The sequence below is a fragment of the Pseudochaenichthys georgianus genome, chromosome 24 (genome assembly GCF_902827115.2).
Source record: "Pseudochaenichthys georgianus chromosome 24, fPseGeo1.2, whole genome shotgun sequence".
Lineage (NCBI taxonomy): Eukaryota > Metazoa > Chordata > Actinopteri > Perciformes > Channichthyidae > Pseudochaenichthys > Pseudochaenichthys georgianus.
The window spans coordinates 18059023-18119970 of NC_047526.1; the positions used below are offsets into that span (position 1 = coordinate 18059023).

Consider the following 60948-nt stretch of genomic DNA (forward strand, 5'->3'; position numbering starts at 1 on the left):
AACAAAAGACAAACCACAAGTTTAGATCCAAATCTATCCAAACCAACATTTATAAATCTGCATTCCTTCGTCTCTTTACCTGCATCTTCTTCAGATTAGGGAAATCTCCCGGTGATATCTGATGCTCTCTTTCAATGCGTTTGTAAATATCTCCCAGACTGCCAATCAGTTCCTTCTTCTTGTTCTCCTTTCCGAACACAGCGGGCATGTCTTTCTTCAGAGCGCTGATGATGTAGGCATGGACCTGTATTGTGAGAGGGATAGATGGTCATTTACTTAACAACAACAGTTACTAAGACAACAAGTTTGACTCTTAGATTTAGAATATTTAAAGTTTAAAAACCTCAAGATTTCAGTTTCTTTGTCCTGATTAGATAAAACTCTTTAGGATGATAACCAAACAAAACAAACATAGCAAAATGAATAGAGAAACCCATGTGTTATGTTGCTGTGGTGACAGGGGTGTGTTTCCTTGAATCCACCTTGTGTCCTTGAAGCAAATCCCAAAAACATGCACGCACCCCATCAGCTTTCAAACAGGAAAGCTGCGCTGCACTGTCAGTTGGATAAATCTGTTTGTGTTTGTTTCAGTGTGTGCACGCATACATCCTCTGCGTTTACTACAACGGGCAGCGAATTGTCGCCTCTTATACCTGACTTCCTGTCCGGTGAGGAAACAGGAAACAATTCACTCAGAGAGAGGAGAGAAGCCAAATAAGTCTGGTTCTGTGACAGCAACACACTTTTTCTGTCAAGGTTAACAGCTGGACTGGGTGGGGAGGGGACTGAGTGATGGGAAGAAGACAAGGGAAACACACACACACACACACACACACACACACACACACACACACACACACACACACACACACACACACACACACACACACACACACACACACACACACACACACACACACACACACACACACACACACACACACACACACACACACACACACACACACACACACACACACACACACACACACACACACACACACACACACACACACACACACACACACACACACACAGAAAATCTAAACGCATCACTGTCAAATAACATCCCAAAACAAAGACTTGATACTTTTAGCCACAGCTGTGCAGGTTCTCCATCAGTGAGTGTCTTCTACCTTGGCTAGTCTTGCCCTCTTGATCAGATCGTTGAGTTTTCTAAGCGCTGCATTTCTCGGTAAAGACTGAATGTCTTTAAATAGGTCCTGCTCTTCTGCTTCGAACAGCTTCCTGTTGTCTGGGATCAACAGAGGATGGGACCAAAATGACCCGATGTAGACGCGGATCACCTGTTGTTGAGGGAGAAAGAAGAGGTAAAAAGGCACAATTAAACAGATATCACCATATATAGCAACAAAAACACATTGATCTTTAGATGACAACTACACTTCACCAACTCAAAAATAAACCAGCTAAGCTCATTATGTTTGCCACAAGGGAACTCACAACTGAAACAATATCAGAAGACAAACTTTGATGCTGATAAGATGTAGTTTAAGATGATGGAGTTGTTGTTATTTTTACATAATTTAACTCAGAAATGTAACATATATACCATTAAAAGGGTTAAACCAGATTTCTCTCTGATGACAACACCAGAAAAGATAACTGAGCACTTTAAACTTCTGGAAAACTTGAAATCCATTGATTCATTTTTACAATTCCTGCTTTGATTACCTCAGGGGTGTTGACTATTTTCCCCAGTGACCACATTAGGGCTCCATACACTCTCATCAACTGCTGTGTCTCTATCTGGTCAGCCTTGTTCAGCACGACCCTGGCAAAAGAAAAGGTAAGAAAGTACAGTGTCCATGTTAACCAAACAGTAACATTGCATAGATTACCTATAATGTTGATATTCATTTACAATGAGAGCTGCTATTTGGATATATCTGCACTAGAATTAGATATATCTGTAAGTTAAGCCACCCTTCAGTACCTGATCTTGTCCTCATGGTTCTTCAGGGCCTTTATCACGTCTGAGAACTCGTCAGAGATGTCCAGTTTGTGGGCGTCAAACAGCAAAATGATCCTGTCCACTCGCTCTGCAAACCACTCCAAGACAGCCGCAAAGTCATAGCCTGCAGGGATAAGGAAGATGAGGACCCAAAACAAGGGTTAAATAAAAATGTGGGGAAAAAAAGAATGTGAAAAAGAGAGATGATTAATGGTGTTTTCTTCTACTTCCTGTTTCTTTGCTCCAATCCCATAACAGTGTCCAAATTGCATTAAGAGAGTCATTTGAATTCATTTTGCGGTACACAAGTTTGTGATGTTGCAATAATAAGTAAACCATTACAATGGCTTCAGGTCATAGAGGAGGCATTACAAAGAACGCCCATATTACAACATGCTGAGAAAAGACTGTTTACAGATGGATGCAGTTCAGCCAAAGATCAACTAAGAGGCTCCTTAAAACCAAACAAAATGAAAGAAGAAACTAAAACAACAATATGTCACGGTCTCTTTTGGCTCTGTTTTTTAATGGGAAATGTAATAGTGAGAGTAATGAGTGAATGAATAAGTGAATGCCTCCGTTATGCAGGAGTAAATGCATCAACGATTAAGTCTGTCAGCAGGAGTACATCATTTCCTCCTTTAACTTTGTGTCCTACTCAAGGACACAACAGACTTGAACCTGGAGGAATTCCACAGTATATGAGAAGAGAACAAAGAACAATGGGCAGATCGAAGGATTAGTGAGCTAATGTTTTCCAACCAACGCTGAAGGACACGTCAATGTGAACCAGCTGAGATTATGGGACAGCAGCGAGGGCGCATTTGCTGTCCAATGATAGTAGGAAGAAGCTTTATGTTAATACAGTGAATGAGAAATTGGTTTTCTGAAGAACAGGTTCTCCATTTTAAATAATAGACTAAATCTTCAAGCTTTGTGTTTGTTATCGCTTTGAATCTAAATCACCTTCACAAGGAGGCAGTCTCGCTAAACAGAGATGATACAAATCCCACATTATACATACTCTACTGCTGCTACTGCTACTCCTCCCAGTAAAGGAATCATTCCATTTGAATGATTTCTAATGTTGACTTATTCTATTGTTAAATGGTATTGCTGACATGATGCCTCAAAGGCTTTTTTACCAGTGATCTTTCAGAACAAATGAATGTTGAGTGTTTGATATTTCCTCCCTGGGATGTGAGCAAACATTTGGCAGCTGTAGCAATAAGTATGTAAAACATGTCAATTGGTTTGAGCTGTGTCTTTCCGTCCTGTATAAACACAGCTGAGATTAGATAGAGGACACACTGCTGCTTGAGCAAAGATACGCAGGGTTAAGAATGTGAGATAGTTTCTCGATATTTTGAATTATAGTAGAATTGTTTTTCACAGGAAGCACTTTTCACATGATGTGGGGAACAATATTAGGTTGCACTATTGATCGCAATGTTCGTCACAGTGTGAAAGCTAAAGGTTTTCCTTCTTAACGCCTTAACAGTGGTGGGAGAGTTATGTGCAGGGGATCACAATCAAACAATTTACTTTATTTTTGGGGGGCTTGTGCATACCTACAACACATTTGATCAGTTTGGGATAACTTTTGTACAAAGCTAATATTTGGCATTAGAGTCGTGGTATGGGAATATCAATTTGATCAAATTGTAAGGAAGGAAAATGTATTCTTTTGAATGTAAATGTTGTTTTTATTCACAAGGGGCCAGCAACGTAAGGATTCCTCCTGTGCAGTTTACAATTATTCAAAAATCGATTGTTTCGATATTAAGATATTCCAAGAACAACAAAATAACTATGATTCGTCCTCTGTTGAAAATACCTTACTCTGGGAAAACATTAAGGAAACAGACGCTGGCTGAACGGGTACATTGGACAAATCTGACTAAAGTATTCAATTTATAACTAACAAGCTAAACATATTTATATTTATATTTTTTTCCCCCAAACCATGTGACAAGTTTCTGTTGAAGAACATTTAACAGTCTATTAATTTTTCAAAGTATCACTTTAGCCTATAGCCTTTTTGCAGCTGGCTGTTGCCCAGGTTTATCATCTACAATACCTCCATAAGGACATCTATACAGGCAGCTATAGCCTGACTCGTCATCTGGACACACACACACACACACACACACACACACACACACACACACACACACAATGAAATAAAAAAAAAACAGGGTGGGAAAGTAATAATAGCATGACGAAAAATGAGACACAACACAGATAAAACATGAACATACACAAGACATGGAATAAACACATGATGGAATATGAACACACACACACACACACACACACACACACACACACACACACACACACACACACACACACACACAGAAACAAAAGCTTCGTCATACACACCGTCACCAGAGATAACACAGCTGTGCTGACTCAGCAGTATTTTTTTTTTTTTTATATCCAATGGACAACAGCGGGGTCACACCTCACTGTGCCGTTTATTTGGTTTGACAACACACTCACGGGACGCTTTGACAAAACAAAGAAGAAGTTAATAGAACAGAGCTGACGTGGGTCTGATTCAATGAAACCACTTCAAACTGCAAATATCATCTGAAACCCTTAGTCGTATTTCTTTCCAGTAGACAAGCCGGAGAACGCAGTGTTCTTGTGACGAACATTAATCCAGATTGGCCTCAAAAAGCTGTTCATTACTCTTACTTGGCTATTGGAATGTACGTTTACATATTTTATCATGTCAACACCCTCTGAGCAAAGTAGAGTTTTTATAGAATCAGAATCTGCTGTAAATGCAAACGGGCCCGGCATGGACCAAATACGTTTCTATTGACACTGCTAACAGTATTGTGTATTAACAAAAGCATCATTACAACACGGCTTATTTAGAGCTCAGCAGTAGAATGGAGCATGAATGCCAGCACACCTTCATTATGTCTAGTTTGTAAAGTTAAATCATTCGCTATACAAAGATTCTTTGTTACACTGCCTGCATCAATAATTAATGTACTGTGTTGACAGCCAATATAAAACAAACATGGGATCTACTTGGCATAGGAGACTTTTTAACAGTGCAAGATGAACAAGGGGAAAGAATAGAAGAACCGGAATTCAAAGATGCCCAGTGCAAGAATGAATGTGGGTAACAGTAAATTGTAGCTGTGTTTCATTATGCCAGCTCTTTTGTTCATGTTAGCTGTTGGTAGGGCAATGCCTGTATTTAGCTCCAGGAATGCCAGCCAAGCCGGACACTTATCAAACTGAGAGAAAGCCGGAGGAATTCTTTTGAGCCTTTCACCTCTAAACTTCAATTCACACCGAGGTCCAGTTAAACCCCACGTCTGGGATCCGTCCACTGCTGGTTCACTCGTTTAAAACATAGATACATAATAATATCATTCGGAACGATATAGCTTTATTTGGGTATTTCATCCTCAAATGTTGTTTTGGCGTGTTGTATTAGAAACTGAGATGGATGGGTTTTTGTGTAAATAGATGGAATGGATTAATGAAAAAGTGTTATGAAACTAAATGGCCAGGTGACACCTTCTTATACTTAATTTCAATCTCAACACAATCAAACCAAGAAAGGAGTGAAGTGTAAACAAATTATTAGAATGGTTTTATGCTTCTCTAATTGCCTTTTGTGTTCTGCATTAACTTTTAAACTGGTTTCTCGCACATACTGAGTTTTCTTTCTGAGCGAATGCTAGCACATACAGCTCTGTGAAAAATGAAGAGACCACTGCAGCATTATCCGTTTCTCTGATCTTACTATTTATAGGTATTTGTTCGGGGAAAATGATTTTTTATTTATTTTATTCTATAAACTACTGACAACATTTATTTTGGAATTCAACAGACACTGGAATGGAATGGCTGCCATACATGTAGAGATTGAGATTTAAGAAAAATGTGCAGTGGTCTCTTAATTTTTTCCAGAGCGGTATGTTACTACTTTGAGTAAACTGCAAGTCATCTAAAATGTGCCACTCTGAAATATTGAATATCAAAGTTGTATGCATTAACAATCACATTAAAAAAATGTATTTAGAGTCACTACTGAACTGATTGGTGTTATAAATCTGCATTTGGTGCGTGCATACATGTGTGTGTGTGTTTCCGAGAGTGTGTGTAGAGCACATTCAAAGCTCATCTTTTTGTCGCCGCTTCCTGTTCTTTGAAATGAATGAAGCATAATCCTCATGATAGCTAAAAGCTAAAATAAACACACACGTCCAAAGGAAACGCTGACATTGTAGTCCAGAGTTCAGGGGACTAGAGGATTGCAGCTGAATGGGTCCAGTGAACGAACACTGACACACACACACACACACACACACACACACACACACACACCACACACACACACACACACACACACACACACACACACACACACACACACACACACACACACACACACACACACACACACACACACACACACACACACACACACACACACACACACACACACAGCACGAACACACACAAACAGACGCACACTGATTAACATAAACTAAGGGGGATAAGAGAGTGTGTGTCTTACCTCGACTGATTCTCTGTTTCTCTCCTGACAAAATCCCTGGGGTGTCAATCACACTGATGCTTTCCAGCACTGGGTTAGGCAGCTGGGCACACACAAACCTAGAAAAGCGAGAGGAGAGGAAAACAAGTTGAGTGGAAAAGAACACGAGAGGAAAAGAGATGAGGAAAGGAATGTGAGGAGATCATAAGAATGGAAGAAAATCAAATGAGAACAGTGAGTTGAGGAACAGAAGATACGAAGAGGAAAGCAAGAAAAGGAGATGAGAAGAAAAGAGAGAAGAAGAGGAAAAAGGGAGGAGGGGAAAATAAATGATGAGAGGAAAGGAAGAGGAGGTGAAAAGAATGACATCAGCAGTACGAAAAGAGAAGAAAGAGGAAGACATTGAGAGAAGAAAAGGAGATGAGAGGAAGGAGAGGAAAGATGAAGAAAATGACGGAAAGAAAAACCGAGAGATATTAGAGGAATAAAAGAGGAGAGGAAAAGAGATGGATTAGGAGACGAAAAGAGAGCAGATGGGAAGAGAAGGAAATGAGAGGAAAGTTTAAACAAAAATGGACAGAAGTGTAAGACGCTTTAACAACAAACATGGCCCTACACCTCTACCTCTCCCTCTTCAGCTGTATAAACACTAACAAGTGAGCGGTAGTCCTCACTGCGAAACCCCCCCCCCACCAATCCCCACTGACAGTTCCTCTGTCTCCTTTCAGCAGCGGCGGGCCCTCACAGCCAGGACACCACCGCAAGACCTTTTGGCATCTTTCCTTTACCAGAAGGATGACTGCATCTCACACACGCGCACACACACGGCAGCCATTAAAGGCTTGACCAGTGAGCAGAGGGAAATTCAATCACCCAGGAATGTAGAGCAGTGGTGTGGATTCTCAGTAGTGCTCTCACTCTCTCTTTCTACAGCCACATACTTCACCTTGATATACAACTTTGTGTTTCCAGTACACACAAACACACACCCACATAAATCTGACAGCATGTCATCTAGCACTTTGTGAAAGGGTGTTTACCTGTTGAGGAATGCGTTTCCAAATGCGTTGAGCTTTCTGAAGGGCTTCTTGGGGTCAACCACCAAAGCGTTTCCCGGGATGACTCCTTCGTTGTCGCCGTGCATCACCGCGATGAAGGAATCTGTGGTGGGTTCTGGGCCGATACGCATACCGGGGAAATCCTGCTCCAACAGGTAGCTGTGGGCGAGATATTATATGACATAGCGTTACACAAAACAAGGGAGAGACGAGATGTTGTTTTTTTGAAGATGCTATCTGAGACCATGAGCAGAGGGCCTTGTGCAGCTAGCATAGCTTAACGCCAATCTTCAGGTCATCTCTATAAACGGATATCTGTGTATGAATGCTGAATCTGTAGGCAACGGGACGGGATTTTGATAATAGAAGCCTTTTGGTTTTTGTTTGTAGTCCAAATAGTATTCACCAATCATGAACACATTGGCTAAAAAGGCAGTCTCTAAACCAGGGGTGTCCAAACTACGGCCCGGGGGCCAAATGCGGCCCACGGGCTATTTTGAATCGGCCCCTCAGCAAATCCAAAAAGTATAATGAAATATGGCCCACAAATGAAACTTGTGTTTGTCTTATATTGTACTTCTTAAATATAAATGTAAAAATATATTACAGAGTAGTATTCATGTGCTAATAAGACCACTTTTAAAATAAATCCAGTCAATTAAAGTTGGAAAAATGTTCTAACATATCTTAGTTGATAAGAAAAAAGCCCAATGACTTATTTACATAACAAGCTTGAAATACACCTTTCCTATTTCTCCTTATTATAATCAATCTGAGGCTTCTGTTTTAAGGGATGAGCTGCCAACAAGATAAATGAAACCCTGTAGAGAGCTGTGAAGGTTTTTTTTTTTTCTTAAAGCATATTCATGTATCGAGCCTAATTTACCTACATTTTGCTAACTTATAACTTCACTTACGAGGCAATATACCTCACCTCTATAAGTTGCCCAGCCCTTCGTATATTTCTCTGTATGTGGCGCTTGGTGAAAAAAGTTTGGACAACCCTGCTCTAAACCAATCAGCTATTGTCTGACGATAATTAAGCTTTTTGTCAGCTACAAAAAAAGATTGCATACATGTAATAAAGTGATATCCTAGGTGCCCACTCTCAACTCTTTTGTCTTAAAGTTGCTAATCGGACTGTTAACAAAGACCGGCGAAGAGGAAGTCTTGCACAGGATATATTAACCGTTGCCCCAGAAACTAAATCTTCGTTAGACCAATAACCGATTCTGAGAATGAGTTACAAGAGATTGATACCACTTCATAAGACATTACTGTCAACGGTTTTCTCCAACCAAGGGGTAGTTTTCCACTTCCACCATTTGTAATTGGCCTTACAGTGAACTGTAGGCAGCTGATGTGTGATAGACCAGCGGGCTCTAATTTGAAAGAAGTTCTGCAAGGCTTTTTAGTCGGTATGGTCAAAGAAAAAACTCAAAATTCACCAGGAAACAGGTCTGCCTTGAATTAGAATCTGCTGGAACAAGCATTAGGGGAATTTTACATCATTATGAGCTGGATAGCGGCGGAGCACGAAATAAGACACTGCTCGAACTCAGCAGCATGACGTTTGATCTGAGTTTGTTGCTATTTAGTTCATTGAGACACAGATAGAAGGTATTGGGCCAAAAATAGATAAGTACATTTGCAGGTGAGCATGAGGACTACTCTCATCACACGTTGTGACAGACATGCTGCTAACAGATCAAAGTTGACATAATAATGAAGAAACAAGCATAGCCATCAGGCAGAGCTGTACATCTTGGACTCATTTAAGATTTCCTAAAAGGACGATTACCTTGAAAATGTCAAACTAGTTTTGCAGTTGCTAAATAATGCAAGTTCTAGAACATTAAGACTGGTTTAGGAAGACACATCTGAACAAGAATTTGGTTGAGCCTTACCAGGCACTTAGCAAAACAGCTGACTGAGGTCAAAAGGGTAAGGGACAGACAATTAAACATAGACTTTATGTATGTATGACACATTTTTCAGGAGACCATTACAAAAAAACAAAAAACTCAAAATTGTGAATATGTTTATGTTGCAAACAAGGTTTATGTTCCACTGTTTGAAAATGCTGCAAACATTTGACCTCATCTGTAAGTGTTCCTATGGCAACACAGCTTACTTGCATCTCATGTGTTTTAGGTGTGAAAGGTTGCATGCTCATCTGTTAATTCAGTGTCATCACACATGTTACAAATGAAGATTAGTGTGTTTTATGCTGAGTTTCACAACCCCAACATTGTGAGCAAAGGCCATAAAGAGATTTAGGAAAAAGATTTACGGCCAAAAACAGACCATACATTTAAAGTGTGAGTGTGGGATGTGTGCGCATCATAACAGCTACCAGATGTAATGATGGTTCCCCTTACACATCTCCACAAATACACTCACACACACACCTTGTCAGAGCAGTCGGCACAGTGCCTGGTAGAGCCATCTCTCTGCACTCCTGTCTGTTTAATGTGTCTGTGGGGAGTACATACTGTGTGTGTGTGTGTGTGTGTGTGTGTGTGTGTGTGTGTGTGTGTGTGTGTGTGTGTGTGTGTGTGTGTGTGTGTGTGTGTGTGTGTGTGTGTGTGTGTGTGTGTGTGTGTGTGTGTGTGTGTGTGTGTGTGTGTGTGTGTGTGTGTGTGTGTGTGTGTGTGTGTGTGTGTGTGTGTGTGTGTGTGTGTGTGTGTGTGCCACATGTCTTCAGCTCTCATCATACCACTACATTTCTCACATTCATTGCAGCAAGCTGTCAGTGAGATAAAACTGAAGATTCACAGCTGCATGGTTTCACAAATGTAACCCTAATGTATTAGACTGTGAGGTTAAAAAGGCATTGATGCACTTTGGAAATCAGCCTAAAGGAAAACTTGGAATCCTCGAAAGACTCAAAGTAACATTTGGGAAAAAAATGGAAAATCAATAAATCTCATTCCTAAAATTAAGACAGGCTCAGATTACTGGCCTCTGAATGACCACAGAAGAAGAGAGACTATTCTCTCTTGTCCCTCCATCCATTCACATTTATCAACTACATCAAGCCGTAACTGACATAACTAAACATTATTATTCTAAACGTTCTTTCTTACGGTTCAAAGACCTGCAGTGCTCCAACATCCAGAGTGTGACACCCAGAGATGCTGCTGAGCGAGGGTTACTCAACAGCTTTACATTCTGCATGTTACTGTTACAATGGCGGGGGGGGGGGGAGGTTAGGCTGCTGACTGTTGTAATTGGTGAAAAGTGTAACGAAAAGAGGGAGAGAGACATCAGTGAGAGACAGGAGAGGAAGAAGAGAGAGCAGCCTGCACTGTCTTATAACAGGAAGTCACTAAAAGCATCCTCTTTCTGGCGTTCAAAGGCTAACCCCACTAATTACCCACTATGCTCTGCAAGAGAGAATGTGTGTGTGTGTGTGTGTGTGTGTGTGTGTGTGTGTGTGTGTGTGTGTGTGTGTGTGTGTGTGTGTGTGTGTGTGTGTGTGTGTGTGTGTGTGTGTGTGTGTGTGTGTGTGTGTGTGTGTGTGTGTGTGTGTGTGTGTGTGTGTGTGTGTGTGTGTGTGTGTGTGTGTGTGTGTGTGTGTGTGTGTGTGTGTGTGTGTGTGTGTGTGTGTGTGTGTGTGTGTGTGTGTGTGTGTGTGTATGTGTCAAGTCGTTAGCAGCTGTCCTGCAGTTCAAAAAGAGGCCCAACACCCAGCTGCTAATATCTCCTGCTGTCACACATAAACCAACACCGGACTGAAGGTCATGAGTTCTCACACAACTCTGAATATATAACATTATTTTATACTAAAGAAGAGTATACTTCATCTGAATTTAAGTTAAATTAGGTGTGTATTTGATGGGGCAGTGTACTAGCGTTAATCTTGCAATTGGATACAGGGTGTAAAATCTAATTTTAGGGAAACTGTCCTGGAGAAAACATACAATCTGAACATTGGTATTTAGATTTGCATTTCTTAACGTCCCTGTAACATTCAACATCACAGCACTAATTTGACAGGGCACAAGAGGGTGGATATAATTACAAATGAAATAATGTATTAAATGATTTCATCTTTGCATATACTGTAAACTAAAAAGAAGCGTCAAAATCATACATTTCTTGAAAAAATGTACAAGGAATACACCGTGATGTGATAGATGTCCTTGTGTGGTGTAATCACACACATATAACACATGTATATACACACACCTCATGAGAGAGGCTCCAGTGCCAAGCAGCGCTGCCTCCATATGTATTAGCTGTCATATCAAAGTTATGGTTTCAATTACTCTTGCAGAGGCGTGGCTCTTTAGGCTGTTGGTGCGGTTGTGTGTGAGGACTGATCTTTCCTATTGTTCCTTGTGTTTTTGATTATTTTTTCTATCCCCTTCTTCCTCACTTTTTGACAAACTGACAGAGAAAAGTTAGTTAGGGTGTGTCAACCTCTATCTTGCTGGTGACCTCATGTGTTTTGTGTGATTCCTGTATGGGTGTTTGTGCTGTTTATCTCACCGTATGAAGCTTGTCTTGCCGGTGGAGTACTGTCCCACCAGTAGGACCATAGGCTTGTTGTCAAAGTCTGCATCCTCCAGGGCCGGGGAGTGGAACTCGTGAAACTTGTAAGCCTCCTCCAGCGGCAGGAGTTTGGTTCTGTAGAGCTTCTTCAGTCCATCACCCACGGTCTGAAAGACTTCTGGATCCTTCTTCCTCCTGTCGTCGCTCCCAAGCCAGCTGAACATGGCTGCTGAACTGGTCAAAGATGCTGTTGGTCACTCGTGTCAGATTATTTTCTTGTTGACTGACAGGTTATAGGTTTAACGTGACAGATCTACAAATATCAAATGTCCTTGAGGGATCAAACACTCTTCTTAAGAGTAGAGATTTCCTTACAAATAAAACAAAAAGAAAGTGAAGCTAAGATCTAACCTAGTTGAGAGTCAAAAAATAAACAGAAATAATTAATCGTGACATAAACACAAACAATAATATATATTTTTTTTTTCCTGGTTATATTCTACAGGAAATGTCTCCAAAAAGAAGAAGAATAAATGTATAGATGAAATAATGGGTGGTGACTGTTGTTATTGATAATATTGTGCCACCCCAGTTGAAGGTTATTTATTTCAGGCCTGTATTTTGCACGGGTAAATGTCTTCAACTGAAATTGTAGGATATTTTTCAGAATTTAAACCTTAATCATCAAATGCACTCTCATCATCAGGTCCATGGGTCATGCAAGTCCAGGCCACTTTTGCTCCTGGGCCAAAAAAAAACCACTGCATTCAATAACTTTGCTTTTGTTTACCAATCTCTTTTAGAAAACAAACACTGCTCAAAAAAGCCTAAATAATTCCGCTCGTGCATAGCATCCCGTTACCGCTATTCAATTTCGTCCAACAGCTAGCAGAGGAATCCCAAAAATGATGCACCAAGCTGCTGTCAGAGCACAGCCTCCGTTATTGTTCAACCTCTCCCGCTCTTCTTCACACAAAACACCCCAAACCTCCTCAGACCATCAGGTATTTCTGTCTATTTCGTGTAAAAAAAATAAGAGTAGCCTGTTTTGCTAATGCTGCGGGTTATTTTCTGTCACAGCACGGCGCTGAATGTAGCCGCAGCTGATGTCCTGCAGCTCAATTTAAATGCCGAGTCGAAGGAAACCCGAGCCCGGCGGAAGTGCCCAACGCCTGGCAGTCCGACCCTCCGCGGCCCCGCCCAGTGATGCAGAGCTGAAGCCGGGCATGGGGACGCCATGACGGATGAGGAGAGATGAGGAGCCGTAGTAGCGCGCCACCTAAAGGTACATCTATATAATGTTAATACATTTATATATTTATTTATGTGATATATTTTTTGTTTCATATATCTTACAGATAATAACATTATTAAGTGACCACAAGACACTTTCATTTTGTGTTGACCATCTCCCAAAACTACCTCAAGTTTGAACCAAAACTAGCAGCAGTGCTGGAATAAATAAAAATATATTTTAGAAAAGTATTATTCTAAAGGTATGCATACTTTTCATTTCAAAACTACAGTGCTTGAATAAATAAAAGTACATTTTAGAAAAGTATTATTCTAAGGGTCCGTGTACGTGTACGTTTTTCGTTTGAACCAAAAGCCAAAAAACGAAAATACCAGCCTTTTTTCGTTTTTGATTTAAAACGGAAAAACGGAAAACCAACGCCGTTTTTCCGTTTTTGTTGTCTGAATCAAAAGACGGATAACGAGAAAACATAATTAAAAAAAGGTAAGTGTACGTTTTGTTAGTTTGATTATTCGTTTTAACCAAAAAATGAAAATACCAGCCTTTTTTCGTTTTAAATCAAAAACGAAAAAAACGGGAAACCAAAGCCATTTCCCCGTTGTTGTTGTTGTTGTTGTTGTTGTTGTTGTTGTTGTTGTTGTGTGAATAAAAAAACGGATAACATAAGACCTAATAAACGGTCTGATTTTGGTTTTTGATAACAACTTCATTCAATGTTCCGTTTTGTATTGAAGAATGAAGAAAAGCAGTCCGGTGGACCGGAAGTTAAAGAACATAATTCAAAAATAAAAGACAGGAGGATAAAATGGCAATGCTGTAAAAGACCCAGAAGTCTGACGACCCTTGGCCCCCCTGCTTCCGGCACCCATGCTGACGAGGATACGTTTATTTCTGCATTCACATGCAGATATGCGTTTATAGAGATGAATACAAGTATGCAAGCTCTGTGCATAACTTTATTTCGCTGACTTCCGGTTTGTACTGTGTCGGCAAATCCAGTGTCCAGCTTGTCGCTGTGTGACAACCATTGAACAACGTCATGTTTGTTGCAAACCTGCAAGATTTACCTGTGACAAATGTCAGCGATGTGAACAGAACTGTCACCCTACTTTCACCTGCACCCAGCAGCAAGCGGGAGAACGATATATCATACAGTCGACCCCTAAAACAGTTCACACAATGGAACAGTTATAACATTATGAATTTGATGTTTGTCTAAACTGCTAAGAAGCTGACCGCTGAGTTAGAACAGAAAGACATGCAGGACATAATCACTAGACGCTCAAAAGAGGAATGTGTGTGTGTAAGGCTTACATGAACTGAATTGAAACACTGTCCATTAGTTGATTAATAAACAAGACATTCAAGTCAAAGTTTTAGGCATTTTCATTTGGAGCACGCTGTAAATATGGACTATGAATGAACAAATGCAATGTGGAAACACACACATAGGTTTATTCTCAATACTCATAACAGTATTAGGCGCAATGACTTTACTGAGAGTGAAGATGACATGAACATAGTTACTGTATGGTACTGAAGACAAAATACAGTATATTGCATTTACCTCTTCCTCTAACTCTCTCTCCAAAATTGGCCTCCATTGTTGTGCACAACAAAGTGTTCAAGCTCAGGTTTCTAAGTGATATCATTTTAACATGTGCATTCTGGGGGCAGGAGTTTGATAATTGAGTGTGGTATTTCAGTGGCAGTGTTTTGCAAACAACACACAGGCTGTCGGTTTTGAATAACGTGTCTAATGTAAATAAGAGTGTGTAGTTATTTGGTCAATCCAGTGTCCAGCTTGTCGCCGTGTGACAACGTCATGTTTGTTGCGATACCTACAAGATTTACCTGTGACAAATGTCAGTGATGTACAGAAATGTCGACCTGCTTTCACCTGCACCCAGCAGCAAGCGGGAGACATGTTTCAAGTTGTACTTATGAAGTTACGTCTACAATTAGGAGGGTAAGTAATTAAGCTTTTATTTCTGTAACGTTAAACTTATTGTTTTTCTTCAACAAGTTTGACTACATTGAAAGACAGAAGAGGGACATTATGTGCATTCTTAATGAACATACTATGTATTTTTGTATGTGTCAGGGTGTTATGCTCCAGGTCCATGAGGACAGGCCCCACAGTGAGTTCAGGATGAAGTGTTACTGTCTTAGTTACCGTCTGGTGCAACATGTTCCTGGGGATTTGACTCATTTCAGACAGGTTAGACACAGCCAATAGTAAAACATCAACTTTAATATAACTAGCACAAGGTAGCTACTCCCCAGAAATGGACTGACTGGTATGTGTGTGCTGCACAGAGGTCACAGTTGTGTTTTGTTCCTGTTCTGTTGTTAAAGAGTTATTTTTCTTCGTTCATAAAAGTAAATCAATTCATATCAGTATAAGAAGTTGTAAGTATAGAAAAGAACAAAGTCATATAGGAACAAAGATATGACTCCTTAAAATAGCACAATGTTATTAAACCAAAATGTTACCATCAAATAAATAATACAAAGCCAACTGAATACGTATTTATTTTGTTTCTCTTCTTACAGGTGGGGCTGAAAGACTCGACCCCCGTTGAGCTGGAGCATCATGGCTGCAGGTGTGGTGTGTGTTACTCTCCTGCTCCAGTCACATGACTCCCAGTGGGTCCCCAGTACTCAGCTGTACAGAGCAGAGCAGCAGTGGTACAAACCAAGAACTATTGCAAGTCTGAGAATAATGTCATTGTAATTCAAATGCTAAAACTACACACTCATCATGTCTCATCATTTCTATATCTTGCTTAAACCCACAGTGTGTAAAACCAGGCCCGTAAGAGAACATGGCTGGGATGTCCACAAATCCAAAGCAGAGAACAATGTCAGAGAGAGATTAGTAGTTATGTGAAAGTAAGCTATGCACACAGAATAGTTTATGTGTTGATGTCTCTGAGAGCTGAGAGCTGCTGGATCTGTCTGCCCTCAAAGTACCAGGGATCTACAAGGACTTCACCGCTGCTTCTGCACCATAGGTATCCCTGTGAGGTGCCACTAGTGGACTCTGCTCTCGGTAAAGTTCAAGCTGGCAGTCCCTTGTCATATGAACATCACCATGACAGCTAGAAGTCACACTGCTGCCCACCACCATGCTCCACCACAATGCTCCATCACCATGCTACACCACTATGCTCCACCACCATGCTCCACCACGGCCAGATCTACCACTGGCTGGCTACAGACTACAACCATCTGCATGTGCTTTTTGTTGTTGTGAACATCAACAGCTGCCCTTAAGGGGATAGTTCTGGTCTTTTGAAGTGGGGTAGTGTGTGGTATATATCCATACTCAGTGTATTACCTACAGTAGACCAGTGGAGAAAAATATAGGAGCATAGCCATGTACTGCTGAGGACGTGGGCAGAAGCAACATTTATTTTATTCACCCAAAAAAGCTATATCAGTTTAAGTGTATGTTATTTAATGCTAAATATAACGATTTTTTTCAGGTGGGCCTTCATTTTTGGGTGGATTGCTGCTGGATTAGGTTTTGTTTCTGTGCTGGTACTCCTGTCTCTCCTACTAACTGGGGTCGTGTTGACCGCTGTCTTCTGGAGGTTATACACTGACTGGATAAGAACCTCATCCCCATTTCAAACAATCCAAACTATCATCTTAAAGTCTCTTGAGGTCAAGTGTTATGTGCACAACAATGGAGGCCAATATCGGAGAGAGAGTTAGAGGAAGAGGTAAATGCAATATACTGTATTTTGTCTTCAGTGCCATACAGTAACTATATGTTCATGTCATCTTCACTCTCAGTAAAGTCATTGTGTCTGATACTGTTATGAGTATTGAGAATAAACCTATTTGTGTGTTTCCACATTGCATTTGTTCATTCATAGTCCATATTTACAGCATGCTACAAATGCAAATGCCTACAACTTTGACTTGAATGTCTTGTTTATTTATCAACTAATGGACAGTGTTTCAATTCAGTTCATGTAAGCCTTACACACACTCTTTTGAGCGTCTAGTGATTATGGCCTGCATGTCTTTCTGTTCTAACTCAGCGGTCAGCTTCTTAGCAGTTTAGACAAACATCAAATTCATAATGTAGAGACTAGTTGGACAAAATAATGCTTAACAACTGTTCCATTACTGTGTGAACTGTATGAGATATCGTTCTCCCGCTTGCTGCTGGGTGCAGGTGAAAGTAGGGTGACAGTTCTGTTCACATTGCTGACATTTGTCACAGGTAAATCTTGCAGGTATGCAACAAACATGACGTTGTTCAATGGTTGTCAGTCACACAGCGACAAGCTGGACACTGGATTTGCCGACACAGTACAAACCGGAAGTCAGCGAAATAAAGTTATGCACAGAGCTTGCATACTTGTATTAATCTCTATAAACGCATATCTGCATGTGAATACAGAAATAAACGTATCCTCGTCAGCATGGGTGCCGGAAGCAGGGGGGCCAAGGGTCGTCAGACTTCTGGGTCTTTTACAGCATTGCCATTATATCCTCCTGTCTTTTATTTTGAAATATGTTCTTTAACTTCCTGCTTTTCTTCATTCTTCAATACAAAACGGAAAATTGAATGAAGTTGTTATCAAAAACCAAAATCAGACCGTTTTTTTTTATTAGGTCTTCTTGTTATCCGTTTTTTGATTCAGACAACATAAACAGGAAAACGGCTTTGGTTTCACCTTTTTCCGTTTTTTATTTAAAACGAAAAAAGGCTGGTATTTTCATTTTTCTCATTTTTTGGTTCAAACGAAAAATCAAACTAACAAAACGTACACTTACCTTTTTTTAATTAGGTTTTCTCGTTATCCGTCTTTTTATTCAGACAACAACAACGGAAAACGGCATTGGTTTACCGTTTTTTCGTTTTAAATAAAAAACGGAAAAAGGCTGGTATTTCCGTTTTTTGGCTTTTGGTTTAAACGAAAAATCAAACTGACAAAAAGTACACGGACCCTAAAGGTATGCATACTTTTCTTATGCCAATAGGCTACGTGATTTTTTTACACCTCTGCATTTGCAACTGCAGATTACAGTAGGCCTGTATCTAAACAGTTTAATATTTGACCAGCAGATGTCTCTATTCATTCTCTTGTTGAATCTTATAAAGGCAGGTGTCAGGAATATACTGTATAGCCTATTACCTTAAGTATGTGCATATTTTCAAATTGTTGAGCTTGTAAGAGTCAAACATCTAGCGAAAGGAAATACTGGTAAAAGAGGCATTTCATGCTAAAAACAAAGCAGAGCAGAACTTTTTCACTTTAATATAATTTATTTTAATATACAATAATTCTGTCTGGCGACATACAATTCTATGAAAAACATTGTACGTATACAATTCATGCACGGCATCAAACTTGTCATCACATTGCAGAAAAACCTGAGTTGTGAAACTAAATGTAGGGTTTGTAGAGATGTAGGGTTGTAGGGTTTGTAGAGATGATCAAACCAAAGCTTCCTTCATTTAACATCTTGAGTAAAAACAGTTACAACAATTAGGAGAAAGAGGAACAACATTATAAAAGGAGCGTAAGGTTTCCCCCCACTATGACAAGGGAAACAAGCAATGCAGCATTCTTCTGGTTATCAAAGTGAAAGTATGTACCGTGCTTTAATCATAGCTTGTTGATGGAATGCAGAAGAGCCAGTAGTGTAAGGAAATATGATCACTTGCAGGCAAGACAGCATAGCATATTCCACAAAGCTTCTTAAAACCTCAGCTCCAAACAAACATACAAATTGTTGCATATCAAAAGAACAAGATGACTAAGTGATAACGCTGTAATATTGCACAGCAGACAGTATGTTGTTTAAAGAGATAAAGACACTGATGATTTCAAAATTATGTTGACTTCTTTTACAAATAATATTGGCACATACTCTAGTTTAGGTAGAGACTCTTTCTTAAATGAAACCATCTCTACATTCAAAAACAAAACATCAGGAGTAAAGCGCTCTCTTTGACTTCATCATAAACGATATGAACACATTAATCATAGAGGTAGATCCCGTCTTGTTCCTATGAACATCAGTATTTCCTTCATATAACATTATTCAGTACTAGTGGATTTATATTAAAAGGAATACCGCAATCCCAGACAGAGAAAATGAGAAATTAATCACATTATGATTCGGCCCAATTGAGCAGAAATACACAGCACAAACAACTACTATTCCAAAGTGTCTACAGTTTAAGTGCTGCTCCAGGAACTTAAAAAAGAGAAATACCTGAAACATGAAACTAAACACACCTACTACTGCTAGGCAGCGATAATAAGTAAACAAGGATATGTATAGTCATGGATTATCCGCAGTAAACTGTGTCACATATAGTATCCAAACATCTACTTGTGAAGCATGTAGTCTCACAAAGAATTTGCGATCTGTCCAGAAAAACATCTAAAATGTGGTCGTACATGCATCAAGCCCAAGTGTAATTCCTTCATAAGTATTCACATTGATCAGTATCATTCGTTAATCTGATAAAGTTCAAATCATAAAGTAAACTTAATAAAGCAACATTAACGTTTACAGGTATACAAGTAACACGACTACGGTACTAAGTGTTCCTAAGAATTCGATTTTGTAGTTTTCTTAATAAAACCCATGGTTATGCTATTTAAGTGCATATAATAAGTGCAGAAGAAGAACATATATTTCTTTATAGTAATGGAGTAAATCAATTGATGAATATCATCTACTCGTCCATCGAGATGACCAAACCCCATCCGGTCAGAAAATCATCCCCGCCTCCCTCCAACACCCTCTGTGCCTCGGCCTTTTCCTCAGACCCTTGTCTCACAAACACATTTTCCAACCTCAGCTCGCCATTCTTCCAATTCACACTCTCCTCCTCTCCCTCTCCTCCAATCATGTTCTCCCTCGCTTTTTCTCCCTGCATCATCCCATCCGACACTCCCTCTTTGTTAAACCCCATCGCTATCTCCGGCAACACAAGTTTCCTGGTCTGAGGATCCCAATCAATACAAAGATTTTCCCTCCTCCTCCTCCTCCTCCTCCTCCTGCCTCCACCTCCTCCTGCCTCCACCTCCATATTGTGTGCTGTATTCATCATCAGAATACCATAGTCATCTGGTAAATCATCTGATTGGTCAGAGTGGGAGATCTGCATAGTGTCTGAGAGGCATAAGCAGAAAGAAGGGGTAATACCTCACTTTCATCCATCTCTCCATCAATCTCCTCCCCCATCCCTCCCTCCTTCTTTGCCAATAGATTCAAAGGAATATGGAAGAAGCCTATTTGTGAGATTGGGCTTATTAATAAACCTGGGAACTCTCTTTCCTCCTCCTTTCCCTTCACCTCTCCCATAGACGCTCCCTGACCAGACACTAATGGTGTTAACACTGGCAGTGACCATGCATGCGCTTGTATTAGTGTGCTCATCTCTGTCTGGGCATTAGTCAGAGGGTGGTCATCTTCAACGTCGCACTCTTTCTTCTCATAACTGCCTCTTACTGGGAAGTTCAGATCATTCCAATTCCCTCCTCTGATCTCGATTTTAGGAGCTGCGGCAAGAAACCCATAGTCGACAGGCAAATCGTCCCAGGATTCCTCGGGTGCCGGTGGTGTTTGGGGCCTCTGGGAGGCGTATCCTGGTGTCGGGTTCTTTGGGCATGCAGAGTGTGGTGTGCCGCTCTCTGGTTGTTGATCTTTGATGATGGTGATGATGGTGATGATGATGGGTTTGGGATTCTCAGGGGGGAACGTCAGAGGGGGCTGATGAAAGGTAGGCAGGTTCTGGAGGTTGAATGATAATGTCATCTCATTGCCACCCAATTGTCACAACTGTATATTTAAAACCAATAACAGACTCAAATGAGTTCGGTGCTCAAATTTTAAAACATGGCGCTACCTTAAAAGTGTCGCCAAAGCCAAGCTGATCTTTTCTAAGACTTGACAAAGCCATTCAAGACTTTATATAGCTGTAATCATGACAAGTAAACCGGTCGTCATGAGTCAAATAAATTTTCCCTTTTACCCTTTAACAAATCACATTTTAAATCGCCAATAAGTGTAAAAGTGTGAATGTTTGTGTTTTCATTACCAGTATATACGGGCTCTTCTGTCCTTTCCCCGACAGGTAGTTATAGAGAAGGTAGCCAACCACAACCAGCATTCCCATGCACAACAATGGAACAATAATACCCACAACTACCCTCTGCAGCTGGCCAATCACTGGGTCTGGAGTGAGATGGGAAACAGAAACGTGTCACAATAATACACACACACTAAAAACTACATATAGGTAATACTATATCAACACCATGCCATATTAAAACGTATTGTATACAATGTAAAACTCACTATTACCAAGCAAAAGCAAGACTAATAATATCAGACTATAATCAAAAAGGCTTTTCAGGCACACACAATGATTTCTGCTTCACTTGTGTATCATGTTTAGTCACATTCCTTTCTACCTGTCAAATAGGGCGTAAAATATGCTCTCTCTCTCACTCACTCTCACTCACTCTCTCTCACACACACACACACACACACACACACACACACACACACACACACACACACACACACACACACACAACACACACACACACACACACCACACACACACACACACACACAGGCTGTCGTACCTTTAGGTGTGGTAATGCAGTACCGTGCTGAGAGCATACATTGGGCTGGCATGGAAGATAAACTTGCCCTGGCTGAAAAGCAGTACTTTGTGTCGTACTCCATCTTGCGAAATGTGTGCAAACTTGAGTCCACTTGAGAATGGTGCTAAAAACAAACAGAAAAAGACAATTCAGTGCAATACAATTTAAGGTGTGCTTGATTTAACAACCTGTCTGTGCCAGAAAGGCGGGAAAAGCTGTATATTTTAACTCACTATCTGTACGTGATAGGGATCCTCGATGAAGAGTTCGTAAGTCATGTCGGGGTAGACTGATGCCATGGAAACCATTGGGGCGTTGGGCTGATATCTCATGGGTCCCTTCAAAGTGATGGTGGCATTGTTGTCCTTGATTTCCACAGAAACCATAGGGGGGCCAAAAGTAGCTAAACAGATAGAGCAACATATTACCTTTTGGGAAGATGTTGAAATATCAGCTAAGTTATCAGCCCTTCACTTTTAGTTTTAAGTATTTATGTCTTGCTTTTGTTTAAACATGTTGACATTTCAACTTACTGTCCGACTTTGGATCAAATCTCTTCGTTGTCCGGACCCATGTTGCTCTCCGGCTCACAGCACGAACTCTGGCATAGTATCCCTGCTCCAGATCCCCCGTCTCATTGCTCAGGTCACACCGCCTCCGCACGATGCGCGTACACCGCGGCACCGCCCTCCAGTGAGCCTGTCTAGTGCCCTCAACACTGTCCCCATAGCTGGGAAACACAGAGAAGACCCTCGCAGTTAGAGGATATCCCGCACAAACTGGGTCAATAAGAATGGCGGAAAGAGCTAAAATAGATCTCCCTCAAGCAAGAAATGTAAGCTTACACAAGCTGTTTGTTGGATACAGTTACATGTTTCTGTCTTATAATAATAAAGCTTTATTTATATAGCACTTTTCATACAACTCATGCAGCTCAAAGGGCTTTACAAAATGACACATCACAAGTTAAAAACAAACAACAAGAAATTCCCCTCAGATTATTTGTTAAGAACTTAAAAAAGATAAATGCAGCAAAATATAACATATCAGATAGACACAAGGAGGTAAAATGTATGATAATAAAAATATAATAAAATAAAATAAATAATGGTTTCTCTCTGACAGATAGGAGACAAGACAACTGAGTCGATGCAGGCAATATAAAATATAAAATATAAAACAAAGTGAACATATAGGTACAACAGAAATGAAGAGTACCTATAAAATAAATAAAACAATATAAAGGTAGGTAAATAATCAAAACTAAAAGAACATTTAAAGTGTTGGGTTGCTAATAAAAAGCTAATCTAAAAAGATTTGTCTTTAACCTGGTGTTTAAAAATGTCCACTGAGTTAGCCTCTCTGATATTTCCTGGTAGGGTGTTCCCACAGTTTGGGAGCGTAGTGGATAAAAGCGGCCGTCACCCCATTTTATTTTGGGGTACTTGGGGATATTTCAAAAGCCAGATTTGTACTTCTTTTGAAACTTTGCATAATACATTAACTTCAGCTTAAAACCAGGTAAAGTCCAACATTGATACATTATGACCAATGTCCCAAAAGGAAAGAAATTATGCAACCTAAATACAATATATGCAATTAAAAATACAATTACTTACTGCTGTAATATAAATGCACTTTTTTAATTTAATCTCTAAATTCTTTACTCACATGGCATACTGCACTGTAAAACTGTGTGTCATCCAGTGTGCCACTTCCTGGGGAGCCATTCCAGCACATTTCTCAGATCGACTGAGGAGAAGGTCACATTAATAGGGCTGGGGGGAGAGGAGGAGGCTGAGGAGAAAGAGATTAGGAATTATAAGAGATACAATTAACATGAGCCCATGTTTTCTTAAGAATTTCTACCACGTACGTTACGGAATGCATTGTCATTTTTGGAGCAGATTGTTTTGCAGGTTGGTTGTTGTTGTGCTTTGGTACTACAGGTTGCTTGTAACAACCATTAAAGGTCCCATGTCATGGCCATTTCTACTGATCATATTTCCATGGTTGAGGTCTACTAGAATAGATTTACATTGTGCAATTTTCCAAAATCACATTGGTTTCTCATACAGCATCTCTGTATAGTATGTGTATTCACTCTCTGTCCTAAACGGCTTGTTGGAGCTCCTGCCCCCCCTCCCTGTGAGCCCAGTGTGCTCTGATTGGTCGGGACGTTGCTAGGCTCGTTGCTGCTCGCCGCTGCTGCGAGGAGCGGACAGGCTTCCGGGTCGGCGAGAACAAGCGAAACTCATCCTGAGCACACACAAACACTCACAGCCGAAGTAAAAAACAATAAGTGTGGCTTGATATTGAGTAAGAAAAAGGTTTATAACGCTGTGAGAATGGGTCTGCGGAGAGCATTTCTCGGCAATCCCAACTCGTCTATTACCAGCGTTCAGGGAGCTCTATGCAAGTCAATGGGGACTCCCTGTTAGTTAGCCAAGGGATCCTGGTGTGTTGCTCCGCGGATTGGTCCATTTGGGCCAATCCGGTCATTTGTTGTTGATTTGGGTGTTCACGCGTCACTGAACCCAGGAAGCAAACAATGGAAAATGAGAAATCTCCAACGAGGCGTTTTGGGGCAGCACAGACAGGTCTTTTCTGTGTTAGAGTTTTACTCGCTACAGGGTGTACTTTGAGGGTTTTTGACTCTGCAGACCGTTTACATGCAGAAAACCTTCATAATACACAAGGGGACGGGTTATAACCGGAAAAGCATGACATGGGCCCTTTAAATATAACTGACGTGTTCATAAAACTATCTGTGCATTTGCAACAGATTGTTGTAAATTATTTACTGATGACAGTTAATCTGTTCCCAGATTTGTAGGTTACAGACACCTACACCTATGAACCATTAATCTTTAACTACACACATTACACATTTGTATGCCATGTACAGGCCTTCTTTCACTGAGGCACATAATCACACAAACAACAAGCCGTGTACAGGAGGAGTAAGTTAATCAAACCTGTGTGCATATTATCAGTTTCTATTTTAATACTTGATATTTCCTAATATGAATAAATGATTGTGTCATTCATCAAACTATACCCATGCTGCTGAGCATATAAAAGATAGATTTAATTTGGGCAAACATCATAAAACTACCTGGACTTCTGACACATAACAGAGCCATATCAAATCAAATCTGCTCCACAGTAACTCAGGTCAGTCAATGATTAAATGCATCTGTCCATTTCACCTAATGCCATATATCCAAAGCCTAACAGTAGCCAAATAACAGTTTCATGAATAATTAGCAGAGGTGGAAAAAGTAGTAAAGAAGTAAAAGTGTAAGTACTCGAGTGTATCAATAAAATTAAAATTGCAAGTAAAAGTCCTACAATAAAAATGGTACTCAAGCAAAAGTATAAATGTATTAGCATCAAAATATACTTAAAGTACCAAAAATACTCATTATGCAGATTGGCCCATTTTAGAATAATATATATTGTATGTTTTGATTATAATTATTGATGCACTAAAGTGTTTATAAAGCTGGTAAAGGTGCAGCTAGTTTTAATTACTTTGTATAGGGGAGCTTGTTAAATTACTCCAGTTGTAACTAAAGTCTGATGTTGATTATATTTCACATCATTAATCCAAATCTGTAATGTAACTAAAGGTATTAAATAATTGTAGTGGAGTAAAAGTAGTCTACATGGTTTACTAATGTAAAGTACAAGTCTCTCAAAATGGTACTTAAGTACATCTACTTAATTACTTTACAAGACTGATAATTTGTATGTAATGTTAAGTCATGGGAATAAGACAGAGAAACAACACAAAAAATAACTAGTAATCGTAATGTGGTTGTTTTCAAGTCTTACCTGTGAAGTGCAGAGCTCCCAGGAGGTTCAGAAAAACTACCACTGTCCACATATCTGTATGCAGCGATCATGTTTTACAAATTCACAAGAAACACCAACATTTTCTCCGGAAGGTGCTCAGACCCTCCGCCGGCCTGTGGGCTCCGTAGGCTGCGTCACCTGCTCCGACTGAACACCTGTGGTTCGATATGTTTCCACTCAATTAAAATAAATCACTTAAAAACATGCCCGAGGAAGAATTACATTAGAGCCGCTTTAGTGGGAATGGAATGGATATACTTGAGCGACTCCCGATACCTAACGACTTACAAACAACCCCAGGTTTCCGTGTAGGAGGAAGGAATGCGATCTCACTTGTTTGTTCACATTACACTTGTGCAAGTGTCCGTGTGTTTGTGCGCGCGCGTGTGTGTGTGTGTGTGGAATGAGTAATCTGATGCGTAAGCAAAAGCAAACTAAACATGTATAACTCCTGCAAAAGTAAAAATACTTGTTATTCCAAATGGGCCATGCGTAATTTATTTTGTAATAGATGAATCAACACGTCAGCATGTTAGTTTAAGTTAGAGAGACATTTCTATAGTCAGTTTTATTTGGCTTAGTGTTGTTTGAATCTAAAACTATGCGATACCATTGAGAAGCTCATCATATGATTGGTTTATTGTTTGTAACATATTGTATTGGCGTTTATAATGCCTTCAGCTTTTAGAAGTATTAAGCTTAAACCTTCTACCACTCGTGCACAAGCCTTTGTTTACTTTAAATTTATGTATATCTGTGTAAATATAGATACAATGGCTTGTGAATCTATGTGAAAGCCTTTGTATATAGATCATATTTTTAACAATTGTAAGATAGACCTACATTAGATTAGATAGGCGAGACTGAACTAAATATTGTTTTATAAAAATACGTTCCGAGTGTAAGCGGTATATATTTATGAAAGCAGTCAAATATTACATTTATTTTATAATTGCAAATAAGAGTTACACACGGAGTTTATTCTACACATAATTAAGACAAAGTGAAGCGGAACTATGCAGCTCGTGTCGCTGATGTGTCTCCGGATTGTTTTTGAAGTTGCACGTCGCGCGGCGCATCCATGCCAGTGCCTCTTTGCATTTAGCTCGCAGATGACTTCCTGGAGAAAACATACAATCTGAACATTGGTATTTAGATTTGCATTTCTTAACGTCCCTGTAACATTCAACATCACAGCACTAATTTGACAGGGCACAAGAGGGTGGATATAATTACAAATGAAATAATGTATTAAATGATTTCATCTTTGCATATACTGTAAACTAAAAAGAAGCGTCAAAATCATACATTTCTTGAAAAAATGTACAAGGAATACACCGTGATGTGATAGATGTCCGTGTGTGGGTAATCACACATATAACACATGTATATACACACACCTCATGAGAGAGGCTCCAGTGCCAAGCAGCGCTGCCTCCATATGTATTAGCTGTCATATCAAAGTTATGGTTTCAATTACTCTTGCAGAGGCGTGGCTCTTTAGGCTGTTGGTGCGGTTGTGTGTGAGGACTGATCTTTCCTATTGTTCCTTGTGTTTTTGATTATTTTTTCTATCCCCTTCTTCCTCACTTTTTGACAAACTGACAGAGAAAAGTTAGTTAGGGTGTGTCAACCTCTATCTTGCTGGTGACCTCATGTGTTTTGTGTGATTCCTGTATGGGTGTTTGTGCTGTTTATCTCACCGTATGAAGCTTGTCTTGCCGGTGGAGTACTGTCCCACCAGTAGGACCATAGGCTTGTTGTCAAAGTCTGCATCCTCCAGGGCCGGGGAGTGGAACTCGTGAAACTTGTAAGCCTCCTCCAGCGGCAGGAGTTTGGTTCTGTAGAGCTTCTTCAGTCCATCACCCACGGTCTGAAAGACTTCTGGATCCTTCTTCCTCCTGTCGTCGCTCCCAAGCCAGCTGAACATGGCTGCTGAACTGGTCAAAGATGCTGTTGGTCACTCGTGTCAGATTATTTTCTTGTTGACTGACAGGTTATAGGTTTAACGTGACAGATCTACAAATATCAAATGTCCTTGAGGGATCAAACACTCTTCTTAAGAGTAGAGATTTCCTTACAAATAAAACAAAAAGAAAGTGAAGCTAAGATCTAACCTAGTTGAGAGTCAAAAAATAAACAGAAATAATTAATCGTGACATAAACACAAACAATAATATATATTTTTTTTTTCCTGGTTATATTCTACAGGAAATGTCTCCAAAAAGAAGAAGAATAAATGTATAGATGAAAATGGGTGGTGACTGTTGTTATTGATAATATTGTGCCACCCCAGTTGAAGGTTATTTATTTCAGGCCTGTATTTTGCACGGGTAAATGTCTTCAACTGAAATTGTAGGATATTTTTCAGAATTTAAACCTTAATCATCAAATGCACTCTCATCATCAGGTCCATGGGTCATGCAAGTCCAGGCCACTTTTGCTCCTGGGCCAAAAAAAAACCACTGCATTCAATAACTTTGCTTTTGTTTACCAATCTCTTTTAGAAAACAAACACTGCTCAAAAAAGCCTAAATAATTCCGCTCGTGCATAGCATCCCGTTACCGCTATTCAATTTCGTCCAACAGCTAGCAGAGGAATCCCAAAAATGATGCACCAAGCTGCTGTCAGAGCCAGCCTCCGTTATTGTTCAACCTCTCCCGCTCTTCTTCACACAAAACACCCCAAACCTCCTCAGACCATCAGGTATTTCTGTCTATTTCGTGTAAAAAAAATAAGAGTAGCCTGTTTTGCTAATGCTGCGGGTTATTTTCTGTCACAGCACGGCGCTGAATGTAGCCGCAGCTGATGTCCTGCAGCTCAATTTAAATGCCGAGTCGAAGGAAACCCGAGCCCGGCGGAAGTGCCCAACGCCTGGCAGTCCGACCCTCCGCGGCCCCGCCCAGTGATGCAGAGCTGAAGCCGGGCATGGGGACGCCATGACGGATGAGGAGAGATGAGGAGCCGTAGTAGCGCGCCACCTAAAGGTACATCTATATAATGTTAATACATTTATATATTTATTTATGTGATATATTTTTTGTTTCATATATCTTACAGATAATAACATTATTAAGTGACCACAAGACACTTTCATTTTGTGTTGACCATCTCCCAAAACTACCTCAAGTTTGAACCAAAACTAGCAGCAGTGCTGGAATAAATAAAAATATATTTTAGAAAAGTATTATTCTAAAGGTATGCATACTTTTCATTTCAAAACTACAGTGCTTGAATAAATAAAAGTACATTTTAGAAAAGTATTATTCTAAGGGTCCGTGTACGTGTACGTTTTTCGTTTGAACCAAAAGCCAAAAAACGAAAATACCAGCCTTTTTTCGTTTTTGATTTAAAACGGAAAAACGGAAAACCAACGCGCCGTTTTTCCGTTTTTGTTGTCTGAATCAAAAGACGGATAACGAGAAAACATAATTAAAAATAAGTGTACGTTTTGTTAGTTTGATTATTCGTTTTAACCAAAAAATGAAAATACCAGCCTTTTTTCGTTTTAAATCAAAAACGAAAAAAACGGGAAACCAAAGCCATTTCCCCGTTGTTGTTGTTGTTGTTGTTGTTGTTGTTGTTGTTGTTGTGTGAATAAAAAAACGGATAACATAAGACCTAATAAACGGTCTGATTTTGGTTTTTGATAACAACTTCATTCAATGTTCCGTTTTGTATTGAATGAAGAAAAGCAGTCCGGTGGACCGGAAGTTAAAGAACATATTCAAAATAAAAGACAGGAGGATAAAATGGCAATGCTGTAAAAGACCCAGAAGTCTGACGACCCTTGGCCCCCCTGCTTCCGGCACCCATGCTGACGAGGATACGTTTATTTCTGCATTCACATGCAGATATGCGTTTATAGAGATGAATACAAGTATGCAAGCTCTGTGCATAACTTTATTTCGCTGACTTCCGGTTTGTACTGTGTCGGCAAATCCAGTGTCCAGCTTGTCGCTGTGTGACAACCATTGAACAACGTCATGTTTGTTGCAAACCTGCAAGATTTACCTGTGACAAATGTCAGCGATGTGAACAGAACTGTCACCCTACTTTCACCTGCACCCAGCAGCAAGCGGGAGAACGATATATCATACAGTCGACCCTAAAACAGTTCACACAATGAACAGTTCTAACATTATGAATTTGATGTTTGTCTAAACTGCTAAGAAGCTGACGCTGAGTTAGAACAGAAAGACATGCAGGCCATAATCACTAGACGCTCAAAAGAGTGTGTGTAAGGCTTACATGAACTGAATTGAAACACTGTCCATTAGTTGATTAATAAACAAGACATTCAAGTCAAAGTTTTAGGCATTTTCATTTGGAGCACGCTGTAAATATGGACTATGAATGAACACATGCAATGTGGAAACACACACATAGGTTTATTCTCAATACTCATAACAGTATCAGGCACAATGACTTTACTGAGAGTGAAGATGACATGAACATAGTTACTGTATGGTACTGAAGACAAAATACAGTATATTGCATTTACCTCTTCCTCTAACTCTCTCTTCCAAAATTGGCCTCCATTGTTGTGCACAACAAAGTGTTCAAGCTCAGGTTTCTAAGTGATATATTTTAACATGTGCATTCTGGGGGCAGGAGTTTGATAATTGGAGTGTGGTATTTCAGTGGCAGTGTTTTGCAAAACAACACACAGGCTGTCGGTTTTGAATAACGTGTCTAATGTAAATAAGAGTGTGTAGTTATTTGGTCAATCCAGTGTCCAGCTTGTCGCTCGTGTTGACAACGTCATGTTTTGTTGCGATACCTACAAGATTTACCTGTGACCAATGTCAAGTGATGTACAGAAATGTCGACCTGCTTTCAACCTGCACCCAGCAGCAAGCGGGAGACATAGTTTCAAGTTGTACTTATGAAGTTACGTCTACAATTAGGAGGGTAAGTAATTAAGCTTTTATTTCTGTAACGTTAAACTTATTGTTTTTCTTCAACAAGTTTGACTACATTGAAAGACAGAAGAGGGACATTATGTGCATTCTTAATGAACATACTATGTATTTTTGTATGTGTCAGGGTGTTATGCTCCAGGTCCATGAGGACAGGCCCCACAGTGAGTTCAGGATGAAGTGTTACTGTCTTAGTTACCGTCTGGTTCAACATGTTCCTGGGGATTTGGCTCATTTCAGACAGGTTAGACACAGCCAATAGTAAAACATCAACTTTAATATAACTAGCACAAGGTAGCTACTCCCCAGAAATGGACTGACTGGTATGTGTGTGCTGCACAGAGGTCACAGTTGTGTTTTGTTCCTGTTCTGTTGTTAAAGAGTTATTTTTCTTCGTTCATAAAAGTAAATCAATTCATATCAGTATAAGAAGTTGTAAGTATAGAAAAGAACAAAGTCATATAGGAACAAAGATATGACTTTTTTAAAATAGCACAATGTTATTAAACCAAAATGTTACCATAAAAAAATAATACAAAGCAAACTGAATACGTATTTATTTTGTTTCTCTTCTTACAGGTGGGGCTGAAAGACTCGACCCCCGTTGAGCGGGAGCATCATGGCTGCAGGTGTGGTGTTGTGTTCTCTCCTGCTCCAGTCACATGACTCCCAGTGGGTCCCCAGTACTCAGCTGTACAGAGCAGAGCAGCAGTGGTACAATACCAAGAACTATTGCAAGTCTGAGAATAATGTCATTGTAATTCAAATGCTAAAACTAACACACTCATCATGTCTCAATCATTTATATATCTTGCTTAAACCCACAGTGTGTAAAAACCAGGCCCGTAGAGAGCAATGGCTGGGATGTCCACAATCCAAAGCAGAGAACAATGTCAGAGAGAGATTAGTAGTTATGTGAAAGTAAGCTATGCACACAGAATAGTTTTATGTGTTGATGTCTCTGAGAGCTGAGAGCTGCTGGATCTGTCTGCCCTCAAAGTACCAGGGATCTACAAGGACTTCACCGCTGCTTCTGCACCATAGGTATCCCTGTGAGGTGCACTAGTGGACTCTGCTCTCGGTAAAGTTCAAGCTGGCAGTCCCTTGTCATATGAACATCACCATGACAGCTAGAAGTCACACGCTGCCCACCACCATGCTCCACCACAATGCCTCCATCACCAATGCTACACCACTATGCTCCACCACCATGCTCCCACCACGGCCAGATCTACCACTGGCTGGCTACAGACTACAACCATCTGCATGTGCTTTTTGTTGTGTGAACAATCAACAGCTGCCCTTAAGGGGATAGTTCTGGTCTTTTGAAGTGGGGTAGTGTGTGGTATATATCCATACTCAGTGTATTACCTACAGTAGACCAGTGGAGAAAATATATAGGACATAGCCATGTACTGCTGAGGACGTGGGCAGAAGCAACATTTATTTTATTCACCCAAAAAGCTATATCAGTTTAAGTGTATGTTATTTAATGCTAATATAACGAGTTTTTTTCAGGTGGGCCTTCATTTTGGGTGGATTGCTGCTGGATTAGGTTTTGTTTCTGTGCTGGTACTCCTGTCTCTCCTACTAACTGGGGTCGTGTTGACCGCTGTCCTTCTGGAGTTTACACTGACTGGATAAGAACCTCATCCCCATTTCAAACAATCCAAACTATCATCTTAAAGTCTGCTTGAGGTCAAGTGTTATGTGGCACAACAATGGAGGGCCAATATCGGAGAGAGAGTTAGAGGAAGAGGTAATGCAATATACTGTATTTGTCTTCAGTGCCATACAGTAACTATATGTTCCAGTCATCTTCACTCTCAGTAAAGTCATTGTGTCTGATACTGTTATTGAGTATTGAGAATAAACCTATTTGTGTGTTTCCACATTGCATTTGTTCATCATAGTCCATATTACAGCATGCTACAAATGCAAATGCCTACAAACTTGACTTGAATGTCTTGTTTATTTATCAACTAATGGACAGTGTTTCAATTCAGTTCATGTAAGCCTTACACACACTCTTTTGAGCGTCTAGTGATTATGGCCTGCATGTCTTTCTGTTCTAACTCAGCGGTCAGCTTCTTAGCAGTTTAAGACAAACATCAATTCATAATGTTAGAGACTAGTTGGACAAAATAATGCTTAAACAACTGTTCCATTACTGTGTGAACTGGTAATGAAGATATCGTTCTCCCGCTTGCTGCTGGGTGCAGGTGAAAGTAGGGGTGACAGTTCTTCTGTTCACATTGCTGACATTTGTCACAGGTAAATCTTGCAGGTATGCAACAACATGACGTTGTTCAATGGTTGTCAGTCACACAGCGACAAGCTGGGACACTGGATTTGCCGCACACAGTCAAAACCGGAAGTCAGCGAAATAAAGTTATGCACAGAGCTTGCATACTTGTATTAATCTCTATAAACGCATATCTGCATGTGAATACAGAAATAAACGTATCCTCGTCAGCAATGGTGCCGGAAGCAGGGGGGCCGAGGGTCGTCAGACTTTTGGTCTTTTACAGCATTGCCATTATATCCTCCTGTCTTTTATTTTGAAATATGTTCTTTAACTTCTGGTCTGCTTTTCTTCATTCTTCAAAACAAAATGTAATGAAGTTGTTATCAAAAACCAAACTCAGACCGTTTTTTTTTATTAGGTCTTCTTGTTATCCGTTTTTTGATTCAGACAACATAAACAGGAAAACGGCTTTGGTTTCACCTTTTTCCGTTTTTTATTTAAAAAACGAAAAAAAGGCTGGTATTTTCATTTTTCTCATTTTTTTGGTCAAACGAAAAATCAACTAACAAAACGTAACACTTACCTTTTTTTAATTAGGTTTTCTCGTTATCCGTCTTTTTATTCAGACAACAACAACGGAAAACGGCATTGGTTTACCGTTTTTTCGTTTTAAATAAAAAACGGAAAAAAGGCTGGTATTTCCGTTTTTTGGCTTTGGTTTAAACGAAAAATCAAACTGACAAAAGTACACGGACCCTAAAGGTATGCATACTTTTTCTTATGCCAATAGGCTACGTGATTTTTTACACCTCTGCATTTGCAACTGACAGATTACAGTAGGCCTGTATCTAAACAGTTTAATATTTGACCAGCAGATGTCTCTATTCATTCTCTTGTTGAATCTTATAAAGGCAGGTGTCAGGAATATACTGTATAGCCTATTACCTTAAGTATGTGCATATTTTCAAATTGTTGAGCTTTGTAAGAGTCAAACATCTAGCGAAAGGAAATACTGGTAAAGAGGCATTTCATGCTAAAAACAAAGCAGAGCAGAACTTTTTTCACTTTAATATAATTTTATTTTAATATACAATAATTCTGTCTGGCGACATACAATCTATGAAAAACATTGTACGTATACAATTCATGCACGGCATCAAACTTGTCATCACATTGCAGAAAAAACCTGAGTTGTGAAACTAAATGTAGGGTTTGTAGAGATGTAGGGGTTGTAGGGTTTTGTAGAGATGATCAACCAAGCTTCCTTCATTTACATCTTGAGTAAAAACAGTTACAACAATTAGGAGAAAGAGGAACAACATTATAAAAGGAGCGTAAGGTTTTCCCCCCCACTATGACCAGGGAAACAAGCAATGCAGCATTCTTCTGGTATCAAAGTGAAAGTAGTACCGTGCTTTAATCATAGCTTGTTGATGGAATGCAGAAGAGCCAGTAGTGTAAGGAAATATGATCACTTGCAGGCAAGACAGCATAGGCATATTCCACAAAGCTTTCTTAAAACCTCAGCTCCAAACAAACATACAAATTGTTGCATATCAAAGAACAAGATGACTAAGTGATAACGCTGTAATATTGCACAGCGACAGTATGTTGTTTAAAGAGATAAAGACAACTGATGATTTCAAAATTATGTTGACTTCTTTTACAAATAATATTGGCCACATACTCTAGTTTAGGTAGAGACTCTTTCTTAAATGAAACCATCTCTACATTCAAAACAAACATCAGAGTAAAGCGCTCTCTTTGACTTCATCATAAACGATATGAACACATTAATCTAGAGGTAGATCCCGTCTTGTTCCTATGAACATCAGTATTTCCTTCATATAACATTATTCAGTACTAGTGGATTTATATTAAAAGGAATACCGCAATCCCAGACAGAGAAAATGAGAAATTAATCACATTATGATTCGGCCCAATTGAGCAGAAATACACAGCACAAACAACTACTATTCCAAAGTGTCTACAGTTTAAGTGCTGCTCCAGGAACTTAAAAAAGAGAAATACCTGAAACATGAAACTAAACACACCTACTACTGCTAGGCAGCGATAATAAGTAAACAAGGATATGTATAGTCATGGATTATCCGCAGTAAACTGTGTCACATATAGTATCCAAACATCTACTTGTGAAGCATGTAGTCTCACAAAGAATTTGCGATCTGTCCAGAAAAACATCTAAAATGTGGTCGTACATGCATCAAGCCCAAGTGTAATTCCTTCATAAGTATTCACATTGATCAGTATCATTCGTTAATCTGATAAAGTTCAAATCATAAAGTAAACTTAATAAAGCAACATTAACGTTTACAGGTATACAAGTAACACGACTACGGTACTAAGTGTTCCTAAGAATTCGATTTTGTAGTTTTCTTAATAAAACCCATGGTTATGCTATTTAAGTGCATATAATAAGTGCAGAAGAAGAACATATATTTCTTTATAGTAATGGAGTAAATCAATTGATGAATATCATCTACTCGTCCATCGAGATGACCAAACCCCATCCGGTCAGAAAATCATCCCCGCCTCCCTCCAACACCCTCTGTGCCTCGGCCTTTTCCTCAGACCCTTGTCTCACAAACACATTTTCCAACCTCAGCTCGCCATTCTTCCAATTCACACTCTCCTCCTCTCCCTCTCCTCCAATCATGTTCTCCCTCGCTTTTTCTCCCTGCATCATCCCATCCGACACTCCCTCTTTGTTAAACCCCATCGCTATCTCCGGCAACACAAGTTTCCTGGTCTGAGGATCCCAATCAATACAAAGATTTCCCTCCTCCTCCTCCTCCTCCTCCTCCTCCTCCTCCTCCTCCTCCTCCTCCATATTGTGTGCTGTATTCATCATCAGAATACCATAGTCATCTGGTAAATCATCTGATTGGTCAGAGTGGGAGATCTGCATAGTGTTCTGAGAGGCATAAGCAGAAAGAAGGGGTAATACCTCACTTTCATCCATCTCTCCATCAATCTCCTCCCCCATCCCTCCCTCCTTCTTTGCCAATAGATTCAAAGGAATATGGAAGAAGCCTATTTGTGAGATTGGGCTTATTAATAAACCTGGGAACTCTCTTTCCTCCTCCTTTCCCTTCACCTCTCCCATAGACGCTCCCTGACCAGACACTAATGGTGTTAACACTGGCAGTGACCATGCATGCGCTTGTATTAGTGTGCTCATCTCTGTCTGGGCATTAGTCAGAGGGTGGTCATCTTCAACGTCGCACTCTTTCTTCTCATAACTGCCTCTTACTGGGAAGTTCAGATCATTCCAATTCCCTCCTCTGATCTCGATTTTAGGAGCTGCGGCAAGAAACCCATAGTCGACAGGCAAATCGTCCCAGGATTCCTCGGGTGCCGGTGGTGTTTGGGGCCTCTGGGAGGCGTATCCTGGTGTCGGGTTCTTTGGGCATGCAGAGTGTGGTGTGCCGCTCTCTGGTTGTTGATCTTTGATGATGGTGATGATGGTGATGATGATGGGTTTGGGATTCTCAGGGGGGAACGTCAGAGGGGGCTGATGAAAGGTAGGCAGGTTCTGGAGGTTGAATGATAATGTCATCTCATTGCCACCCAATTGTCACAACTGTATATTTAAAACCAATAACAGACTCAAATGAGTTCGGTGCTCAAATTTTAAAACATGGCGCTACCTTAAAAGTGTCGCCAAAGCCAAGCTGATCTTTTCTAAGACTTGACAAAGCCATTCAAGACTTTATATAGCTGTAATCATGACAAGTAAACCGGTCGTCATGAGTCAAATAAATTTTCCCTTTTACCCTTTAACAAATCACATTTTAAATCGCCAATAAGTGTAAAAGTGTGAATGTTTGTGTTTTCATTACCAGTATATACGGGCTCTTCTGTCCTTTCCCCGACAGGTAGTTATAGAGAAGGTAGCCAACCACAACCAGCATTCCCATGCACAACAATGGAACAATAATACCCACAACTACCCTCTGCAGCTGGCCAATCACTGGGTCTGGAGTGAGATGGGAAACAGAAACGTGTCACAATAATACACACACACTAAAAACTACATATAGGTAATACTATATCAACACCATGCCATATTAAAACGTATTGTATACAATGTAAAACTCACTATTACCAAGCAAAAGCAAGACTAATAATATCAGACTATAATCAAAAAGGCTTTTCAGGCACACACAATGATTTCTGCTTCACTTGTGTATCATGTTTAGTCACATTCCTTTCTACCTGTCAAATAGGGCGTAAAATATGCTCTCTCTCTCACTCACTCTCACTCACTCTCTCTCACACACACACACACACACACACACACACACACACACACACACACACACACACACACACACACACACACACACACACACACACACACACACACACACACACAGGCTGTCGTACCTTTAGGTGTGGTAATGCAGTACCGTGCTGAGAGCATACATTGGGCTGGCATGGAAGATAAACTTGCCCTGGCTGAAAAGCAGTACTTTGTGTCGTACTCCATCTTGCGAAATGTGTGCAAACTTGAGTCCACTTGAGAATGGTGCTAAAAACAAACAGAAAAAGACAATTCAGTGCAATACAATTTAAGGTGTGCTTGATTTAACAACCTGTCTGTGCCAGAAAGGCGGGAAAAGCTGTATATTTTAACTCACTATCTGTACGTGATAGGGATCCTCGATGAAGAGTTCGTAAGTCATGTCGGGGTAGACTGATGCCATGGAAACCATTGGGGCGTTGGGCTGATATCTCATGGGTCCCTTCAAAGTGATGGTGGCATTGTTGTCCTTGATTTCCACAGAAACCATAGGGGGGCCAAAAGTAGCTAAACAGATAGAGCAACATATTACCTTTTGGGAAGATGTTGAAATATCAGCTAAGTTATCAGCCCTTCACTTTTTAGTTTTAAGTATTTATGTCTTGCTTTTGTTTAAACATGTTGACATTTCAACTTACTGTCCGACTTTGGATCAAATCTCTTCGTTGTCCGGACCCATGTTGCTCTCCGGCTCACAGCACGAACTCTGGCATAGTATCCCTGCTCCAGATCCCCCGTCTCATTGCTCAGGTCACACCGCCTCCGCACGATGCGCGTACACCGCGGCACCGCCCTCCAGTGAGCCTGTCTAGTGCCCTCAACACTGTCCCCATAGCTGGGAAACACAGAGAAGACCCTCGCAGTTAGAGGATATCCCGCACAAACTGGGTCAATAAGAATGGCGGAAAGAGCTAAAAATAGATCTCCCTCAAGCAAGAAATGTAAGCTTACACAAGCTGTTTGTTGGATACAGTTACATGTTTCTGTCTTATAATAATAAAGCTTTATTTATATAGCACTTTTCATACAACTCATGCAGCTCAAAGGGCTTTACAAAATGACACATCACAAGTTAAAAACAAACAACAAGAAATTCCCCTCAGATTATTTGTTAAGAACTTTAAAAAGATAAATGCAGCAAAATATAACATAATCAGATAGACACAAGGAGGTAAAATGTATGATAATAAAAATATAATAAAATAAAATAAATAATGGTTTCTCTCTGACAGATAGGAGACAAGACAACTGAGTCGATGCAGCAATATAAAATATAAAATATAAAACAAAGTGAACATATAGGTACAACAGAAATGAAGAGTACCTATAAAATAAATAAAACAATATAAAGGTAGGTAAATAATCAAAACTAAAAGAACATTTAAAGTGTTGGGTTGCTAATAAAAAGCTAATCTAAAAAGATTTGTCTTTAACTGGTGTTTAAAAATGTCCACTGAGTTAGCCTCTCTGATATTTCCTGGTAGGGTGTTCCACAGTTTGGGAGCGTAGTGGATAAAAGCGGCCTCACCCATTTTATTTTGGGGTACTTGGGGATATTTCAAAAGCCAGATTTGTACTTCTTTTGAAACTTTGCATAATACATTAACTTCAGCTTAAACCAGGTAAAGTCCAACATTGATACATTATGACCAATGTCCCAAAAAGGAAAGAAATTATGCAACCTAAATACAATATATGCAATTAAAATACAATTACTGCTGTCATATAAATGCATTTTTTAATTTAATCTCTAAATTCTTTACTCACATGGCATACTGCACTGTAAACTGTGTGTCATCCAGTGTGCCACTTCCTGGGAGCCATTCCAGCACATTTCTCAGATCGACTGAGGAGAAGGTCACATTAATAGGGCTGGGGGGAGAGGAGGAGGCTGAGGAGAAAGAGATTAGGAATTATAAGAGATACAATTAACATGAGCCCATGTTTTCTTAAGAATTTCTACCACGTACGTTACGGAATGCATTGTCATTTTTGGAGCAGATTGTTTTGCAGGTTGGTTGTTGTTGTGCTTTGGTACTACAGGTTGCTTGTAACAACCATTAAAGGTCCCATGTCATGGCCATTTCTACTGATCATATTTCCATGGTTGAGGTCTACTAGAATAGATTTACATTGTGCAATTTTCCAAAATCACATTGGTTTCTCATACAGCATCTCTGTATAGTATGTGTATTCACTCTCTGTCCTAAACGGCTTGTTGGAGCTCCTGCCCCCCCTCCCTGTGAGCCCAGTGTGCTCTGATTGGTCGGGACGTTGCTAGGCTCGTTGCTGCTCGCCGCTGCTGCGAGGAGCGGACAGGCTTCCGGGTCGGCGAGAACAAGCGAAACTCATCCTGAGCACACACAAACACTCACAGCCGAAGTAAAAAACAATAAGTGTGGCTTGATATTGAGTAAGAAAAAGGTTTATAACGCTGTGAGAATGGGTCTGCGGAGAGCATTTCTCGGCAATCCCAACTCGTCTATTACCAGCGTTCAGGGAGCTCTATGCAAGTCAATGGGGACTCCCTGTTAGTTAGCCAAGGGATCCTGGTGTGTTGCTCCGCGGATTGGTCCATTTGGGCCAATCCGGTCATTTGTTGTTGATTTGGGTGTTCACGCGTCACTGAACCCAGGAAGCAAACAATGGAAAATGAGAAATCTCCAACGAGGCGTTTTGGGGCAGCACAGACAGGTCTTTTCTGTGTTAGAGTTTTACTCGCTACAGGGTGTACTTTGAGGGTTTTTGACTCTGCAGACCGTTTACATGCAGAAAAACCTTCATAATACACAAGGGGACGGGTTATAACCGGAAAAGCATGACATGGGCCCTTTAAATATAACTGACGTGTTCATAAAACTATCTGTGCATTTGCAACAGATTGTTGTAAATTATTTACTGATGACAGTTAATCTGTTCCCAGATTTGTAGGTTACAGACACCTACACCTATGAACCATTAATCTTTAACTACACACATTACACATTTGTATGCCATGTACAGGCCTTCTTTCACTGAGGCACATAATCACACAAACAACAAGCCGTGTACAGGAGGAGTAAGTTAATCAAACCTGTGTGCATATTATCAGTTTCTATTTTAATACTTGATATTTCCTAATATGAATAAATGATTGTGTCATTCATCAAACTATACCCATGCTGCTGAGCATATAAAAGATAGATTTAATTTGGGCAAACATCATAAAACTACCTGGACTTCTGACACATAACAGAGCCATATCAAATCAAATCTGCTCCACAGTAACTCAGGTCAGTCAATGATTAAATGCATCTGTCCATTTCACCTAATGCCATATATCCAAAGCCTAACAGTAGCCAAATAACAGTTTCATGAATAATTAGCAGAGGTGGAAAAAGTAGTAAAGAAGTAAAAGTGTAAGTACTCGAGTGTATCAATAAAATTAAAATTGCAAGTAAAAGTCCTACAATAAAAATGGTACTCAAGCAAAAGTATAAATGTATTAGCATCAAAATATACTTAAAGTACCAAAAATACTCATTATGCAGATTGGCCCATTTTAGAATAATATATATTGTATGTTTTGATTATAATTATTGATGCACTAAAGTGTTTATAAAGCTGGTAAAGGTGCAGCTAGTTTTAATTACTTTGTATAGGGGAGCTTGTTAAATTACTCCAGTTGTAACTAAAGTCTGATGTTGATTATATTTCACATCATTAATCCAAATCTGTAATGTAACTAAAGGTATTAAATAATTGTAGTGGAGTAAAAGTAGTCTACATGGTTTACTAATGTAAAGTACAAGTCTCTCAAAATGGTACTTAAGTACATCTACTTAATTACTTTACAAGACTGATAATTTGTATGTAATGTTAAGTCATGGGAATAAGACAGAGAAACAAACAAAAAATAACTAGTAATCGTAATGTGGTTGTTTTCAAGTCTTACCTGTGAAGTGCAGAGCTCCCAGGAGGTTCAGAAAAACTACCACTGTCCACATATCTGTATGCAGCGATCATGTTTTACAAATTCACAAGAAACACCAACATTTTCTCCGGAAGGTGCTCAGACCCTCCGCCGGCCTGTGGGCTCCGTAGGCTGCGTCACCTGCTCCGACTGAACACCTGTGGTTCGATATGTTTCCACTCAATTAAAATAAATCACTTAAAAACATGCCCGAGGAAGAATTACATTAGAGCCGCTTTAGTGGGAATGGAATGGATATACTTGAGCGACTCCCGATACCTAACGACTTACAAACAACCCCAGGTTTCCGTGTAGGAGGAAGGAATGCGATCTCACTTGTTTGTTCACATTACACTTGTGCAAGTGTCCGTGTGTTTGTGCGCGCGCGTGTGTGTGTGTGTGTGTGAATGAGTAATCTGATGCGTAAGCAAAAGCAAACTAAACATGTATAACTCCTGCAAAAGTAAAAATACTTGTTATTCCAAATGGGCCATGCGTAATTTATTTTGTAATAGATGAATCAACACGTCAGCATGTTAGTTTAAGTTAGAGAGACATTTCTATAGTCAGTTTTATATTGGCTTAGTGTTGTTTGAATCTAAAACTATGCGATACCATTGAGAAGCTCATCATATGATTGGTTTATTGTTTGTAACATATTGTATTGGCGTTTATAATGCCTTCAGCTTTTAGAAGTATTAAGCTTAAACCTTCTACCACTCGTGCACAAGCCTTTGTTTACTTTAAATTTATGTATATCTGTGTAAATATAGATACAATGGCTTGTGAATCTATGTGAAAGCCTTTGTATATAGATCATATTTTTAACAATTGTAAGATAGACCTACATTAGATTAGATAGGCGAGACTGAACTAAATATTGTTTTATAAAAATACGTTCCGAGTGTAAGCGGTATATATTTATGAAAGCAGTCAAATATTACATTTATTTTATAATTGCAAATAAGAGTTACACACGGAGTTTATTCTACACATAATTAAGACAAAGTGAAGCGGAACTATGCAGCTCGTGTCGCTGATGTGTCTCCGGATTGTTTTTGAAGTTGCACGTCGCGCGGCGCATCCATGCCAGTGCCTCTTTGCATTTAGCTCGCAGATAGCATTGTCTGCGACTAACCGTATTCATTAGTGTGATGGTTCGTTAAAGAAAATAAACTGTTGGATACAAACATGGCGCTTTCGATGGAAACGCAGCTCCAGAGCATCTTTGAGGATGTTGTGGTAATTTGCATTTTTATTTACTGCTTTTAGAGCTAAAACACATGTTAGCATTTCAGACAACGTTAGCTTCTTCCATGATATGTTCACTCATGAAGCTGCTGCAAATGAGTCATTCAAACTATAAAGCTAACGCTAGATATAATTTGCCTTTCAATACAGTTACGTTTTTACTAGCCGTAAATATATGACTAACAGCTAAGATTGATACATAAAGTTAACATAATTGGATGTCAAAGACGTTTTGAATACAAGTACCCAAGTGTACTTTAATGTTTACCTTTACAATTGACCTGCCAGTGACTGGTGACCGCATTGAAAAGTAGATTTTAATGTCAAAACACATGCAAAATGTGTTGTGATATAATTAGCAACATTGCTTTAAGACTATACGTTGTTTCTGGGGGGTTTATTTTCAGTTGACGATGATACGAAGCATTTAGAGGGTCATTGCACTAATGAAGGAAGTGGGATTTACCTGTAGCTTTAATTCAGTAACATATACTTTAATCTCTACCAACATCTCAGTTGTACTGTAGAACATCTGACACATGGCTTTCCTGTTAACTAAGGCACCAGAGCAGACGGTTATTATTGTGACTACTATTATTAAGAGAGATGTGAATAGCATAAGAGAGATGAAAATGGTTGATATAAAATGTCCTTCTCCATAATATTTTCTCAATGTCTTCTTTCACAGAAAACTGAGATGATAGAAGAGGCCTTTGCTGGGTAAGATACCTCCAAACACAATAGCACACATTATGTCTAGAAGAAACAACAACAAAAAAGAACATCTTAAAATAAACAGTGTGAAAATCAATGATGTTGTGTTTTAGGATGTTTATGGACACTCCAGAGGACGAGAGGACTAAACTGACCAGTTGTCTGGGAGCCTTCAGGCAATACTGGGGGACCCTACCACAGGTGTCTGAACACACAGAGACACACACTTACACACAGAATAATGAATGAAGAATTAGCTGGATTTTCTCAATTGCCTCTGTCTTTCTGCAGGAGTCTCATGATCAGTGTGTGCAGTGGATTGTGCGCTTTATACACAGCCAGCACAGTCCCAAAAGGATCTCCTTCCTCCACGACTGTCTAGCAATGGCTGTGGAGACGAGTCTGTTACCGCCAAAGTAAATATGCACACTTATAAAGGCCTGAAGCATGCTGGGGGTGGACTTTTTTTTGTTGCTTAATTGATTACTGTTTAGGCTTTATATCACTGTAAGCAAGGACTGATCTTCATGGTTTATAATGCCACTATAATTCAAGAATTGTATTTTAAGCAATGTCATCATGATTAACATGTCATTAACAACATGTATCCTGCAGTTGATCTGTTTTTAAAGACTGGATATAACACATAATGTGCCCCCTTATCTTATATGCTTGTTGTTTTTGTGTTAACCGTGCTTCTAAGGAGTCTCTTTGTGTCTCTGAAGGATGGTGTGTGGAGCTCTGATCAGCTCGGACAGTTTGGAGTGGGAGAGGACTCAGCTGTGGGCGTTAACTTTCAAACTGATCCGCAAGATCATTGGAGGGGTGGACTACAAGGTCTCACACACATGAAACAATGATGTTGTGATCTATTGAATGCAGACTTATTGAGACCTGTGTTTTAAGATGCTACAAGTTGATCTCAAAGTTCACTAATGTAAACTCTCGATTGAGTTATCGAGCATCTCTGGGCTTCTCATCTCTTCTTAACAGACTCAATTTGAAAACCTTCCGTCATCGGCCATATGTATAACCTGTGGTTTTTTTCAGGGAGTTCGAGACCTGTTGAAAGCGGTACTGGATAAAATTCAAACCATTCCTACCACTGTCAGCTCAGCTATAGTCCAACAGCTTCTGGCCGCCAGAGAGGTATCCTTCTTTCATTTATTGGATACAATGATTTCTGTTGTCTTTTTTTGAATAATTATCTGTAAGCATATCACATCCTTCACCTAAATTGCTTTCTCTTTGTTTACTCCAGGTGGTAGAGTACATCCTAGACAGAAATGCTTGCCTCCTGCCAGCCTACTTTGCCGTCACAGAAATCCGAAAACTGTATCCAGAGGGACAGCTGTCTCACTGGGTAAGAGTCCGTTTCTGGTGTGCATGTTTGAAGCAACGTCATATGTTTCTAACACATACTTTTGTTTTATTATCATTCTGTCTCTGTGTGTAGCTCCTAGGCAGTTTGATATCAGACTTTGTGGACAGTTTCAGACCCACAGCCAGAATCAACTCTATCTGTGGTAAGAGAGACAAAAGCACACTGACGCTGGACGCTTTCAGAATATTGTTTATTAGAGTATGATTGTCTATATATTTTGGTTTGCTCAAGGGTTCTTGGTTTTGGCAATACTCTTTGTCATGCTTTTCCAGAGCATTAATGAAGTCCATTCCATTTTGAAACAAAAATATAAACAAAAATGGAAATCTGAACTAAACGGGTGCAAAGCTGAAAAAGCTGCACAACAATAAAAACACACAAATAAACATCTTATCTGTAGCTAACTCGTCACTCATGTATGCCACAAATATATGCCTTAAAGCTATGAGAAAAGAACATAATGCAACCCGTATATTGAACAATCGGTGTGCCTGTTTAGTCATTCTGTGTGAATCTCCCCTCAGGTCGGTGCAGCTTGTTACCGGTGGTGAATAACAGCGGGGCCATCTGTAACTCCTGGAAATTAGATCCCACTACTCTCCGCTTCCCCCTGAGGGGCATGCTCCCGTTTGACAAGGTAATATATTCTCATGTACAGAAAAACTAGCATTAACAGGAATGAACAAATCCGTAATACATGGTATGTTTCTGTGTGTGTGTAGGACCTGTTTGAGCCACAGACGGGCTTGCTGCGCTATGTGTTAGAACAGCCATACTCACGAGAAATGGTGTGCAACATGTTGGGACTCAACAAGCAGGTATGACAACCTTTTTTATAACGTTTCTGTTATACCAGGCCCCTCCACCTGCCCTCACTTTTTCTGTCCCTTTAAATCTATTAGAATTTCTTCCCACCCATCTCTCCTTCCATCTACCTGCTCCTGATTTCCCCCCCGTTCCTCTTCATATTCGGCTCTTTCTTTTGTTTGTTTTTATCTGGTTCTTTTCTTATATTTCTTGTTTCACCTCCCCACCCTTTTTTCCGTTTGACACTTCCCTTGTTGCCCTGGTAACACAGCTATATACTATGTAGAGCAAGCCAATGCTGTGCGCTTGACCCATAATGCACTGGTGTTAGTTTTCCCTGTTGGGTTCATGCAGTTTCAACTCAGCCAAGCTCACTGAGCACCATAAACACAGTTGGACCAGCTTGCACGCTCTGTTGATAATCAACACTGGCCAGAACTCTGATTTAGATTTTTTTCTCCCATTTTCAAATACGAACAAATAACTCAGAATGCAGTTTGTCTGTTTGAACTGGCTGAGTTGATGCTAACTGTGCTGAACGGACAGTGAACGGCCTAGCTCCTTAGTCACCACTTTCTCTGTCTCTCCTTTTCCCCTCTCTCTGTTTCTTTCTCCTTCTTTCTTTGTTTCTCTCTCTTTTGTCCTCTGGTTGTGTGTTGTGTTTTGTCTGTCTCTCCGCCATGCGCTCTCTAGACTCTGAACATTGCCCAGGTATGTCGTTGTTCCTCCTCCTGGTCACCCGACCTACTAACTAACCAACCAGCCCATTGGACGCATAGCTTTCTGTTTTTTTTACTACATTGATGTCATAGAAATGGGAAACTGGACAATTAAAAAAAAGAAAGAGAACTTGAGATGGAGTGAAGACAAATGCCACAGGGCTTGAAATGGTCTCATCAGGGATTTAAAGGGATATACCGAGTAGAAAAACACAGATGTGGCCAAACACTTGGTAAATAAATACACAGACTGACAAGCACGGACATAAAATAGGATAAGACTTGCGGCAGCTGGTTGATCGATGTTTATGGATCATTAACCATGCATGGTGTGTTAACCTTAATGGGCTGAGTGTGAATTAAATAGTTTTCGATTACATTGATATTCCGTCATGTGATACCTTATCTCTGCTTTTAATATAGCAGCGGCTAGACAATCAAATGTATTGATTGCATCCAAAGATGGCCAGATGATTCAGTATCTATTTACTGGAGATAATACAACACCTAATCTCTCTCTAAACAGAATTCCTGTCTTATACTGCAGAGTTTTATAAAGGAAAATAAACCATTTCTAATTGGTGACCACACATACTCATAGAGAGAGTACTAAGTCTGCTCGGTTGAGTTTTACTGCTTACTTTTATAGTTATGTCTTTGCCAGATTTGAATAGCTTGTTATGTAAATGTTAAATCTTCTCTAAACTCTCTTCTATTATTTTAATATACACTCTGGACAGTAGTGTTTGTTTAATGTTTTAGACCCAGCCATGTTTGGTTTTATATAAGAAGCTACCATAATTATCCTGATTTAAACCCTGCTGGTGACATTTCAAGTCCTGCTGCACTGCATGTTTGAATGTAGTCTGGTCCTTGCTTGTTGTTAGCGAGGTCTTCTCGTCTCTGACCCCGCTGCTTTTCCTTTGTGCTGACCTGGGCAAAACTACTCTAATCAGGACTGAATGGTGCTCTTGATTTAAACTGCAATACGGTTTGATATGCTTTACAACTCAAGTACACTGGAATAGTTAGGCAGTAATCACAGGAAGATCCTCTCTCCTTCTATATCATTAAGTCTACAAGAACATTTTACGGTATTTATTGTTAGGTAGGCGTTGGCGCGAATAAATGGATCCCATAGCTTTTGAGAATGAATGATTTTCTGATTGTCATGTCTTCTACTTCAAGTTCTGTTTCTGCTACAATACCTGCATTTCCCTATGGGGGTCACTAAAGATCCATCTTATCTTAAACTAGCACATCAATGAATCAGTCAATTCATTAGCAAAAAAAGATAAAGGGTTCTCAATGAACTGGCTTTAACTTCTTTATACGTGTATCATTCTCCGAGGAGTCCCTCTTTCCAGCTTAGTGATGCAGTAACATTTATGTAACTTCAGAAATGTACTGCATGTGTATGGGCACATTTCAAAATAGAAGATATGGCAAAGCGTGGACAACTAAGCCAAATGCTCCTTACCGTTATTTCTAGTGTTTTGAACTGTGTTTTTGCCCAGATCGGCATTGTCAGAGTGAACTCTGACCCGTGTCGTGTGGTGGATTTTCTTTACTTTCAGTTTGTACCTATTGCATTGTAGATGTTACCTCTTGATTATTATACACTGAGCTGCAGGTCATTGTGAAATATAAGTTACAAACTTCCTGCCCCATTTATAAAAAATATATATATATGTCGATGACTGAATGATTATGATGATTGGGCGGGCCTAAATGTAAAGCAATTTTTTAGGAGAAGGAATTAAGAAGTTAAAATAACATTATAATTTAACTCCAGTTTTATTCATTTTCAGTTTGATATTTCCTTAAAGGGGCCCAATAATGCTCTTTGGGGTGTTCCCTTTCCTGTAGTTCATTATATCGGTTTTGGTGCATGTAAATGGTCTGCTCAGGTTAAACTCCAAAATGTCCCTCCCATAGGGAGTTTCTCTCCCACTCACCCGCCTTGCCTGAAAGCCTCGATTGGATTAGTTTGTTTACTTTAGTAACATATTGACATCACTATGTAACACCAGCGCTTCAATTGGCTAGCGCTTCAACACATTGTACCTGAAAGGCTCAGGGGTGGGACATCTCTAAGCGGTTGACCAGCTAACCAATCAGAGCAGACAGATCAGATTAAAGCATGATAACACGCCACAATAGGGGCACAAAATACAAATATGAACCCGAAATTCTACAAGTTCTAATCGCCCAAAACAATTGGGTTTAATTATTTTGTCAAAATCTACCGAATTGTTACAGAGAGGCATTTCAAGCCGCACTAGTCAGTCATCCCTTTAGCAAACAGTATGACACTTTGTTCTGTCACTTACATTTTATTTTGCACTTCACTGACTAATTTGCGGACGTAATGCAGATTAAGTTTCAGCTTCCCTAAAATGTGTTTGCTTTAAATACACATCCGTTGGAATGTTTGTAGAGGATTATAGACCGGCTACTGGCATTGTTTCACTGTTGCTAGGATACCTGTTTTGGGTTGTAACTTGGTAAGCCCTGGGCTGATTTCTTTAGATGGCAGAGGGAAGATATGCTCATGGATCCTTCTCTTTTTCTCTCACTTTTTCTTTATTTTTTCCTGCCCTCTCTTTTTCTGTGTGAGTGTGTGTTTGGAGGCAGAGGAAGAGGAGTCACGGTCAGTCTTGAAGCTCCTCTTCTTTTTCTCTCCATTCACATCACCTGACTGCCTTCCCGCATGCAGGAACGTTTTGCACTCTTTGGTTTGGTGTTGTGCGCTGTGTCCTTTGGTGATGCTCTGTGGTGTGCTGTTAAATTCTGTGGTGTTGTTTTTATGAAAAGTGTTCCACACTCCTTCTGTCTGAAGTTACGTTTCCCACCCTCGGTTAATAGCAAAATGTCAATATTGGAATTTTATATTCTTCCATGGAAGATTTAAAAGAAGGTCAGGGTTAAAAAAAACAGCTACTAACTGCTTCAAGATTTGGTTAACCTGCCTTCCGTCAATATTCACCTCCCTGTCTCCCCCTTTCCCCATTTTCTCCCCGAGTCTTTTTTCAAATGTTCTCTTGATTCCCTTCCCTCCTTCCCTCTCTTCTCCCCTCTTTCATTGAAAGTCCCCTCACATATGGAAGTCTTAACTTGTTGCTTACGAAAACAATTGCCTTTTCTACATGAAATAACCATTTCAGAAAAATAGTTAATACTTGCATAAGACTTATTTCTAGCTCAGCATTGTTGAATCAATGTTATATGGCATTAACAGTATTAACTTATTTTTTTGTATATGGGCAATGCACTTTAAGCAACATGTAATTGTGGTGGTGTTCGCGAACAGGCTAATTATAAACTGCAGTCTTTGGGTAGGAAGCTCCAAAACCACTTATCTTGTAGTAATCATGTCCATTTGTATTTACTTTCTAGAATTTGCTTGCGAGTAAGCTGCTTATTAGCTGTCTCGTGTTTGTTCCCAAATACCATAAACACCCACTACCACATCAACTTTACTGTCACCTTTCTCGCGTAGTGAAGCTGCAGCACAAGATTTGACATGAATCTTACTACAGTGAGTTTACTAACGCTTTGTGAAGCACCTACATAACAATAATCACAGGGAAATAACCAGGAACTGTTCGTATGAATGTAGATGTGAAAAAGGGGCCACAGAAAGGTTTACTCAGCTGACAGAGGCAGGATGGAGATGCCGTACAGCATGCGGGATGGGAACATATCTACAAGTGTTGTAGCATCAATATCATTAAAATGTGTATGTGAAGTACTTTTAACAAATGGTTTCTCCCACATTCTCTCCCTCCCTCTGTCTGTCTTTCCACTCCCTTCCATCTCTCCTGTCTTTCAATGTTTCCCTCACCCCCTCTTCTTCCTGTCTCTTTCTGTCCTCGGGCGTCTTTCCCTCCCTATTTAACTTCCTCTCTCCTGCCCACTATTCCCTTTCTCCTGTAACTCCCCCGTCCTCCCCCGTCAGCACAAGCAGCGCTGCCCGGTGCTGGAGGAGCAGCTGGTGGACCTGGTGGTGTACGCCATGGAGCGCTCGGAGACCGAGGAGCACTTTGACGCCGACATCGGGGGGACCAGCCAGCTGCTGTGGCAGCACCTCTCCTCCCAGCTCATCTTCTTTGTGTTGTTTCAGTTTGCCAGCTTCCCTCACATGGTGCTGTCATTACATCAGAAGGTGAGAGGAGGGGGATAGCAGAGGAAGAGAGGCCTAAACTATCCATAATGGGAAACAAACTTCAGCTTGATTTGGTTTCTTGGCAATTTTCTTAATAATGTTCATAAAAATTAACACGTTTTTTTTGATAAAGATAAATCATAGGAATCTAAAAGGGACATCATAGAAGACCCCAATATAAAATGGATTGTTGGACAGGGAAGTGTCTCTTGCTGTTAGAAGTTTATTATACATTTTAATAGCTAGATATATTTATTTTTATATATAAATAATTATAAACTGCATTTTATGTTGTAAAAAATGTATATATCTATACAAAAAATCCCTTGTATGTTATTTATTATCTTGAGTGTAGTTCATTGCCAAAAAACAAACAACAAGGTGCATTTGACGGACTGGTCGATAGAACATTTATCTGTAGGCCATACGAGGGTGTTTAAATGATAAAGCCTAGAATCAACCGGTGATGCTTGTGTTCTTACGTGTGTCTCTCTCTCTACAGCTTGCAGGTAGAGGTCTCATTAAAGGCAGAGACCACCTGATGTGGGTCTTGCTGCAGTTCATTTCAGGAAGCATTCAGAAGAACGCCTTGGCTGACTTCCTGCCCGTCATGAAGCTCTTTGACCTGCTTTACCCAGAAAAAGAGGTACACAAATCTGCCAAGAAATTAGTATGGTTTACAACGATCTACGTGCCAATTCCCCCCCAGTTTGACTGTTCTTATTGGCTGTAGTGTGGTAGTACGTTTGTGTAGGAATAGCATTGGTAGAAGAGGCGGTGCTTGTGATTGCAAGTATCAACTCTATAGCGTACTATCAGATTTATCTGTGTTTTCTTTCCCACTCCAGTGTATTCCAGTTTCGGACATTAACAAGCCCCAGTCCACTCATTCCTTTGCCATGACCTGCATCTGGATCCACCTGAACCGCAAGGCTCAGAACGACAACTCCAAACTACAGATACCCATACCTCACTCTCTGAAACTACACCATGAGTACGTATCTTTCAAATACTGGAGCCTGATATATGTACTTTCGTTAAATACCCTAGTGTGCACCAAAATACTCTAACCAGTTACTTGGGTAAAACATCCCAAACAAACAGTCAACGTTCTGTTCCCCCCCACCTGTACGATAGGTTCCTCCAGCAGTCGCTTCGTAACAAGAACCTGGGCATGTCCGACTACAAGATCGCCCTGCTGTGTAATGCCTACAGCACCAACTCTGAGTGCTTCACCCTGCCCATGGGCGTCCTGGTGGAGACCATCTACGGGAACGGGTCTATGAGGATCAACCTCCCCGGCACCAACTGTATGGCGTCAGGGTCCGTCACCCCGCTGCCCATGAACCTGCTGGATTCCCTCACAGTGCACGCCAAGATGAGGTGAGGAAAAGCAAGTGATGGAAAGAAGAACTAAGGCTAAGACAAGGGTCCATTGTTTGCATGATCCTTCAAAATCTAAATAGAAACCGTACATAGAGCATACATTATTTTCAGTGGAAAGCGAAGGCTTCTGTCTTTCATGTCATAATGCTGTTTTTTCATGATGACATCATCATCTCAAGTGCGGTCCTAAACTGTGTGAAGACGCCCGAGACTGCTCATAAAAAAGATTTCAAAAACAAAGAAAATCAACATAGTTTAAATAACTTACTGCTTTGTTTGTGGATTTTTGTATTTATTTAAAACGTTCATGAGACAATTGCGAAACGTAATCAGTTATTATGGTTTATTGAGTTGCGTATCCTAGCTCAGGTTGTGCAGATTTATGGGATGTGAAGCGTTTGAAGATATTCTTGCAACATAACTATTAAGTTGGAAGAGGTAAAAAAAACCTCATTTATGGGTGAATTTGATGAAGAATTGACAATGTATTACAGATCCAAATAAAGAGAGCAACTCAGATCATTGCAATGCATCTAACTGTCATCGTCCCTCTCTGCCTCTCTTGTCTGCAGTCTGATCCACAGTATTGCCACGAGGGTGATAAAGCTGGCCCACGCCAAATCCAGCATCGCCCTGGCCCCCGCACTGGTAGAAACCTACAGCAGACTGTTGGTCTACATGGAGATCGAGTCACTGGGCATCAAGGGATTCATCAGTGAGTTACAGACACATTTGAATTCCCCGCTGTGTTAAAGCATTCTGACACAGAATGAACAGATGGAATAATGTGACTCTGTCTGATCAGGCCAGCTGCTGCCCAACGTGTTTAAGTCTCACGCGTGGGGAATCCTCCACACGCTGCTGGAGATGTTCAGCTACAGGATGCACCACATCCAGCCGCACTACAGAGTCCAGCTGCTCAGTCATCTGCACAGTCTGGCTGCTGTGCCCCAGACCAACCAGAACCAGCTGCATCTGTGGTAATGCACACTCATTGTACTTACTGTACTGAACGTCACTGAACCAGACCAAGCCAGCACAACGATGCCCCTGTTGGGATCTTTAGATGTAACACCACAGTGTAGGCGCTAATGTGTGAGTGTGGCAGCAGAGCAACTATGCTCCAATTATTCCATTTCCGTATTTTGTATACAGAACAGCAAAGCTAGTCTGAACATGCTCTGGAAAAGTGGGTTTAGAGACATAACTCAACTCCGGTGGAGCAGCTCAAACAGAAGTTGTCCCGATTGTTCATGTCATTTGATCCCCTCTTCTGATTGACCCACACATCAAAGTATTTGCCCACTGATCTGAGCGCCCTGAATACCCTAAATACAATGTGCAGTATAAGGTGGTACATGACTGAACCTTGAAGTAACACCTGACCCAAAATCTGACTCAAAACATTATTTCATATATGCAATGCTAATATAAAACATTGTGCATTTGTTTTTCTATGGTGCCGACCTCTGCTGAAGTCCATTAGGACGTTAATGGTTTCTCTGTCTGTATTGACGTCTCTGTCCCCAGTGTTGAGAGCACGGCTCTGCGGCTGATCACAGCCTTGGGGAGTTCGGAGGTTCAGCCCCAGTTCACTCGCTTCCTCAACGACCCAAAGACGGTTCTGTCCCAGGAGTCTGAAGAGCTGAACCGAGCCTTGATCCTCACCCTGGCCCGAGCCACGCACGTTACAGGTAGACTATGCTGTTACTCCTTAAGATTTGTCTTTTCTTTTGCTCTTTATTCTCCTCTTGTCTTTTTATTTTGCTATTTTCCGTCATGTTTGTAATTTTCTTCCTTCATTCTTTTTTCTGTAAATGTTATGGGAGATACATGCACATTTGATTGCCCTTACAGTCCTGTTTCCCATATACTCTTAATATGTTTTTAAGTTGCCTGCTTTGTGTCTGTGCAGATTTCTTCACAGGGTCCGACTCCATCCAAGGGACTTGGTGTAAAGACATCCTGCAGACCATCATGAACTTCACGCCTCACAACTGGGCCTCACACACACTGTCCTGCTTCCCTGCGCCACTACAGGTGCGGTATAGTCAATTGGGAATAATTAATTTAATCTTAAATGCATTTCTCCTGACCTCTCCCTTTTTCTCTCAGGCGTTCTTCAAACAGAACAACGTTCCTCAGGAGTCTCGGTTCAACCTGAAGAAGAACGTGGAAGAGGAGTACAGGAAGTGGAAGTCCATGGCCAACGAGAATGACATCATCACCCACTTCTCCATGCAGGGCTCGCCCCCCCTCTTCCTCTGTCTGCTGTGGAAGATGCTTCTGGAGACGGACCACATCAACCAGACAGGCTTCAGGTCGGTACCACCATTTTGTGTCTCTACAGAACAGATGCAATCCATGCAGAACTGTTTTAATTGTATACAGTCAGTGTAAGTGGGAGGCTGTAGCACAGTGGACTAGTGCGTTGGTGTTCGGATCAGGAGAGCACAGGTTCAAACCCCACTGCAGTCGGCATGTCGTTGTGTCCCTGTAAGACACTTCACCCCAAAGTGCTCCTGTGGGGATTGCCCACAGTATTGGTATGTAAGTCGTATGTTTATTATAACATTGTTCTGCGTGTCAAAATGAAAGACAGCCCACACACCTATCAATCATCAAACCGTGGGGTCTTATTTCATTACGTGTTGATTTCTATCAACACGTAATGAGGGACTTCCTGCAACAACACCACCACGCCGTTATCGTGATTCTGATTGGCCAGAAGACATTATCAAAGATGTTCTATTGATAAGACGATCACTACGTGACAAAAGTTTCAAAACCGTTTCTAGTCTTCAGTATTTCCAGACATGTGGCTACTGAAATCAATCTTACGGCCCGTGTTGACGCTTGCCGGCGGGCGTGTCTGACACTCGACCAACAACCAATCACATGAATCTCCCGCCCCTGACACACAAGCAGCGGTTTGATTGGCTAGAGCTTGTACTGGCATATGATTCGATTGGCTAACGCTTCTGCCGAGGCGTCAAAAGTTGAACATTGCTCAACTTTTGCAGCGAGCCACGCCAGCAACGCTCCGCGTCGCTTCCCACGATGCAGTTCGGCTAAAAGTGACGTCACCCCATTCAAAGTGAATGGGCAGAAGCGTTGGAAGCTTCAACGCACGCCGCTGTGTGGACGAGCCGTTACTCTGCTGTCTGTACAATTTACTCTGCGAGTTGGCGGACTTTATTTTGCTTACTTTAACATCATTTTTCATGGTGGGGCTAAGCCATTTCTTTCTTTCTTAGCCCAGCCATACCCTGGCACTGCCACTGGTGGGATGTATGGGGCGGGCCATTCTGCGCATGCGTTAAATATTTTAACACAATTAATTCAAAAAATTCATTACCGCCGTTAACCCGATAATTTGGACAGCGTTAATATTTCCCCTCCTTGATCCATTTTCAAAATCTGATACAAATAGTTTAGAAAACGCAATGATCGATTTAGGTTCCTTCAAATAAAAACTGTGTGCGGATAAAAATATGTTTTACCATGTTTTATATTTTATCTAATATTTTCCTATATTTATTTTATTTATTTGTGTTGTACCTTGTGTTTAGAGTGCATGAGGAAATTAAAGCACACATGGAGGAAAACTTGAATAATTGTTGTTAAATTGATAACATGAGTAGTGGTGCACTCTTGTGGCCAAAATGACATTTACGACAAAACATTTAGAAAAAATAAAATGAAAAAATAAATAAAATCATCTACCAAAACGTTAGGCAAAACTTATTTTCACCTTGTAAATCTTGTTTCCAGCTTTTTAGATGAAAACAAATGAAGAATTCCAAAAGAAAAAGATTTTGTCTGTAAAAAAAAAACCGGAACACAGAACTATTTCACACTAACCATTTATTTTCTCACTTGCCTCTCAGGGCTTTCATTGAAATATCAGTTTTTACAAATAATTGATTTTAATTCATTAAAATGTTAGCAAAGTCTCAGTTCACACCACTTCAGTGTTTCATGTGTTACCATTCATTCAAAGGAGTGTGTTTTGATGAAGCATGTGGTAATGAGGCATCTCACCACTGATGTTCTGGCTTTTTGTACACTAATTGGCCCAAAGGGTGTGTGGGGGGGGTGTTCCCAAGTCTCTTCAAACAACATCTGTGACTAATTGGTCCAGTGGGAGGATACAGAGTTGTGTTGAATTGAGGCGCTAACTGCTTTGCTGATTCTGTGTCCCCCAGGGTCTTGGAGCGTATCGGGGCTCGTGCGCTGGTGGCTCACGTGCGAACATTTGCAGACTTCCTTGTCTACGAGTTCTCGACATCCGCCGGCGGACAGCAGCTCAACAAATGCATCGAAATACTCAACGACATGGTGTGGAAGTACAACATCGTCACCCTGGACAGACTCATCCTGTGTCTGGTGAGAAGGAACTTGCACATAGAGAAATCTAAATACTATATGATAAGTTCTCTGTGTCTGACCTCTCTTCTTCTCTGCCTCCAGGCCATGCGTAGCCACGAAGGCAACGAGGCTCAGGTTTGCTACTTCATAATCCAGCTGCTGCTGCTGAAGCCCAACGACTTCAGGAACCGTGTCAACGACTTTGTCAAGGAGAACGCTCCGGAGCACTGGCTGCAGAGCGACTGGCACAACAAGCACATGAGCTACCACAAGGTATGCAAAACTCACTCTTTTCAGTTGAGGGATAGTTCAAGTCTTTTGAAATGGGGTTGTAAGAGGTACACGTCCATAGTGAGTATATAACCTACAGTTGATAGTGTTCTGGAAGCCCCCTTTTGACAGGAGTACCAGCACAGCAACACATCAACATGCTGAATGTGAATGGGAGTAAATGCAGAAGGTATTTTAGCAACCTAAGAAATCAATATTAGTTTAAATGTATGCTATATTTAGAAGGTGTTCCCAGTTATCTTTGCTCTCTTCTAATCCTCCTTACTCCCTTTTAACAAATACATTTCACCTCACAGAACAAAGGCGTTTCTTGTCTACCACTATGTGTTTGTGTTATTTGGCAATAGGGTGAATCCCAAATAACAGTCACAACACACACCAATAAACCTTTAAAGAAATGTGTAACTTCCATCCTTACCATAACAAAGTCATCTGATTGAGACTCCTTAGAAAAAAATGCAGTGTAAAACTCAGATCGGAAGTCAGCAATGTTCGTTCCTTTCACCAGAAATACCCGGAGAAGCTGTACTTCGAGGGTCTTGCGGACCAGGTCAACCCCCCCATGCCGCTCCAGCCCCAGTACCTGCCCATCTACTTTGGCAACGTGTGCCTGCGCTTCCTGCCCGTCTTCGACATCGTCATCCACCGCTTCCTGGAGCTCCTTCCTGTCTCCAAGTCTCTGGAAACACTGCTGGACCATCTGGGGGGGCTGTACAAGTTCCATGGTGAGTTAGGTTGCTTAGAAGAGGATGAAAAAGGGACAGAAAAAAAAATCTCCTGCTCTGAGAATGATGCAATGTCATTGATGATGCACACTAATGTCTATTTGTGTGTGCAGACCGCCCCGTCACCTACCTGTACAACACACTTCACTACTACGAGCGCCATCTGAGAGACAGAACCAACCTCAAGAGAAAACTGGTGCACGCCATCATGTCTTCACTGAAGGTAGGCAGAGGAAGAAGGAAAGAAACACACACACCAGAAATTGTGAGTTGTTATTATTCATTAAAAATGCATTTACACTGTTTGTGTTTTTGTAGGACAACCGTACCCCAGGATGGTGCCTGAGTGAAACCTATCTGAAGTTTGGCATGAACCCCAGAGAGGACAACGTGTGGATCCCTGATGACACCTACTACTGCAAGCTGATTGGACGCCTGGTGGACAATATCCTTCAATGATCACCACCTGTTGGTCGACGGATCGATCCCTCTCATTCTGGCTAATAAGAACGGATAGGCCTTTGGGGAATATGTACCTGAATAATACACTTACCTTCCTGCCAATACTTCTCATGTCCCTTAATGCCTCGTTGCTTAGAAGACAGATCGATAGTAGTTGTATATCTGTACGTAATTAAATCTTGGGTCATTTTATTGCAGCCAATGTAGTAGCCAAAAGATAGAAGTAACTGTAATGGTGTGTTGTAGATTGGTAGACAATAGACATACCAGCCAGGAAATAAGCTTGTGTTTTTCTCCAAGTTATTTCTATCCTCCCTAACTCTCTCTCACCGATGGCTGGCAAGTCCCCCGGCCCCTTCCCCAACTGCGACTGGCGGTTTAACGAGTTCCCCAACCCCGCGGCCCACGCCCTGCACGTCACCTGCGTGGAGCTGATGGCTTTGGCCGTGCCGGGAAAAGATGTCGGCAACGCTCTGCTCAATGTTGTTCTGACGAGGTACAACGGACTTTAGGGCTCGATCAAACGTACAAAACAGAAATATATAAGATAAATGATTGAAAGTTCAAACCATGTTTCTTTTCAATCTTTCAGCCAACCGCTGGTTCCCAGAGAGAACGTCACAGCTTGGATGAATGCCATTGGACTCGTGATAACTGCACTTCCTGTAAGAAGAACTGTCATTAAAGACCACCACAATGAGTAGAACTGCAGTTAAAAACAATGTTTAGACTCGTACAAAAACCGTCACGACTTATTTCCCTACTAGAAGTGAGTGTCGGTGTTTATATATACCGATGTTTTGTGTGCATCAACCTTGATAAGGCAACCAGTTCTTAACCATGAGCATGCATCCAAGAGGAAGCTAAAACAATGGCAGACACAGCAACAACACGCAACTGACAATTCCTACAATTTTTTCCTACGACTATTTGATACATTCACACCAAGTTTCCTCACCATGAGCACCTCCCTCTCCCCCTCCCCCAGGAGCCCTACTGGATCGTCCTCCACGACCGCATCGTGTCAGTGATCAGCTCTCCGGCGCTGACCTCAGAGACGGCCTGGGCAGGTTACCCCTTCGCCCTGCTGGACTTCACAGCCTGCCACCAGAGCTACAGCGAGATGAACTGCAGCTACGTGTTAGCGTTAGCGCACGCCGTGTGGCATCACTCCTCCATCGGACAGCTGTCTCTGATTCCCAAGTAAGGAAGCCTTCCTGACTCTGTTGCTCCCCTCTTCAACCAACATATCATTTATGGTTGTCATGCAGAAATGGCAAAAGTACACACATCCTTTACTCAAGTAGAAGTAAAGAAGTATGGGCTTCGAAATGTAATTAAGTAAAAAGTACCCATAACTACTTAAAGAGTAACTGACCTCCCTTTATATTAATAGAACAATAATGTCATTGTTAGCTAATGAATGTTTCGGTGCTGAACAACGGCAACATGACAACGTTCTCATTGGTCCCTCTTCTTTAGAGAAGACCAGGAAATGATGGATACACGGATCGTGTTCAAATCAACAGGCACGCAATGACTCTAAATAATAATGATCACGCCACCAAACACAGATTAAAACTAAAGTAACAAACCAGTTTGGAAAATGTTAGAAGTAGAAAGTACAGGTATTTGTGTTAAAAAAGTAAGAAGTAAAAGTAAAAAGTTGACAGAAAAATAAGTAGTGGAGTAAAGTACTGATACCAGAAAAATGGACTTAAGTACAGTAACGAAGTATTTGTACTCCACTACTTCCCACCTCTGTTGTCATGTCATCCTAAATCCTTTGTGTGTAGGTTCCTGTCAGAGACCCTGAAGCCCGTCGTCCTGACAGAGTTCCAGCTGCTCTACGTGTATCACCTGGTGGGGCCGTTCCTGCAGCGCTTCCAGCAGGAGAGGACTCGATGCATGTTGGAGGTACACATTGTTTAGGATTAAAACACTTTAAATTATCCACAATAATGTCCCCATTACGTCAGTACATTTTGTGGATATGTCCAAAAAATATATATCTTTGTTTTGTGTGTTTCAGATTGGGGTGGCCTTCTACGAGATGCTGCAGGCGGTGGACCAACACTGCTCACATCTCAGCTACATGGACCCAATCTGTGACTTCCTCTATCACATCAAGTACATGTACACTGGAGACAGCGTGAAGGAGCAGGTGAGGCAGTCTTTTCATCACATGGGAAATGTAACTATTAGAAATAAACCTTTAAAAAACTAAAATTGGAGAACTTGAGGGGACATAGTTTGTGGGTGTCTATTTTTAGCTTGCATGTGTCACCTCAAGCTCCCCAGCAGGGCCCAGACCTGACACCAGAGTTAATTAGAGGAGATTAAACTGTAGCTCCATTTGTGCTTCAGGCTCAGACAAATGTGATTAAATGGACTTTTCAAGTAGTTATAAATTAATAGAAAAAGCCATCATGCAGTCTCAACGCCACCTATATGTGTTTAATTGTGTCTTTCTCTAGGTGGAGAAAATCATCATGACTCTGCGTCCGGCCATGAAGCTGCGTCTGCGCTTCATCACACACAGCAGCAAGATAGAGACCGCATCATCAGCTGCTGCTGCCGCCGCCGCCGCCTCCTCCTCCGCCGCCGCCGCCTCCTCCACCCCTCAGCCTCCCGTCCCCCAAATGTCATCGTCCTCTGCCGCCGCCTCCCCCTCCTCCTCACAGCACACACACGCACCCATGTAGGCAGACACACACACACACAGTAGCAATCATGACATTTGACCTTCACACATGAGGCCTAAACATTTTGGATTTTTGAGTAAGGACTAGTAATGTTTCCTGTACTTTTATGCACAAGAAACCTGGAGAGAATCTTGTTATTAAGAGCTTTAAAAAAACATCCTGTTTCTCAACTTGTACCTAAGTGAAAAACCCAGAATGGACTCGTGATGAATTCATTAAGGAAGTGGAAGGAAGTGAATCATGAAAACTGCAAAATAATCCGCAGATCACAATGACTAAACATTTCTTGTTAATATCATGGCATCTTTTTTATTTTTCTGTTTGTATTCAATTTTTATATTGTACATGTTTATTCTTAGTCCATTAAAAAAAAAGTTTGGTAATCTGGGTTCTGCTTTTTATTGATACTATTTATACCTCTACTGTGTATTCTTATGCATGAATACGTATTTAATTTACAGCAAACAGGCCAAGAATAATGGGGTTTTTACTTATTGTCTGGATAGCTTCAATTATACCGAAAGCTACTCTGGTGATTTATTTATTTTTTTATATATTTTATTGAGCATTAAAAGTACAAAATATATAATTACAGAATAAGAAAGGTACAGAAACATAATGCTCACTTTCAGTTTTCTATTTTAAACATCCCACCCCCAACCCGCCTCGAACACAGGT

The 60948-nt window shown here is 40.6% G+C and overlaps 4 protein-coding genes across 5 annotated transcripts in view; 1 reads left to right on the forward strand and 3 right to left on the reverse strand.

Moving 5' to 3' along the window:
* Nucleotides 1-13242, reverse strand: part of ehd3 (EH-domain containing 3) — a 15729-nt gene extending 2487 nt beyond the window's left edge. Inside the window, exons 1-7 of the mRNA XM_034075775.2 lie at nt 12062-13242; nt 7547-7723; nt 6528-6625; nt 1958-2099; nt 1696-1795; nt 1137-1307; nt 80-244 (exon numbers count right to left, since the gene is read on the reverse strand). Of these exons, the coding sequence (XP_033931666.1) occupies nt 80-244; nt 1137-1307; nt 1696-1795; nt 1958-2099; nt 6528-6625; nt 7547-7723; nt 12062-12288 (1080 nt within the window). The 5' untranslated portion in view covers nt 12289-13242. The remainder of the gene's footprint in view (nt 1-79; nt 245-1136; nt 1308-1695; nt 1796-1957; nt 2100-6527; nt 6626-7546; nt 7724-12061) is intronic.
* Nucleotides 13243-20405: 7163 nt separating this feature from the next.
* On the reverse strand, nt 20406-23689 carry LOC117439628 (interleukin-22 receptor subunit alpha-1-like). Its single transcript, XM_034075618.2, has 6 exons — nt 23648-23689; nt 22510-22706; nt 22210-22379; nt 21956-22100; nt 21403-21539; nt 20406-21095 (listed from the first exon to the last, which is right to left on the reverse strand). The coding sequence occupies exons 1-6, from the start codon at nt 23677-23679 to the stop codon at nt 20412-20414; spliced, it is 1365 nt and encodes a 454-aa protein (XP_033931509.1). The 5' UTR covers nt 23680-23689; the 3' UTR covers nt 20406-20411.
* An 11128-nt stretch (nt 23690-34817) lies between these two features.
* LOC117439629 (interleukin-20 receptor subunit alpha-like) lies at nt 34818-41641 on the reverse strand. The gene is made up of 7 exons (XM_071201914.1): nt 41270-41641; nt 39103-39226; nt 37974-38170; nt 37673-37842; nt 37419-37563; nt 36872-37008; nt 34818-36564 (listed from the first exon to the last, which is right to left on the reverse strand). The coding sequence occupies exons 1-7, from the start codon at nt 41319-41321 to the stop codon at nt 35509-35511; spliced, it is 1881 nt and encodes a 626-aa protein (XP_071058015.1). The 5' UTR covers nt 41322-41641; the 3' UTR covers nt 34818-35508.
* A 731-nt stretch (nt 41642-42372) lies between these two features.
* Nucleotides 42373-60639, forward strand: med23 (mediator complex subunit 23). 2 transcript variants are annotated; one of them, XM_034075839.2, is made up of 31 exons: nt 42373-42529; nt 43227-43258; nt 43366-43453; nt 43544-43668; nt 43978-44089; nt 44303-44401; nt 44514-44615; nt 44709-44778; nt 45161-45273; nt 45359-45454; nt 46137-46154; nt 50124-50330; nt 50833-50976; nt 51179-51324; nt 51468-51713; nt 52289-52431; nt 52522-52696; nt 53247-53410; nt 53632-53756; nt 53832-54037; nt 55925-56105; nt 56190-56360; nt 56887-57103; nt 57217-57326; nt 57422-57548; nt 57896-58061; nt 58158-58230; nt 58554-58768; nt 59362-59482; nt 59598-59729; nt 60043-60639. In XM_034075839.2, exons 1-31 carry the CDS (start codon nt 42479-42481, stop codon nt 60268-60270), a joined length of 4203 nt encoding a protein of 1400 aa, XP_033931730.1. In that variant the 5' UTR covers nt 42373-42478; the 3' UTR covers nt 60271-60639. The 2 variants fall into 2 exon arrangements, with proteins under 2 accessions (XP_033931730.1, XP_033931731.1); XM_034075840.2 differs by lacking the exon at nt 46137-46154.
* Nucleotides 60640-60948: the final 309 nt, after the last annotated feature.

Coding starts and splice junctions, on each gene's coding strand:
- med23 (XM_034075839.2), top strand. CDS start 42,479: ATGGCGCTTTCGATGGAAACGCAGCTCCAGAGCATCTTTGAGGATGTT. Junction 53,411..53,631: donor CCGAGCCACGCACGTTACAG/GTAGACTATGCT, acceptor GTGTCTGTGCAG/ATTTCTTCACAGGGTCCGAC. Junction 59,730..60,042: donor GAGACAGCGTGAAGGAGCAG/GTGAGGCAGTCT, acceptor GTCTTTCTCTAG/GTGGAGAAAATCATCATGAC.
- LOC117439628 (XM_034075618.2), bottom strand. CDS start 23,679: ATGACACACAGTTTTACAGTGCAGTATGCCAT. Junction 22,380..22,509: donor ATTTGATCCAAAGTCGGACA/GTAAGTTGAAAT, acceptor CTATCTGTTTAG/CTACTTTTGGCCCCCCTATG. Junction 21,096..21,402: donor AGAAGAGCCCGTATATACTG/GTAATGAAAACA, acceptor TTCAACCTCCAG/AACCTGCCTACCTTTCATCA.
- LOC117439629 (XM_071201914.1), bottom strand. CDS start 41,321: ATGTGGACAGTGGTAGTTTTTCTGAACCTCCTGGGAGCTCTGCACTTC. Junction 38,171..39,102: donor TTTACAGTGCAGTATGCCAT/GTGAGTAAAGAA, acceptor TGTGTTTCCCAG/CTATGGGGACAGTGTTGAGG. Junction 37,843..37,973: donor ATTTGATCCAAAGTCGGACA/GTAAGTTGAAAT, acceptor CTATCTGTTTAG/CTACTTTTGGCCCCCCTATG.